The sequence below is a fragment of the Odocoileus virginianus genome, chromosome 14, assembly GCF_023699985.2.
Source record: "Odocoileus virginianus isolate 20LAN1187 ecotype Illinois chromosome 14, Ovbor_1.2, whole genome shotgun sequence".
Classification (NCBI taxonomy): Eukaryota; Metazoa; Chordata; class Mammalia; order Artiodactyla; family Cervidae; genus Odocoileus; species Odocoileus virginianus.
The window spans coordinates 31,972,407-32,043,985 of record NC_069687.1 but is presented as its reverse complement, the minus strand read 5'-3'; the positions used below and the strand labels follow the sequence as shown (position 1 = coordinate 32,043,985).

The window sequence follows — 71,579 nt, the reverse complement described above, 5'->3', positions numbered from 1 at the left end:
AAGATCACTTATTGCAATAATTTAGTATCTTACCACCTTCTACTTAAGTATAAAACAAAGTATTAATTCAAAGAGATGTTTGCACACCTGTGTTCATAGCAGCACTATATACAATAGCCAAGACATGGAAACACCCTAAATGTCCATCAACAGATGAATGGATGAAGAATATATGGTACATAAATACAATGGAATATTCAGCCATAAAAAGAACAAAATAATGTCATTTGCAGCAACATGAGTGCAACTAGAGAATATCATACTAAGCAAAATCAGAAAGACAAATACCATATGATATCACTTATATGTGGAATCTAAAATATTACAAAAATGAACCTATCTATAAAACAGAACCAGAATCACAGACATAGAGAAAAGACTGGTGGTTGTCAAGGGGGAAGGGGTTGGGGAAGGGATATAGTGGGAGGTTGGGGCTAGCAGATGTAAACTTTTGTATATAGAATGAATAAACAACAGAGTCCTACTGAATAACACATAGAATTATATTCAATGTCCTGTGATAAATCATAATTTAAAATAATATTTAAAAAGATATAATAACTGAATATATATTCAGTTATATATGTATAACTGAATCACTGTGCTGTACAGAAGTAATTAACACAAGATAAATCAACAGTACTTCAATAAATTTTTTTTTAAGTAAAAAAAGAAAAGACAAAGTGTTGCTTCAGCTTCTTACAACTTACAGGGAAAACTATGGTAAATAGTGCTGTGTGGTCTTTGCTTTTATCTTCAGCTCTGGAGATCACACAAGGCACTTAGACATGTTGGTAGGAAAATATTAACCATATACATAATGCATTTGTTTATTTTATGCTTTGCTTTTTTTCAAAAATACTTGAAGTGGCTTAAAAGAATGCACCTGATACAGATAGTAATAAGTGGAAATGTCAGCCTATCACCTAAGTAGGACAAAGTTACTATTTTTAAATTATATATTAATATAATGCAAATGATGAAAATGAATTTGACCTTCTCTGAAACTAGTGTTAAACTTTCAAGAATTATTATTTCAAAGTTAAAATCTAGATTATTGCAATTGGAAAGCCTTTGCTTTCAATTTTGTTCTCATTAGAGTTGTTTTTAACAAAGGAATTTATTTCTTTTGTAACAATTTCAGAATAATAAATTTGAACACTAATATTCATATCTATATACTTAATGGTTGTTGAAATTTTTGCTTTATAAAAATTAAATTTCTGTTTCAGAAGTAGTATAATTACTACTGATATTTTAAACATTTAAAGACTTTATCAATATGAACAATATGAAGAAATAGGTACTGGTTTATCTGACACTGTAATATCTTAATAGATATATTTTAATACAAGGGAGTTAAATTTTATTTAAGTAAATTGGCAATTACTGTTGCTTCAAAAACAGTCAATGCAATACCGTTTAATAACTGTTTTAACAATACTGTAAAATGTTTTGAAACAGTATTCTTGGAATATGAAAGAGACAACACTGTATAGAATAGTCATTTTCAACTAAAATTTTGCCTTTGGAAAATAAATCCTGGGAAATGGCCCAATAATAGGGATTCTCTTGAAAATTTTTTCAATTCAACAGCAGTAAAGATTGTAATCTCCTTTTCCCTCAGAAATGAAAAACATTCCATCTGTGTTAATGGTTTTAAAAGTTTATTCGCTTAATGGCTGAGTAATATTCCATGGTGTATATGTACCACAGCTTCCTCATCCATTCGTCTGCTGATGGGCATCTAGGTTGCTTCCATGTCCTGGCTATTTATAAACAGTGCTGCGATGACCATTGGGGTCTCTTTCAGATCTGGTTTCCTCAGTGTGTATGCCTAGAAGTGGTATTGCTGGGTCATATGGCAGTTCTATTTCCAGCTTTTTAAGGAACAGCATCGAAACATGTATATCTAGGGTGAAACAGATCACCAGCCCGGGTTGGATGCATGAGACAACTACTCGGGCCTGGTGCACTGGGAAGACCCAGAGGGATGGGGTGGAGAGGGAGGTGGGAGGGGGGACCGGGATGGGGAATACATGTAAATCCATGGCTAATTCATTTCAATGTATGACAAAAACCACTGCAATGTTGTAAAGTAATTAGCCTCCAACTAATAAAAATAAATGGAAAAAAAAAAGTGGGACAGAACCATAAACAATCAAAAAAATAAATAAAAGTTTATTCATAAGCATTTTGAAATAGAATATGAAGTTTTTAATACTGGACTTTAGAATGAAAAACAAGTTCAACCTAAATTATAGTGTTTTAATGTGTGTATGTATATAAATCGGTGTGTATGTGTGTGTGTATCTGAGAGAGAGGGAGAGAAAAGGAGAGAGATCTGAGAAACTTTTCATAATCATCTGAAATATGATTTTCAAGAGCTGAAAGGTGAGTTAATTGAAACAAATATCTGATTAATTTTCATTTATTCAAGTTTTAAAAATATTATTTAAGTTAATGATTGGCAAAAACCAAAGCACATAAATCAAATAGCATGAAAAGGTAACCTATGGAGGTTGAGTTGAAAAGGAACATTCTAATGAAGTATGGACAAATGATTAGATTAAGCTTTTACTCTTAAGAGTTAAATGTTAATGAGAAATGCACTGAAGTGTTTAAATACTTTTTTCCTCAAAACTTACTGTGCATCATATTTGTCATTTCACTTAGTAATGTCACCTAATGCTAAGAGCCGACTCATTGGAAAAGATCCTGATGCTGGGAAAGATTGAAGGCAAAAGGAGAAGAGGGCAGCAAAGGATGAGATGGTTAGATAGCATCACTGACTCAAGGGACATGAACTTGAGCAAACTCTGGAAGATAGTGGAGGAGAGGGAAGCCTGGCGTGCTATAGTCCATGGGATCGCAAAGAGTTGGACACAACTTAGCAGCTGAACAACAACAATAACAATGTTATTGAAATTTAAGTATTTATGAGAAGTTACATTTTGGAAAAGGGAAAAAAGAGATTGGAAAATTTACTACCTAACATGGTTCTTGGGTAACTATACCTGGGGTAAAAATACTGTGTGACTGATACATACTACATGCTCAATAAATACACATTGGAAATTAATGAATATGATGGGTTCATTTGAGCAGCAGAGCTATATGCAGATTTAGTTCTTCTTAGTTATGAATAAATAACTTGGACATTATTAATGATAGTAATATCACTATTGCTGAAGGAAAGCCACTTTATGACAGTTATTTGATAATGCCATACTTCAAGGAAATGAAGAAAAGCACTTGGGAAACAGAAAAAGATATTATGTAATTATTGAAGAGGGATTTGCCCATAATGTCAGAATTAATAGTTCTTCTATATAATAATGTTTGGAGTGGTTGAATCATGAGTATTACAAAGTCTAGTTACACTAAAATTAGTGCTTTAATCATGTTCATCTTATTTCAAAGTTTATCTGATACATATGTGATGATAGCCATAATTGTACTAATGGAAATAGTGATAGACTTTATTTTTTGGGGTTCCAAAATCACTGCAGATGGTGACTGCAGCCATGAAATTAAAAGACGCTTGCTCCTTGGAAGAAAAGCAATGACCAACCTAGACAGCATATTAAAAAGCAGAGACATTACTTTACCAGCAAAGATCCATCTAGTCAAAGCTATGGTTTTTCCAGTAGTCATGTATGGATGTGAGAGTTGGACTATAAAGAAAGCTGATGGCCAAAGAATTGATGCTTCTGAACTGTGGTGTTGGAGAAGACTCTTGAGAGTCCCTTGGACTGCAAGGAGATCCAACCAGTCCATCCTAAAGGAGATCAGTCCTGGGTGTTCATTGGAAGGACTGATGCTGAAGCTGAAGCTCCAATACTTTGGCCACCTGATGTGAAGAACTGACTCATTTGAAAAGACCCTGATGCTGGGAGGGATTGGGGGCAGGAGGAGAAGGGGACGACAGAGGATGAGATGGCTGGATGGCATCACTGATTCGATGGACATGAGTTTGAGTAGGCTTCAGTAGTTGGTGATGGACAGGGAAGTCAGGTGTGCTGCAGTCCGTGGGGTCACAAAGATTTGGATACAAGTGAGTGACTGAACTGAACTGAACCCGATCTTTAGGCATCCACAGTAACACAGGGATCACAAGCATCTATGTATGCATGAATATTCATCTTATGAGATTGGGCTAGGGTTAGTGGAGGTAGATGAAAGGGATGGGAGGTGGTGGACAAGAAGGAGGGTGGGTCAGCGATGGGAAATTGAATGGTTCAGGAAGTTGCTAATATCTAACTTTCTCCAAAAAAGGAACTGGGAAGTTGCAAAATGTTCCTTCCTCCTCCTCAACAAGCATTGTGTTTCACTTAAAGGAGAAATCTGTTTGATAAAATTAAGGGTTGTTGGACTTCCCTAGTGGCACAGTAGATAAGAATCCATCTGCCAATGCAGGGGACATGGGTTCGATTCCTGAACTGGGAAGATTCCACATGCCACAGACAACTAAGTGTGTGAGTCACAACTTCTGAGCCTGTGTTCTAGAGCCCGCAAGCCACAACTACTGAGCCCACATGCTGCAAATAATGAAGTCTGCACACTCTCAAGTCTGTGCTCCAAAACAGAAGAAGTCAGAGCAATGAGAAGCCTATAGGTTACAGTGAAGAATAGCCCTCACTTGTTGCAACTGGAGAAAGCTCCTGCATAGGAATGAAGATCCAGTGCAACCAAAAATAATAAAACAAACTTAAAAAAATTAAGTGTTGTTCACATGCTCTCAAATCTTTAAATCCTATAAGGAGAAAGAAAGAGCTCTCATGGGTGTTAAGGACTTAGGAGTAGCTTTGGGAAATGCATTGAAATATCTGCAGGTGTAAAGACACTAACACCTCTGAGAAATCTGAAAGGAAGTTATCAATTCAAGTTTCATTCATTCATTCAGTGAGCATTTATTGCACACCAGTGTTTTCTCCAAGCCGCTGTATAGATATAATGCAATTCCAAGGACGCTGGATCTAATCTCTGCTGTCAAAGGCCAAGGGGGCACTTTGTGTTTGCAGTATGACTATTCCTTCCTAGATGTCTTTGCTTTCATCTGTAGGGAAAAGAAGAAGCCCTAAAGACATTACTCCCTGATCACAGCCTTGCTACCAGGACCTGCTGTGAACCCACTAAAATTAACCTCATATTAAAACTGCAAGTAGCTCCAGATTCCCATTCCTAATCATTTCCCTAATCAATTCCTATACATCCTCTATTTAATTCCTTTCACCCACTTGTCCCTGACTCCTGAAACATTTAACACTATGTCCTTTGGAACTTCTGGATCCATCATCAACAAATTGTTCTATATCCTCAGCCTTCTCTGAAGGTTCCCTTTACTTCTTTGCTCTAACTGAAACCTGATGCTCTCCTGAGTCTAATACTGCACTACCAAGTGATAAGATGCTTTCTCTCCTGTAGCATTGGACTTGGGGAGGAGTATGCGGCCTATTCCTTATCAAAACTTTTGGAGCTTTCTCACTCTCCTTCTTCCCTAAAGAAATACCCAGATGTGAATTTCACATCATCAGACTATCCCTACTACCCCCATAATTGCTTCCGTCTACTGGCCCCTGGGTCACTGTTCTTTTCTTTATAATATATATTCATTTTTATGTATTTATTTGGCCGCACAAGGTCTTAGATGTGACATGCAGGAGCTTTGGTTTGTGACATTGAACTCTTAGCTGTGGTGTGTGTGATCTAGTTCCCTGACCAAGGATCAAACCCAGGCTCCTGGCATTGAGACTGAGGAGTCTTAGCCACTGGTCCACCAGGAAAGTCCCTCACTGCTCTTCATTTCTTTTTACTCTTGATCCACCACACAGTACTCCTGTCTTAATACTTGGTAATGTCAAGAAACACATGGGCAATCCTTCCAAAACTCTGGTCACTTAGTTCTTTCACATCTTTTTCCCAATAATCTTGACCTTACTTTAGCTCCTCACCCCATAATTATATCCTAAATCTTCTTATTAATAACTGCAACAGCTTTGTAATCTCAATTTGCAGCATGCTATTCTCTGACGAACATTTTTCTAACTCATCTCTCTATACAGTAACTCTAACAAGCTTTAGATCCAACCAGAACCTCGGTCCCTTGATCATATATAATCCTATGTGAATCACTCTATAAGCACTATAATCACTCACATTCATTCCTCAAATCCCTTGCCCTTCTCTCTTACCTCATGACACTGCCATAGCAAAACCACAACCCTGGTTAACCTAGTCATTGCTGCTCGTTGCCTGCACCCATACAACTGGACAGAGCTAGGGAACAACACACAGCTGTGCTTTGGTCTCGACTGAAATTCAGGACCATGAACCTCACTGGGCCCTTCATGGTTTCTGAGAATCATTCTGTGTCCTCCTAGTCCATTCACTTTCCCACTCTCCTAGATGACAAATTCACACTGTCTCTTTTCCCCTCAGACCTCTAATATCTCCTCTCATATCTTCATGCAAGTGAAGTGTAATTTTTTGATTACAGCCTCCTTTTAAAGGTCAGTCTTATCTTCTCTTGTCCATTAAAGCACATCTCCAGCAATTCTCCTGTCTCCAACAGTATCATTTTTTCCCTCTTCATGGTCATTCCCATTATCATACAAACATTCTATTTGTTCTCTCATATTTACTTTCATGGAAATATTTATTGCCCACCTACTAGTGCCAGAGGTATGAAAATGATAAAGAATCATTGTATTCCAGAGGTAAAACTTATCTAAGAAAGATTTTAGGGTTAAAGATTGTAGATACAATGACTTAGAGGACTTTGATATTACCCGTGAATTTTCATAACACCAGCTTCCTATTGACCAGGTAATATTTATAATAGAGGTAATTTTGCTCAAAATAGAAGATTTTTATAAGTCTTTGCATACTTCCTGTCACTAGAGGTGATAATTGAACTTAATTATGAATTTTCATGCATAGTACCTGGTTGTTTTCCTTGCAAACAACAGAGAAGACTTCTCCTTAAATTAAGATTAGGGTAATAATAATATTGCCACAATTTGTTAAATGTCAGTAAATTTACTGAATGCCAGATTCTTGGCCCTGAGTTTTTGTAAATCTGTTTGTTTAATCTTCATAGCAATCTTGTGAGAAAAGAGTGATCTCAGCTGAATAACTGAGAAGCAATTTTTTACTTATAATAAAGGACCTCTTCAGGAGTTCTCTAAAATTTTTTATTTTAATTGGAACAACATACAAATTCTGGTTTGAATAGTCAAAGACAAAAAAAAAAGCACTCACGCAGATGGTCTGAACTAAATAAATCATGTGCACTTGAGAATGAATGCTGACTTATGAAAGAGGACATGTCAATGGCTACAGTGGATTTATTGTGTGAGTGGTTTCTGTGTGACACCAGAAACCCTGGGCAATGATAGGACAATTTAGCCAACAGACAACTGGTACCAGTAGGGGACATGCAGGCAGGAGGGCATGGGTGAGAAAGGAGGAGGGAACACCCAGCTGTTGTTAGTTACCATATACTTTTAAAATTAGGTGGGTTAATGTTTTTATTCTCAATTTTGTATTTTGAACAATTTCAAACCTATAGAAAAGTTGAAAGATTAGTACAACCAAACAATCATTTATTATTCACATAAGGCTCAAAAATTGTTACCATTTTGCCATATTTGCTCTCTCTATATATTTATATATTTCTCTCTTTTTCTTTTTTGGCCATACAGCTTGCTGGGAACTTCGTTCCCTGACCAGGGATTGAACCTACACTTTTGGCAATGAAAGTGCAAGTCCTGACAACTGGACTACCAGGGAGTCCCCTCATTTATTTCAAAAGTTAGTTGCAGATATCCTGATGCTTCAGCATGTAACTTTCAGGAACAAGAACATCCTACATGATAACAAGCCTATCTATCACACTTAGCAAATTTGACATGAATCCATTATTATCTAACATGCAGTCTATTTTCAAATCATCCATATTGTCCTAATGTCTCAGTAATATCCAATAGAAATTATTTTCAACACTGCTTTAGAACCAGATCATAGGTACTACACTGCATTTGGTTGTCAATTCTCTTTGTCTGCCTTAGTCTAGAACACTCCTCTAACAGTTTTTGTCTTTTTAAGACATTGATCTTAAAGATGAGTCCAGGCCAATTGTTTGCTGGGCTGTTCCTCAATTTGGGTTAATATGATTTTTTGTCTTATGATTAGATTTGCATAAAACATTTTTGGTGAGAGTACTACATAGACAATATTAAGATTAATTTTAACAAATTAATAAATGTCTTACTGTAGCTATGTTTTATTTCAATAATTTACATGTACATTAAAATTTCTTTGCTTATAATGCAATTTTACTCAAAACTGTTAAATATGAGATGACATTTCTGTACTCATTGTCATGAATAAGAAATCCTTTTCAGATTAGCTGATCATATATTTTCATAGACAATTTTAAAAATTAAGAATGCTACAAGCTAAAATGTGTGGATGTGCACAAGATGAATAAGTGTACTATATTATTTTTGTCTCGGTGATAATGAAGCAATATGAACCCTTTTCAGCAAGTCCTAATATGTCTTTGCTGCAATGTGGAGTAAAACTGTTAGGTGAAAGATGCCAAAATCGTAAATTATAGAAGCAGGAAATAGAGAAAAATCTCCTGAAATAGCCTAATGATTATTTACAATATTTATTTGCAAACTGTTAATGCATGGTTTGTAATAACAATGGCTGCAGTTTATTGAGTATGTGACACATCTTTTGCAAGTATCTCCTGTAATCAGCAAAGCAATCATAGGAGAAAGATATAAATATTAACATTTTATAGGTTGGAAACAAAGCAGCTTTTAGCTATTCTTCTAAATCCCTTTGGTTTCATCAGTCTACAGATGTGTTATATTTCACTGCCATGACTGACGCTGTAGTGTATTCTAAACTCCAGGGTTTGTGTCTGTCTTTTTTCTTATGAAAAAAAGATAAGAGAATAGCTTCAATTCACATCTTTGTAAAATTCATTTTTACTGTTTCCCACTGGCAGAGTCTTTTATGTTCTTGATAGAACTCTGAGGATAGTATTTTTTAAAATTTTTTATCATTTTACTTTTTCAATAAAAAGTACTAATTTGGTATAATATAAACAGTTATATAAACAGCTAAGACGGTTAAGAAAGAAAGCTGCTGTTTATAGTCTCTTTCCTCACAAGTATTATGTTTGCTTTGGCTAAATTATCATTTTTACAAATTTTCATTTTTGTTAATATTTTTCCATGTAAAAAGTGATGTGAAGACAATTTAACTTCTAAATTTTGAATCAAATTCTGAAATGAACATTAAAATGATTAACTACAATATTTCTTTATTATATAAACATCTTATAAATGAGTTACAGTAAACTTACAATATTAAGGTAAATGTGTTGCTGCTGCTATGTCACTTCAGTTGTGTCCGACTCTGTGTGATCCCTTAGATGGCAGCCCACCAGGCTCCCCCGTCCCTGGGATTCTCCAGGCAAGAACACTGGAGTGGGGTGCCATTGCCTTCTCCAAAGTGTGAAAGTGAAAATGGAAAGTGAAGTCGCTCAGTCGTGTCCGACTCTCAGCGACCCCATGGACCGCAGCCCACCAGGCCCCTCCATCCATGGGATTTTCCAGGCAAGAGTACTGGAGTGGGGTGCCATTGCCTTCTCCGAAGGTAAATGTGGAAGGCAGGAAATCCATAGAGGAAATTCTCTTATTAGTACTTAGCTGTCAAAATGTCTTTATAGTAGGAGTAATCTTTAGTTCAAATCTTCACTCTAATTTTAATTTTTAATTATAATTTTAATTTCTGCATGATCCACCTAAGTGGATTTGTAAAATGAAAAAAAAATGTAGTACCTGAACAAATTTGCTCCAGTATTACTCCTATAAGAAGATTTCCCCAAATGTCTGGCTAAGCGATCAGATGAGGCAGGTCTGGGGTAAAAAAAGACTTTTGGACATATGTATGTGCCAGAGAGATCAGAGAAAACCAGGGTCTAAACATGTAACGCAAGTGCTATGATTCGACACACTTATTTAATTTGATGATTTACAACTGTGATAAGAGGCAGGCAAAATGTGGTGTCAAATTCAAAACAAAGTGTGGTGATCTGCCTTGTTTTCAACTTGTTGCTATCCGATGAAAACACTTTTTCACAAGCAAGGCTGATGAGCAGATGGTGCTAATAAGGCCAATTAAGTGCTAAGCTTCTGGAAATGTTTTTGTTGAGTGACATCTTCAGACTGGTTCCTGCTAACATGCATCTTAAGCCATGTGTTTCTAAGGTGCAATAGCATTAATGCTAACGGTCACTGGAATTTACATTTTCAAGAACATGTGCTCAGTAAAGACAAATACAAACCCTTTGCACCAGTTCCAAAGATAGTACATGAAGTTGAATGATGAGATTCTAACCCTTTTGGGATTCTGGGGGGCTCAGTCTAGGTCACTGGTTTCCAGTAACTGGTGCATGAAGAAATTTTCTCTAGTCCGCAATGAAAATGGAAATATACAAAAAAGATAGAAAAGAAACTAAAAAAAAAAAAAAGGTAATAGATTTTGGGGAGTGCTTTCCCCTTTTCCCTCTTAACTTTTACTTTTTTTTTTAAAATTCTAGTAGTTTGGAAGTAATTGACCCCATCCTTGTATTGATTTCAATCTACATAGTGTTTTACTTGGATCACAGGTAAACAGAATTGAATTAATCATAATGCATTGCCATCATTGGTCCAGGAACAGTTCTTCTTTAATTTTTTATTTTATTTAAAATTTTATTTTTATTTACTACCCTCCCAAAGATGTGATTAATACTCACCCAAATCAAGGCTGAATCAGAAGTAACATCTATCTTCCTATGCTGAGTTGTTGGTAGAAGGATGGCTACCTGACTTCACATGGACCAATCTTAACATCCGAGAATTTTATTTGCAACTTTTGTTGGAACCTTTGATCTATGGTATAATCTGTCTCCTGGGGTTGCTAGTGGCCAAATTTGACACTTTGACAATCCCATAACTATGAATAATTTACATCTACCTATATAGGGGTCACAAAGGGTCGGACACGACTGAGCGACTGAACTGAACTGATAGGGAAACAGTATCAGACTTTATTTTTTTGGGCTTCAAAATCACAGCAGATAGTGATTGCAGCCATGAAATTAAAAGATGCTTACTCCTTGGAAGGAAAGTTATGACCAACCTAGATAGCATATTAAAAAGCAGAGACGTTACTTTGCCAACAAATGTCCGTCTGGTCAAGGCTATGGTTTTTCCAGTGGTCACATATGGATGTGAGAGTTGGACTGTGAAGAAAGCTGAGTGCCGAAAAATTGATGCTTTTGAACTGTGGTGTTGGAGAAGACTCTTGAGAGTCCCTTGGACTGCAAGGAGGTCCAACCAGTCCATCCTAAAGGAGATCAGTCCTGGGTGTTCATTGGAAGGACTGATGCTGAAGCTTGGACTCCAACACTTTGGCCACCTCATGCGAAGAGTTGACTCATTGGAAAAGACCCTGATGCTGGGAGGGATTGGGGGCAGGAGGAGAAGGGGACGACAGAGGATGAGATGGCATCACCAACTCGGTGGACATGAGTTTGAGTAAGCTCTGGGAGTTGGTGACGGACAGGGAGGCCTGGCGTGCTGCGATTCATGGAGTCTCAAAGAGTCGGACACGACTAAGCAACTGAACTGAACTGAACTGATATATTCTTCTCTTATCTGTCTACCTATATATAACTCCCTGCCTGTCTCCTTCCCCTCTGTATACATTGCCTTTTCCATGTATGTGTGCATCTCCACAATCCTCCTTTTTTATAAGGACACTGGTCTTAGTGGACTAGGGCCTACCATAATAACTTCATTTTAACTTGATTACCTCTGTAAAGACTTTGTCTTGAAATGTTATGTTCTGAGGTACTAGAACTTAAGATTTCAACATATAAATCTGGGGGAAAATAATTCAACCAAGAAATAGAGAACTTGCTTTTTTGTTTATTACTATTGAATTAACAGTATGTTTCTCGAAAAAGCCAAAGAGGACTAGATTTAAATCCATTCCCAGAAAGGAAAGTGAGGGAAGATAAAAAGTGGAGAAATGGGAAAAAAGAAAGTTTTGCCTTCCCAGAACTTTTTTCTCCTTCTTTTGGTAACATCACCTTGATTTTGCCCCATGGTTCAACCAGGGGCTGAATCAGAGTGTACCAGTCCATCATCCTATGCTGAGTTGTTGGAGTAAGGATGGCTTCTTGACCTAACATGAGCCAGTCTTATCATCTGAGAATGTTCTTTGGGACTTCTGTTCAGGCCTTTGATCTGTGGTATGATCTGTCTCCTGGGGTTGCTGGTGGCCAACTTTGACACTTCTAGAGGACCTTAGTCAGCACAGGAGAAAGTAGATATGAAAGATGAAGCAAGACAGAATTATAACAACATCATCTTGAGTTCTTATTTTCGGCTATGCCTGAAGTTCACCCTTTAAATTTCCAAGTTACATGAACTGGTAAATTTCCTTTTGGGTTTAGGTTAGACTCCTGTTACAACCAAGAGTCTGTTTTTAAGGAAAGATAATGGGAAATAGGCAATTAAAGACGTGAGACAGTCTGTCATATGCTTCAAGTGATTGCACAAATAATGGAATAGCTCTACATTTTTCTAAAATGAACTATTACCATATTATTGTCTCTTTCCTTTTTATCTTTCTTTGATTGCTTAAAAGCTTTGAATACTGACCTCTTTTTGATTGTGCTTTTTTTTTTTTACAAAGTGTGCTTTCATATATTTAACCCCTCTTTCCTCTCCCAAAATAATCAAGTGCAAAGATTACCCACATTGTCTATAAGAGGCTGGATCTGAGCATCATTGATAAGCTTTAACTCACAGGTACTTATTAAATATTTTATTATTAAAACATATTTCTAATAAAGTTGCCATGCTATTGTTGGTAAGACCTTGAGCATATATGCTCTGAAATTCCATATTCCAGATGGAAGTATATTAATCTGTAGGTAGTCAACAATTTAGGGACAGATTGTATTCTAGAAATTTACAGTAAAAAAGGCTGGAGATTAGACTATCTTCCCACAGAAATAAAGTTAAATAAAGTTGTTGTATACTCAAGTTAGCAACTATGGAGAGAGGCGGTATAATATGTGCTAGAAAAGAACTTGGCTCCAAGACTCAGGCTACCTGGGTTCAAATCCTAGCTTTGCCACTCACAAGTTTGTCTTTGTGCAAGTTATGCCTACTAGAATACCTAAAATTAAAAAGACTGACCATACCAACAGTTGATGAGGTGAAGCAGTAGGAACATGGATACACTGATGGGGGAATGTAAAATGGTACAACCATTTTAGAATCTTTTGGTTGTTTCTTAAAAAGTTAAATTTATACCTACCATATGATGTACCATTCTACTCCCAAGAAAGTGTATTTTCATATAAAGGTTTATATGTACATATTCATAACTTTATTTGTAACAGCCCCAAACTTTAAGCTACCCAGAATTCTATCAAGCAGGGAATGAGTAAACAAGTTGTTGTCCATCTACACAATGGAATACTACTCGGCAGTAGAAAGGAACACACTACTGATACAGGTTACAACATGGATGAGACTCAAAGTAATTATATTGAATGAAAGGAGTCAGACAAGAAGAGTACTTATTGTAGCATGTCACTTGTCTAATATTCTAGAAAACAAAAAGTAATCTACAGTGATAAAAGTAGATGGAGGTTGCTTGGAGATGGAGTTGGGGAGTAGAGAAAATTAGATTATACAGAGGGATGAGGAAATTTGGGGGGGGTGGATGACTTTACAGGTATATTCACATGTCAAAATTCATAAAGCAGTATAGTTTAAATGTATGTTGTTTATTGTATGTTAATTAGACCTCCATAAAGTTGTAAAATATATGTTTATTTGTTATTTATTTTTAGATATATATTTTAAAAGATTCTCTTGAAGCTATCTAATTCCTGGAAATTTAAAAAAAACCACAAAGTATTGTATTTACACTTCCCTTACATTTTATTGGGCTTCCCTGGTGGCTCAGAGGTTAAAGCATCTGCCTGCAATGCTAAAACAACAATGGCAAAATGCTAAAACACTAGGACAAAGCAAACAAGCAGACAAAAACCAGACAATTCATTCTATTTTTAAATTAGAAATTAAGAAAATACAAAGGCAAGAAAATAATCATTTATTTTATATATCATATCAGCTTATGCCAACATTATGTATACAACTAATACAAGATATTAAGATATTAGGCACCGATATTCTATAATTCACCACAGTTTTATCTGTTTATAACAGATAAACAACACAAATCTTGTTCTATTAAGTTTTCAGCTTTTAATGACATATTTTAGGAAAACTAAGGTGTTACTAAAACTAACCCTTCAACCCTTCTACATTGTAATCTAAGAAAGAACACTCTTTGCTGGCATATTAGTTGCTGGGAGTTAGTTAATTAAGCAAAAAAGAGGTTAATGCAATGTATAGTAAATAATTCCTAGTGATCTGATGCACAGTATGGTATATATAGACAATATTTTGTTATAATTAAACTTGCCAAGAGACTAGATTTTAATTATTCCAGCCACTTACTTAAAAATGGTAACCATGTGACATGATAGAGGTGCTAGTTATAGCTGTAATGGCAATCATATTACAACATATGAATGTATCAAATTAACATGTTGTATCCGTTAATTTTACAAAATATTATATGTCAAATATATTTCAATTAAAAAGTTGTTGAAGGAGGGAAATAATACCCAAAAATGCATAGCGTGTTTCAAAAATAAAACTTGTATATTATTCATCAAACCTGCAGTGGAGACAAGTTTTTCCTTTGAATTGTCATCTGATTGGAGTTCTGAAGGTTTTTTTGCAAAAATCACACTCCCATTTGCATTATCTTCAATTTTGTGGTTTCCATTTCATTAATATGGAGATAAAATATAAGAACTTTTGTGCAGAATCTTTCTGGATTTTTACAATTAAAGATTGCTAAACAATTGCTTCACCTGCATTTGATAATACTTTTTTAAGCAATTTACTTTTTAAGCATTTGACTTAGTTTTCATGGAATGAAAGTCTTACTTATTTGCACTTGTATTTCTCATTTTATGTAATATCTAATTGAATTACTCAGATGGTATAGCGTCTGCCTACAATGCGGGAGACCTGGGTTTGAATCCTGGGTCGGGAAGATCCCCTGGAGAAGGAAATGGCAACCCACTCCAGTACTCTTGCCTGGAAAATCCCATGGACAGAGGAGCCTGGTAGGCTACAGTCCATGGGGTCGCGAAGAGTCGGATACAACTGAGCGACTTCACCTCACTTCAGTACAACTGGCATCAAAAGAATTGGAGATAAATAGCTCCAAGAGATTAAATTTGGTTAGTAGGAGGTGGGAGGGAGATTCAAAAGAGAGGGGACATATGTACACCCATGGTTAATTCATGTTGATGTATGACAGAAATCAAGCCAATATTGTAAAGTAATAATCAATCCATTAAAAATAAATAAATACTTAAAAAACTCAAATGTAGAAGCAGAAGCTCCCAGATTTGCTACCCTTAAGTGTTATGAGTCTGAAAAATATGTTTTAGAAACTAATACAACATTATAAATCAACAATACTCCAATAAAAGTTTTTTAAAATATGTTTTACTTTTAAGATATTTCTTAGAAGATTCACTCAAACACTGATTTTATACTCTGTTCTATGTAAAAATGTAAAATTAAAAGAAAAGACCATTACCACAGAAAAAAACAAAGGATGGAAGTAATTTTAAAGTAAAATTGCACAGACTAAGATAACAAAGCAAGATGCTAAAAAGAATGATTTATCCAAGCTATAATTATGAAAGAAATAAGTATTATCTTAGTGAAGTATTAAACACATTAGCATGTTAAACTTATCTATATGGTCTCAGCGGAACTAGAAATCAATATTTCATACCCTAAATGGCTAATTCTAAATATAGAAGCAGCTACTTTCCTGTATTGCAAAACAATGTTTATATCACTATTTCAGTTAATAAAAACAAAAACATGCTGCTGCTTTGTTTACACTGTTTATCAGTTCTTCCACTTTATCTATTTCTACATCCTCCACACCAATTCATGAGTGCATTTGGGTATTTTCTAGTATTCAAGCTATATGGCAGAATTTTAACTTTGACATATTTTGTGGAATTACATAAAAGAAAAATAATAGATCTTACATCAACAGCTAATTTATCATTTTCATCCTCTGAATGGATTCCGATGGAATATAATGGTGTACTTTAATGAACAACTTATTTTCTTGGGGGATAAAGGTGATCCTGAGGAGTCTCAGCAATGATCAGGCCACAGTGGACTATGGCCTCCACAGTTGCTTCTTCACAATTACTACTTGGCAGTGAAACACTGAGATGGCTGCATGGACGTTTTGAGTTACAAAAATCTTTCCTAGCTTTTCTCGTGGTAATCAGAATCTATTCTAACAGTAGAATAACCTCTGTCTTTGCTGGCACAAGGAGTCCGAAGAGAACAGATGGTACTCATAGTTTCAAGTTCAGAGAAATTCTTCTTGCGTTCCCTAGTAGAAGTGTTCTTTTGAGAATGATAATCTAATCTGACAAAGCCCAAAATTTCAGAAAGGAGAAGCACAAAATCTGAAAAGATATCACTGATAATGATGGTGAGAGGGACTAATCTCCCTTCTAACTCTCATTTTCTGAATCTATATATTCCAACCATTAGTGAATTAGCACCATATATAGATCACTGGGGCTTCCCTGGTGGCGCTAGTGGTAAATAACATGTCTGCCAATGCAGGAGACAGGAGACACAGATTTGATCTCTGAAAGAGGGCATGGCAACCCACTCCAGAATTCTTGCCTGGGAAATCCCATGGATAGAGGAGTCTGGTGGGCTACAGTCCATGGGGTCACAAGTCAGACACGACTGAAGTGACTTAGCAGGCATGCATGCAACTGTTCCCTAGCTAATATATTTCTTTTTCAAATATAACTCCTAAGAGATAAAATAATTCCCCACCACTGACAATAGAAAGATGGATGAAGAAGGAGAGAAGAGCAAAGTTTGGGGCCAAAAAGGACCTTACCAACTCTGGTAACCCAGAATTTAACCCAGTCCAGGCTCCTAATAAATGGTAGAGCTGGGGAGGGTTACATATTCATTAATAGTAGTTTTCTTCACACACACATAGGTCACTGATTCAAAACTTCCCCCACATTTTTGGGAGAGTGCTCTCACCTTCTCAGAACACCGTTCTCGAATTGGAGAATTATACCTGAGCCTGTTAAAGCTCATTTAACCATCTAATAAGCTAGATTGTTGTCATTCATTGTTCAGTCACTAAGTCGTATCTGACTCTGCAAGTCCACTAGGCTGCAGGCTGACAGCTGCAGCCCGCTAGGCTCCTCTGTTCATGAGGTTTGCCAAGAAGAATACTGGAGTGGGTTGCTATTTCCTGCTCCAGGGGATCTTCTCAGACCAGGGATAAAACCTGGTGGGTTCTTTACCTGTCAATGCATTCTCCTGCATTGACAGGTGGATTCTTTACCACTGAGCCACAAGGGAAACCAATAAACTAGATACTTGGAGGTAAAGAGGTATGAGACAAAATGAATGTGTCTCATGCTCATGTACCCACGGACACACCGTTTTGCCATAAAATAGGTCCCCTCGGTAGAGATAATGCTGTGCTAGTGGCTGTGAGGCTAAACCAGTCGTTCTGTAAGCCTCTGAAACCATCCTCCCACAGCTCAGCCAAGACTGAATCAGAAGTAACATCTAATTCAGAGAAAATGCAGTGACTTGTGCCTCCATCGATATTTAAAACACTTCAGGATATGTCTAAAGAATTCATTACATCCCTGTGTCCTTTACTTATTTAGTCTTTACAAAACCTTTCAAATGAAAAACATTTGGGACCCACCTTGACAATCATCATCATCAAACGACTGCCACTGCAGGTCCCAGCGCTGAGCTTTCCACCTGTGCTTCCTCTCAGCCTCTCGCAACTGAGAGTCTCAGGAATTGCAAAGGGGTCTTACCGCTGTGAGTTCCCAAGTCCCATCCTAAGGGCCTGTTTTCTAAGTCTACTCTTGGTGCCAATTGTCTTGGTTTGGTATCTTAGATCAGGTTTCCTAGGAAACATACTCTGGGGTGGATATTTATATGCAGGAGGTATACCAAGGAGTGTTCTCTACAGCAACACCTGTAAGGGAGTGATAAAAGCAAGAAGGAGCAGAGGGAAAAGCTAAACTGTGACACAGCTACAACAGAGGCTTTGGGTGGGTTCCATGGAAATTTGGAGCTGAGCTGGTCTTTCTGTTAGAGATGCCTCAAAGTGAAGCAAGGTTACTTTACCTCCGGACTGCCCTGGAGGCTCAGACAGTAAAGCATCTGTCTACAACGTGGGAGACCCGGGTTCAATCCCTGGGTCGGGAAGATCCCCTGGAGAAGGAAATGGCAACCCACTCCAGTACTCTTGCCTGGAAAATCCCATGGATGGAGGAGCCTGGTAGACCATGCAGTCCATGGGGTCTCGAAGAGTCGGACACGACTGAGTGACTTCACTTTACTTTACCTCCAGCTCTACCAGGCTTTGGGTTGGGCTGTGGAGAGGAGCTGCCAGCCCGGGGGAGGCAGCTCCTTTTGGCCAGTTGTTGTTGACGGTCAGTTTCTCAGTCGTGTCTGACTCTTCTCGACCCCATGGACGGCAGCACGCCAGGCTTCCCTGTCCTTCACCATCTCCCACAGCTTGCTCAAACTCATGTCCACTGAGTCGGGGATGACATCCAACCATCTCATCCTCTGTCATCCCTTTCTCCTGCCTTCAATCTTTTCCAGCATCAGAGTCTGGCAACCGTCACCAAAGGCAGGGTCCAGGTGGTACACCCTGAGTTTACTACTTTTTAAGACAAAGCAGAGTTAAGACAAATGCTTGCTGTAGATACTCTATTTGGGAAGTGATCTCAGGGAGCAAGAGTGAGGCACAGGAGAGTGATAAAGAAGGAAGAAAAACAAAGATGTGCAATATGGCTGGTTGCTTCTTTAAAAGAATGCTGCTCATGTGAGTGATCTCAGGAGCCTTAGGAAGTGCAGCCCAGAAGTTTCCACCTGGGGCAAAAAGAGAAAAACACTTCTCAGTCGGCTCCCCATAGTCACGGGTGGTGCCATGGGCATTAAACTTCCCTATGTTTCTAGGTTTCCCATGTGTGAGCACTGAGAGTATCAAGAGAAGGTGCTGTCAGGTTGTATTTGCATGAAGCTTGTAGAAGCCAGGATGGAACCAGCTACCTGGGAGCAGAGTGCAATCAAAGAGTATCTACCACTTCTGAAAATATCTGGCAGAATTTAAAATGTAAACACTGTGATCCATGAATGTCACTTACAGGAGTTTATGCTAAAGAAATTTGTGTTTAGAGGTGCAAATATCTGTGTAAGTTTGATGGGCTTCAGGGCTCGCTGCCTGGGTTGGAGGCCAGGCTCTGCCACTGTAGATGAGGCACCTATAAACGATGTCTTGTCTCACATAGGGTTATTACTGACCAGGGTTCTTGACCCTCCCCAAACAATAGAAATTGACTAGAGGCCAGACTACAAATTCAGGCAAGGCTTTATTGGGCCCATGCGGCAGCAGTGGGGAACAGGAACAAATGACAGGTTTCCTTGCTTGCTCCTTGGGGAGGGAGAGGGGACGGCAAGCTTGTTCCAGTTTCTTACATGGGGTGAGGTAGGGGTGTGTCCAGGAGTCAGGCCAGAAAGGTGGCTTAGGTGTTTTGTCCACCAGTTAAGTGGTGTTGAGTGCAGGAGTCATGCTCCGTACTCTGTTTATGCTCCTGACACCCTGTTTTTATTCCAAGCTCTTCAAAAGCGGCAGTTGGGTTTTTTCGGTCTCTTTGTAACATGTGGGTCTGAAATTGGCACCCACTGTGCATGGACGCAGTTATTTTCAGTCCCACCTGGTTTCTTTGCATTTTGTTCCTGGAGGAGGGGTGTGTCCAGGTGCAAGCATTACAGCACTGCTGCAACGGGTCCCAGGTCCCAGACCTGGGTCATAAGAGTATGAAATGTGTTAAAATATGCAGTAGGCTTTAAAGAGCGCCTTGCATGTGGCAAGGTCTCAATGCATGTCAGTTATGATTACTCTTACAAGGATATTTATTATGACTACTATTTGTAGTGATAAAGATAAGAACCTAAATATCTATTAATTAAATACTGAAAAAGGAGATTATAGTATGACCACACATAGGAACGCATCACATGCAACCTACGTTGTAAAGTGCAGAAAACAAAGTGGTGAAAAGTGTGCCTGCCCTGCTTCCCTTGTAAAATACGTGTGTAAGTACATACGCAATACAGATTTATTAGTGTTTATGGCTAGCTGGTTCTCTTCTGCCTCCTGAGCACACAGAAGATTGTTCGTTCCAGTTAAGTGGGCCATGTGATTAGCTCTGGTCAGTGTGAGACCAAGGAGGGGAGACAAGGCCCTGCGTAACCTCTCAGGCCTCTCTTGCCTAGAAGCTGCAAGCTGAGATGGCAGAGACACGAGGTGACACAGTGTAAACATGTAGACTGATGCAGAAACGAAACACTGTTCTATGCTTGGCCATTGAGATTTTGGGTTAAATTTGTTACCATAGCACAATCCCGTCTGTCTTGACTAGTAGAATATGATTCCATGGAGGAGATGAAAAAATTGAAAACACTAGCTGCTCCCGGGGAGGAAAACGTGGGGGGAACCAAAGGTCAGGGGTTTGAAGGAGACTTATTTTGCCCTCCATACCCTTTCATATAACTTGAAATTTTAAATTACAAGTATATAACATTTAAACATCAATGTAGTAATTAGCCTCCAACTAATAAAAATAAATGGAAAAAAAATTTAAAAAAATAAAAAAAAATAATAAAAATAAAAACAACAACAAAAAATAAATAAACATCAATGTAGTTTGGGTCTGACAGAAATCCTCAGCCTTCTCTAAAACTTAGGAGAATCTGCAGCCCTCACCCCCTGAAAAACAGAACAGAAACAAAAGAAAAAAACCTCCCACCCTCACCTCCCCGAGGAGACAAAAACAACAGAAATCGTTTAGCCTGATTACACTATTTTCTCCAAGAATGTTTAGCAGCTTCAATAAAGATGCAGGATAAGAACCTTTTGGGTGAGGAAGGCAGTAAATGTAGGAGGGAGTGCTGTGTGTGGTAATAGATGGGGAGAAAGTTGTGGGGTCGTTTCACTGGAGGTCTCCAAGGAGCAAAGAGTTTATGTAGTGGTGACAGTGGAAAGAATGAGGGGGGATAATTTCTGGTAGTCAGGAGTTAGACACTTGAAGAAAAGATTTACTAGTTAAGACAGAGTCTGGGAACTGACAGCTGAGATAGGGTAAAGTTAAAAGGTAGCATGATTTTGCTATTTTAATAAGATACTATAAAAATTGGTCTTCTTTCATAGCTCATGATGCTGATAATATTCTGACTGATTTCAAAATACACAGCATATTTCATAGCATAGAGGGTGATGAGGAAAGAAACCTTTATCATTTTTCCCTCAGTAGTGTTTGCAGAGACATTTCTGATTTTTCTATACATTTTACCTGCAAAGGATGGCATGACATATTGCAGATCAATAGGAACCAAGCCGGATATTTGCAAACAGTTATGACAAAAGAGGATGGCAGCTTCAGAGTAAGGATGAATAGTGGGGAGGATCAAAGATAATCTTGACAGATAACTCAGTTAAGAGGGAAATTGCAAAGTGTTTAAAGATCCCAACTCGGGGGATTTCCCTGGCAGTCCAGTGATTAAGACTCCGCCCTTCCATTGCAGGGGGCAATTCATACCAATAGGTCATTTTATGGGATTACATCTAAAATAATAAATAATATTTATATACATGATTCTCTTGAGTTATAGAAAATTTTTCTTGGTGACTAGAGAGCTATAGCATTTTGTAAAATAGATAAAGGATTTTTGTTCACGCGAAATAATAGAACTTTTCTCAATAATACTATAATATTGTGGGAGAAGATTAATTAATCAGAGTAGTTATTTAGGAACTATGGCATGACTAAACCACCAGATGGGTGCTGTTTGATGACCTCTGTTGTCCCTGAACCTAATGTACTTCTGGTTCATTTGGAGCGATGTGTAATAACAGAATATTGTTCACAAGAATGATGGAAGTAAAATGAAGTAGTAATCATGGATGAATCACAAGGTAAAAAATAAAATTGGTGTAGAAACTCAGAGAATGATGAACTCAGTGTATTTGAAATATATAGTGAAGGCTCAATGGGGGTTATTGTCAAGTGGATTTGGAATTAGGAGACCTGGGTTAGAATCTGGTTCTGTCATTTGCTAGTTTGTGACCTTGGGCATGTTTACTTAATTTGCCTCTGCTTCTTAAGTTGTAAAGTAAGAGTGACATTATTTACCTTGCCATATTGTGAAGAGTGCATTGTGTTATGATCAGTGCCTAGTTGCCCTCATATCTATTTCTTGCCATTTCTGTATCACAGTTGTGTGGGGGTGGCAAGTGTTTGGATTTTCCTGGGTACTATGGATTGAATTGTGTCCTGTCAAATTAATATATTGAATTTCCTCAACTCCTCAATATGGCTACATCTGGAGATAGAGTCTTTAGGAGGTTGTTAAGGTGAAATAGGGTTTTCCAGGTGGCTCAAGGGTAAAGAATCTGCCTGCCAATGCAGGAGACACCAGAGATGTGGGTTCATCCCTGGGTGCGGAAGATCCCCTGGAGGAGGGCGTGGCAACCCACTTCAGTATTCTTGTCTGGAGAATCCCCATGGACAGAGGAGCCTGGCAGGCTACAGTTCATAGGGTCACAAAGAGCTAGACACGACTGAGAGACTTGGCACACAGCACACACAAGGTTAAATGAGGTCAAAAGAGTGGGGCCCTAATCCGAGAGGACTGTGGCCTTATGAGAAGGGGAGAGAATGATCTCTACCTCCTGCTTCCAATGGCTGTGTGAGAACACAGCAAGAAGCCTGCCTTCTACAAGCCAGGGAGAGAATCCTCACCAGAAAATGGCCACGCTGGCACCTTGAGTTGGGACTTTCCAGCCTTAAGAACTGTGAGAAAAACACTTCTGTTCTTTAAGTCAGCCAGTCTATGGTATTAATATTTTGTTACGGCTGCTGGAGCTGATTAAGGTACCAGGTTCCCATGTCAGGAGCATCAGGCCAATGGCAGGTACAGGAGGAGACTGAAAAGTGGGATGAAGGGAAAGGCTAGAGTGTTTCTCTTCTTCTCTCTGCCTAAGTAGCATCTCCAGCCTCCTTCATGACCTCAGCTCCCTGCATTTAGGCAGACTGCTACTGCTACTTCTGCTGGGAAACTATGGGCCTGGGTTCCGGTAATGCCACCTCCTTCTTTTGCTGGCAGCTCTCTGCTCTTACTCATCTCTGAGTTGCCTTAACTGTCTCCTATTTCCCTTTCACCTCTTGCATCACCTGTGTTATCAATTTTGTGTATTAAGGTCCCTCTGTCATTAGTATGTAACTATGTCTTCTATTCTCTGGTCAAATTTTGACTAAGACAAAGAGTAAATTTTAAAATGTAATCTTGTGAAGCTATTTGCAATGTGCCATACTAGTAATAAATATATACACACACACAGATGTCATACTATACATATCTGTTTTTACCTGTCCTTACAGCTGTGTGACCATGTTTGTGGTGTCTTTTTTAATCTAACTTATAATTCCAGAGAACCCAAAGAGGGCCCATCACAGGGCACAAAGCTAGTCTAATTATAGTCTCTTTCTCAGAAACTGGAACTAAGAAATACAGAGGGACATTCTAGCTGGTGGTAGTCACTGAAGCTGAGAAGCCAAGTTATGAAGTCATGTCTGATGACCATGTTCTGATAAGCAGAAGCTAGTTAGCAGAGAGAGAGGACCAGTGTGTAAGTCACATGGCTTCTGGGAAGTAGAGAGTGTAGCCTTGGTTCCAGATAACTTTCCATCCCCCAGTTCCAGTCTGAAACAGGCATGGTATAGTCCTACCACTACATTTTATGAGATTATTTTATGTGCTTTCCATAGGTGTATCTGCATTAGGGTTAGCTTACTTGGATATCTGTGTTTTTGAATCCTAATTAGGACTTCCTGTACACACACACACACACACACACACCCCTTCAGATTTTGAGCTGATCTTAAAAACACTTAGCTTGGGATGGGGCAGAGAGACAGTTATATATAGTTCTGTTTAGGATGAACAACATGAGGAAAAGTTTGTGGATAAGAGAGATTAGACTCTAGAATAGCTTGTTGACTGCTCTGCTTGCTCTTAACTAAAGAGAATTTAATCAAGATATCTTAAAGGTTTGGGTGAAATTGTTTTAAAATTAACAATAGTTGGAATTTTATCATCTTTATTCTTTATAGTTAGCTAATAAGGTTGCTGTTCCCTGATGCTTACTTTAAAATAACATAGGTTTATCACTGAAAGTATCAGTAATCATTACATTAAAATGCATTAAAAACTAAATTTATAAGCAGCATGCTTCCTCCATGCCCTGAAGGTCATGCCACTAGGCTTCTGCAAAATCAGGTCAGGAAGAGAATGCAGTAAAAAGGGGCTTTCTCTGGAAACTATCCTATTTGTAATTTTATGAAGATAAATTCTTGAAACTCATTCAGACCACTTAATGGATCTTAATGACCAGACACAACACAGGTTTTGTGTGTTGGTTTGTCCTGCCCTCAAGTATTTTGCAGTCATTCATTCCCTGACCAGAGCATCTTGATACTGAGATGAATATCATGCCTGTGTTGATCAACATTTACATTCTAAAACAGATTAAAATGTTTTTTGGTTTCAATGTGAAATACCAAAACCAAGAGGGGACTTGGATGGAAATGTGAAATGGGCTGCCAGAGAAAAGTCCCAGTTACAAAGTTTTAAAAGATATTGGTCAACTTCACCAGTATCTAGGATTGTTTCTTTTCAAAAAAAGAATATTTTCTAGACACAATATTTGTGGGTACTATAGTATGTTTTAGCTGATTACACAAATCTATTTGTTGTCAAAGGGCAACATTTATCTTAACGAACTTTTTGATCACAGTCATGTATTTTTTATTATCTTGAACTATATAATTGAGCCATCATTAAAGATCACATAACCCATGTGATAAAACACAAGAGTTTCTCCCCACTCCAAGTATTGAGTGATATTAATGATACCAATAATTATTTATATGTTACACGTATTTGACTGCTACTGTAAAATGGTCAAATGTTCAAAGTTAAGATAGAGAGTGTTATCATTTATGTTATCAGAAACAATCAGTAGGATGGGAAAAGGTTGGATTGAAAGTTTGAGGTTAGCAGATGCAAACTGATAAATATAGAATGGGTTAACAGCAAAGTCCTACTGTTTTGCACAGGGAATTGTATTCAATATCCTATGATAAACCATAATGGAAAAGCATATGAAAAAAATTTATACATTTGTGTAACTGAGTCACTTTGCTGCACAGCAGAACTTAACACATTGTAATTCAATTACACTTCAATTTAAAAATAAATTAAAGGAGCTTCCCTGGTGGCTCAGGGGTAAAGAATCTGCCTTCCAATCCGGGAGATGCAGGTTCGATCCCTGATCAGGGAAAATCCCACATGCCACGGAGCAATTAAGTCTGTGTGCCACAACTATTGAGCCTGTGCACCAGAGCCCAGGAGCTGCAACTACTGAAGCCTGCCTGCCCACAAGCCTGTGCTCTGCCAACAGAAGAATAATAATATAATAATGTGTGTTCAGTCCTGTCCAACTCCTTGTGACCCCAGGGACTATAGCCCATGAGTCCCCTCTGTTTGTGGGATTTTCCAGGCAAGAATACTGGAGTGGGTTGCCATTTCCTTCTCCAGGGGATCTTCCAGACCCACGGATTGAACCCCAGCCTCCTGCATTGGCAGGTGGATTCTTTACTGTAGTGCCTTCTGGGAAGCCAGCAACAAAAGAAGCCTCCTCAATAAGAAGCCCTCATGTTCTTAGAGAAGAGCTCAAACAGCAACAGATACCCAGCACAGCCAAAAATGAATAAAGTTATAAAAAAAAATTAAAAAAAGAAACAATCAGAAGTCATTATTAGAGGCAAGACTGATCCTAGTTTTCTAAACCTGTTCCTTTGTCTCTTTTACAGAACCATACTTCTATAAAACGGTCACAGGGCATAAATTTTCTGAAACCTAATTTTGATGAATTAATTTATTAATAGTTGACCTTTCTATTGAAGGCTTCAATAATATAATGTAAAATTAGTACCAGAAAATATTTCTTTAAATGGCAGGTGTCTTGTCCATTTTATAATTGTTTTTAAAATAAGACAAAATTATTTGTTGTCAAGATCTGTCTTTTAAGTTCTGTCACTTTTCTTTTTTTTAAAGTTCCACTTACCCTTCTGATACCTATTTTGACATCACCATGAGATGAACCTACTTCATAAGGCCGGTGGTCCCAGGAGGTGGATGGGAGACATGTGGAGCAGAGCTGCCTCAGACAAGCTGCCCTAACAAGCTCAGCCTAGCTCAGCCAACCGCGAGCTCATGGGCTAAATATGTACCTATTGATGTAAGGCTAATGAAGATTTGTGGTTGTTCCTTAGGTGTCATTGTTGTAGCCATAGTTAACTGGTAGAACAGTAATGGTAGTTTATTATTGAACTCAGTAGTTCCAATAATAAACTTTTGGTTCCCTGTTTTGTGATTGTGACAAATTTAATAGCTTCCCTAGTGGGTTGGTTTATGGTGCTCTAGGAATCAGTCTGGAAGCCCAGTCTAGAGTTTGCTGCTCCAGTATTCAATTCCCTTTCTGCTTGAAGTAACTGCACAACCCCACATCCGTTAGGGTGGCTACTATAGAAACACAAAACAGAAATTACAAGGATGTGGAGATATTGAAACATTTTCACATTCTTGTTGGGGATGTAAAATGGTACAACTTCTATGGAAAATAATATGGTAAGTCCTCAAAAACTAAAAATAGAATTATCACGTGATACAGCAATTCCACTTCTGGGTACATACCCCCCAAAATTGAAAGCAGTGACTTGAACAGAGATTTGTACACCTGTGTTTATAGCATTATTCACAATAGACAAGGGGTGGAACCAATCCAAGTGCTCATCAACAGACAAGTGGATAAACAAACTGTGGTATATACAAACACTAGAATATTTAAAATACTTAATAGAATACTTAAAAAGGATGGAAATTCTGGCACATGCTACAACATGGATGAACCCTGAGGCTATAACATTCAGTGAAATAAGTCAGTCACACAAGGACAAATATTATTATGATTCAGCTTATCTGTGGAACTTAGGGTAATCAAACTCAAAGAGATAGAAAATAGAATGGTGATTCCCAGGTACTGGAGAGAGGGAGTTCCTGGTATTATTGCTTAATAATACAAAGTTTCAGTTTTGCAAAATGAAAAGAGTTCTGGAGATGGATGGTGATAGTGTTTATCTGACAGTATAAATGGACTTAATGCCACTGAACTGTACATATAAAAATGGTTAAAGACATAGAAAACAAACTTATGGTTACCAAAGGGAAAAGGAGGGAGGGATAAATTAGGAGCTTGGAACTAATAGATATGCACTACTTTATATAAAATAAACAAACAACATTTATAGCACAAGGAGCTATATTCAAAATCTTGTAATAACCTATAATGGAAGAGAATCAGAAAAAGAATATAAATATATATATATATCACTTTGCTGTACACCAGAAAGTAACACAATATTGTAAATCAACTGTACTTAAAAAAAAATAGTGCTGGGCATACACACCAAGGAAACCAGAATTGAAAGAGACACGTGTACCCCAATGTTCATCGCAGCACTGTTTATAATAGTCAGGACACGGAAGCAACCTAGATGTCTATCAGCAGATGAATGGATAAGAAAGCTGTGGACATGTACACAATGGAATATTACTCAGCTATTAAAAAGAATACATTTGGATCAGTTCTAATGAGGTGGATGAACCTGGAGCCTATTATACAGAGTGAAGTAAGCCAGAAAGAAAAACACCAATACAGTATACTAATACATATATATGGAATTTAGAAAGATGGTAACGGTAATCCTGTACGCGAGACAGCAAAAGAGACACAGATGTATAGAACAGTCTTTTGGACTCTGTGGGAGAGGGTGAGGGTGGGATGATTTGGGACAATGGCATTGAAACATGTATATTATATGTGAAACGAATCGCCAGTCCAGGTTTGATGCATGATACAGAGTGCTTGGGACTGGTGCATTGGGATGACCCAGAGGGATGGGATGGGGAGGGCGGTGGGAGGGGGATTCAGGATGGGGAACACATGTACACCCATGTCGTATTCATGTCAGTGTATGTCAAAACCAATACAATATTGTAAAGTTATTAGCCTCCAATTAAAATAAATAAATGTATATTATTTTTAAAAAGATGGTAAATTTTATGTCTCTTTCCACCATGAAAAATTATTTTAAAATGAAAAAAATAACTAGAGAGATTTAGTTGTCTATACTAAAACCTGAATGATTCACATCAGATAAGAGCAGAGAAGGACCATACCAATCTTTGAGGATGATTCCCAAACTGGGCCTCTGTATCTGATGTCATGCATGACATTCTGCATGTCCCCACCTGGTGGAGAGAGCCTAATTAAGGTTAAGCGAGAGACCCTTTTTTTTTTTTTTTTTTGATCATGAAAGGGTGTTTCTTCCTAATCTCAGTGAAGAATGGAAAGTAGAGAATTCAGTCTTAAGGTGTCTCATATCTACAATTGTTTTCTTTCGTATGAGTCTCTTCTGTGGCCTGTGTACACTGGTTACTCCAAGTGTACTCATTAGGATGAGCAACTAATGAGCAGCTCATTAGGATGACTGTCCACTCGGATGAGGGTATTACAAATACCACATAAGCAGACCCAGAAACTCATGGAGCCTTCCTGGTGGAGCTAGGTGTTCCCTTGTGAGGCCACCCATACCTGCCTCGACTATTCTGAGAAGAGCCAGACCATCTCTCCAGCTTTCCTGCAGATCCCTGGGACCTGGGATTTGAATTTCAGAGATGCACTATGACGCCTGAAAATGGACCATAATTCAGTCCCAGTAATTCCCAGCAGAAAAAAGTCAGGAAGTCCTAGTGTGATAAACTGAGATGGGTGTGGAGTAGGTTGTGGGAGCAAAGAACAAATTGGGGAAAAGCAAAGTGAAAGGGTGGAAGACAGTTGCTAAAAGAGGGAACCTGGGACCTAGCTTTCCCTTTTACTGAGTCCTGGTTGCACAATGTGCAATGAATCAGCCTGGGTTAAAGGCACAGGTGGAGATAAAATGTAAATTACCTTGTTTTTCATACAAGAAAATTATTTTATTAAAACTGGTAAAAATTCTTGCCTTGAACCTTACTCTTTTTACCTTCTGTGTTAAAACTATTAAGAGGAAAAAGCCGCTGCAGGTGAAGGTTGGCTTGAGGAGTTACGCTGGGCTCTGCCTCCCTATCAAACTTTGTTCCTGGTTCCTGTCTTGTTGATTCCATACCCACATTATTGCTGTAGAACCAAGAGGGTTGACCACTCTGGCCCAAACCTTGAGGAACTCAATCTAATTGAGGACAGTTATATAGACAGATTCAAATAGCAAGTGCTAAAACAGAGACAGAATTTAAGTGCTAAGAAAACAGAGGATGAAGTAGCAAATTCTACCTGGGGCCATTAAAGATGTATGAACACAAAAGCTCTGAAAGATGAAGAGGAGATATCCAAACTGAGAGGTGAGGACATTTCAGGCAGAAGGACCACAGGTCTTCTCTGCCTAGTTGTGATTCTTGGGACCTTCATTTTTAGGAAAGTTAACATTGTAGGGCTGATTGTGAACTTGGAGATTCCCCATGTGTTCCCTGACTACTGTTGGGGAATGAGAGTCCATTTGGAAAGTTAGAGTTTGGAGAAGTTTTTTGAAAAGTTAACTCTCCTTGGAGAAACTGTCTCTGATATGTAGCTTCTAAAAAGGTAGGCATTTGCTTCTTATGAATTGAGAATTTCAATGGATGAGCTATATAATTTGAAAGTAATAGCCACAGAAAACATTAGTGAGGGTCAAAGCACAAGTCTAAAGTCAACTTGGCGTGTATATTGCTTTTTGATTAAAGGAACAGAATAGCTAGAGTTCAAATTTCAAAAGCAATTATCAAACAAGTTTGGGCAAGGTGTGAATTCAAAGCCCACATTTTTCATCTAAAAATCCACTTCTTTTTTTTTTTAATGAAGTCTTTTATCTTTTAAAATGCCATTATAAAATGAAGATTTTGGAGAGTTTTGAGTAAGGAGTGAGGATGTTACTTTTATTGCAGGGCTAAACAAATACTGAAGACCCTTTTTATTTTCTTTTTTTGATAGAAGTTTTTAAAATTTAGGTATGCTTTTCATTTCTGTTACGGAGGTAATATGAAAGTCATTTTCACTTGAATATTTGTATTTGTAAGACAGTCATTATTTGTAGGAGATAAGATACTGTGAAGGAAAATAGTAATAATGAATATGTAACCCTCCCCAGTTCTACCATTTATGAAGAGTCTGGATTGGGTTAAATTCTGGGTTACCAGAGATGGTAAGGTCCTTTTTGGCCCCAAACTCTGCTCTTTTCTCCTTCTTCACCCGTCTTTCTATTGCCAGTGGTGGGAAATTATTTTATCTCTTGAGAGTTATATTTGAAAAAGTAATATATTATTAGTTAGGGAACAGACTGCTGCTGCTAAGTTGCTTCAGTCATGTTTGACTCTGTGTGACCCCATAAACGGCAGCCCACCAGGCTCCACCGTCCCTGGGATTCTCCAGGCAAGAACACTGAAGTGAGTTGCCATTTCCTTCTCCAATGCATGAGAGTGAAAAGTGAAAGTGAAGTCGCTCAGTAGTGTCTGACTCAGCCACCCCATGGACTGCAGCCTACCAGGCTCCTCCGTCCATGGGATTTTCCAGGCAAGAGTAGTGGAGTGGGGTGCCATTGCCTTCTCTGTAGGGAACAGACTAGATGGCTGTAAAAAAGAGACCCCCAAATATAGTAGCTTAAGCAAGATAGACTATGTAGTTCTCCCAGGGAAACCTGGAGAGGCATTCTAGTGACAATATGACTGTTCCATGGTGCCAGGAACCCTATCTTGTTACTCAGACATCATCAGCACTCAGGTTCTATCCATTGTTTGGAAATGTTTCAGCTACAACCAATGATCAATTTGCTGTGAAACTAACGAAGATTTAGCTTCAAGATCCTTCACTTCCATGTGTTTTGCCCACATGTTATGTAGTGTAGGGGTTGTAGGCTTTTCTGGGATATGACTATAAGGGCATTTTTGTGCAGAGACACCTTTGGTGAAGTCTAAGGACCCTTTCTCTGAGTGTTTTTAAAAATTTAAGGTAAGATACACAGGATTACAAAGAAAAAACTATTAAAGATCAATTGTCAAAATATACTGTTATATAGAAATATATACTTTTTATTAATGCTTTTAATAATAAGACCTAGTGATGGAACTAATGACTACAGTAATTTGGAAGTAGTGATGGACATTAATGATATTTCACATATTTGCATTAATTGAAATGTCATATGAACACATTTAGTTTCTACTAGTGACAAAGAAGACTCTTGAGAGTCCCTTGGACTGCAAGAAGATCAAACCAGTCAATCCTAAAGGAAATCAACTCTGAATATTCATCAGAAGGACTGACACGGAAGCTGAAACTCCAATACTTAGGCGCTCCAGTACTCCAATACATCTGATGCGAAGAGCTGACCAAGTAGAAAAGACCCTGATGCAGGAAAACATTGAAGACAGGAGGAGAAGGGGAAGACAGAGGATGAGATGGTTGGATGGCATCATCAATTCAATGGACGTGAGTTTGAGCAAACTCCAGGAGATAGTGAAGGACAGGGAAGTCTGTTGTGCTGCCGTTCTTGGGTTGCAAAGGGTTGGATACGACTGAGAGATTGAACAACTACAAGTGACAAAGTTACAGGCAAAGTAAATATAACTATGCTTTATTGTCTACATTTAGAGTAGAGGGGAAAATAATAAAAATTATACTCCTTGCAGTAGTAGATCTAAGTGGCACATTTTCATGAATTCTACACTGGTTTTCTAAACAAGAAAGAACCGTTATCATTGTATTTGATTATGTTTATTTTTCATCTCCGTTTCTCTCTCTGTTAATTTCTTCTCATTTTCTTTAATGTGTTTTGTATTATCTCAGGATTTTCTTCCATGTCAGTAAATCAGATGTGTTATTTTTTAAGATTATTTTGTTTCATATATATTTGTTTTCTAATGATTTCATTGTAGTCCTCAATTTTTCCTTACATTCATAAGCCCTCTTTTTTTTTTTTTAACTCATTTTGGTCTCTTAATTTGCCTTTTGCTTTCAGTTTATATTCTTATTCATGTTTTTCATACAGGTGAAGTAAAGTTCAAGAAATTTCCTCTGTTTCTTGAATTAGGCTTCTAGTTTGAGGTTTTTGTCTGTTTCTTCAATGTTTCCTTCCTCCTCCTCTCTTTCTCTTTTGATTTTCATTCTTTCCTTCTTGCTTTTAAAAGTTTTTCAGATTAGCTTTCATGGTTGTTATACTATTCTTTTCCATGGTTGGCTCTGTCCAGGAGTACATTCTATTTGCTCCCGTATAATGCAAGTGATTTCTTGACTCTCTTTCTGCTCTGACACCATGTTTTCCCTCTAAATTGTAAGGTGGGACTGGGGGCTTTGTTCTCCATTTACTCTTCTTTAGCATGAGGAAATGTAGCCTGTAGTGTGACTGTGTATGTGTGTGTGAGAGGGGATGGTTTCTTTGTTATCTCACTCCATCTCAATGGGTGTGTGTACCATTCCAAAAGGAGCATACATACTATGTGTAGCACTGAAGCCTTCACTATTAACTGGTTGAAGAAAACCAGCTTTGCTATTCATTTTCCTTGATTTATCCTCTTCTTTTCTAGTTTACATTGCTCCTTACTGAAAAGAAGGATTTAAATGGAAGAAGAGAAAGACAAGGTTGTTTACTCGGTTTACTTTCCTCTGGACTAGAGATTAGTGAGAATTCTCAGAATTCATTACAATATCTGGATGCTGGAGGTGGTGTTAGGAGCTGAAAGAGTTTCTCTTCTGCTCAGCCCCTGAATCTCCTGTTTCTTTCTCTGGATGCGTGTTTTTGAGGTTTGTAGCATTAGTTTAAACATCTTTCCTTGTTTGGTGGTTGCTAGTGAGTTTTTTGATAATTAGGTAGGATAGAAGTTCTTTGAAGAAGTTTCAGTCTCCCATCATATCCAAGGAGTGTGAACCTCACTTTTCTGAATAATAAAATAGATCTAAGTATATCTAAGTCAAAGAGTTGCTGTGATGGTAAGATTGATTGATATTTGTGAAGTGCCGAGCACAGCATTTAATGTGAAGAAGGTAGGTAGTAGTAGACAAAATGCATTTAAGTAAAATAAATTATTTGTCAAATACACCCCGAAATCTGGGAAAAAATAAAGCAAATAACTATAGTAGTATCTTTATATATATTATAAAATATGAAACATATATATTATAAGTCCCCCCCTCAAGATATGTCCATATTTCTAATACTTAAGAATACTACTTTTGGGAGTTTCCCGGTGGTCCAGTGGCTAAGACTAAGTGTGCCCAGTGAAGGGGACCAGGTTCGATCCCTGGTCAGGGAATTAGATTTCACATGCTGCAATTAAAGATCCCACATGCTTCAATGAAGATCGAAGCCGCAACTAAGACCTAATACAGCCAAATAAATAAATAAATATTGTTTTTAAAAAAGAATATTACTTTTTAATACTACTTTAAAAGTACTTTTTTTACTAGCAAAGAACACACGATCAATTCAACCATCCAAAGTGTCATGCTTAGGCCATAAGATTAACTTATTTATTATTTCCTAAATTATGACCTTTTTAAGTGAGTTGGGAGAATTAAGAGAAATCACAGTCATCTAGGAAACATGTCAATATATTTGCAACTAGTTCTTGATTTCTCCATGGGGACTTTCTGCATGTCTGATTTTCAGTGCCTTCCAGATGATGTCTAGAAAGCAAGAAAAGCTAATGCTTTGATATTATGCAAATTAATGGTTTTATTTTTTTTATTATATAGTGAATTCTAAGCCGTATGGTGATTCCCAAGCAAACCTTCATACTTTGGAGAGTCTATAAACAGACAAATTCTTTATACCAACCTCACATTAGAAATCTGTGCCATCTCTTCCATGTACCTTTTGAAAGAATGACACATTTGCCTTTATTATATGGAAACTTAAAGGAGATAGGGAAAGTCTTGTAGAACTACTTGGCAAAGGAATCAAATACATGTATTTGATGAAAATAAAAAATAAAAATTTAAAGACCTACAAAGAGGACAATTTAAACTTTTCCCTCCATGCTTTCTTTCTCCCTTGTTTTTCCCTTGTATGATTGTAAATTCCTTAGAGGGAGGAATTCAATCTTACCCATCTTTTTATTCTTCTTTCTGCCTTTTGTTCTTCTTTCTGCTCCCATCACTGGGCACAGAAAGTGGCATATTTTTTTAAAGAAGTCAACATATGTGTATTTAATATGCAAGAATAAATATGGATGAATAAACACTCCAATCCAATTTACAGGCATCTTCTATTGAGCTTGTCATATCCAGAAACAAATTTTTCATTTTTCTGAGGAACTACACAAGTAATCAGAGGACTGTACTACTAGCCATTGTTTAATACTACCTGAGGAATTGCTGACATAACTATTCTTGGAGACTAGACTATTTCCAAGCTTCCTTCTAGTTAGGGTTAAGTGTATCATTTTGCCACATCTTACTGGGAAGACTAGATTCTAAAAGTCACTTGGAGAGGATGTTGTGGAAGCAGTCACCATATCTTCCCCAGGATGATAGTATGATTATTAGAGATTCCTCAGATTTCATAGCTATGCCCTGATGATAGCCTTTTGTCAAAAAGTAAATGACTCCTTTTTATTATTTGGGTGTGTGTGTGGGTGTGTATTAAATAATACATTTGACCAATGACATTATATCTAAACAGTCAAGAAAAAGTTATGACTCATACTTCCTTGGGCGTTCCCTTTCTTGGTTGGTGGGTGGCTTATATAAGTCAAGGCTATTGCATTCTCCAAAATTAACAGGCGTGTGCCTACATATTGTGTTTTACTACATTTCCTTTCATAATTGGTAGCATTATTTACTTAGAATCAAAGGGTATCTAAGTGCTGAAAAGGCTTTGCTCTTGCCAGTCCCCACGCCTTTGCTTATCCTCAACTTTTTGCAGTGAATGCTATCTATTGTCTCTACATATCTGTTGAGATCATTTCTATGCTTTAAAGCCCATGTCAAATGCACTCCTATCTCACACAGGGCTTTTCATTATAGCACCATTTGTCTTAGCAGCATTTTTTTGTTTTTGTTTTTTCTTAGACAACTTTTAACTGCACATATATATCTTGAGTAAAGAAGAGTCAAGAACAGCATGACAGGAAACCAATCAGGTATGGAGAGACCAGCCTGAAATACTTTGAAAAGTCGAATCAGTAATAAGACTGGAATGATACCTGAGCTGGGAGTATAGCTTTAGAATTCAACATCCCTACATCATTTGCTATTATCTTTCATGTTCTAGTATTTTCCACTTATTAGGCAGATTAGGGTGGGGAAGTAGGCTGTATTTTGTGGTATCTTGCATATCAATCTTGCAAATCGTTATGGGCTCACACATCTAGGATATAAAACCAGTCAGATCAAGTGAAATGAGCTGGAAGATTTTTGATTAGCTTTGAAATGATTGCCAGCCCAGGCCAATACTATTTTTCTCCAGGTGACCAGATCTCACTCTTGTTAGCTACATTAATCCATTCATTAATACAAGGAAATTTAGTAGGCACTTATTCTACACCAGTAACTGCTTGTTGCTGACACTGTGTGAAGGGCTATATCACATTTACTGACATGGGGACTTATGGAAGGTTTATGGAATGTACCTAATATTTAAATTATTTTTTAATTTTAAAGTTATAGTTTGAAACATTAAAACAAATACGAATAGTCCAGTCTCTTCATTTTTGTGACATAACTATAGTATCATTGGGAAGTTTAGTTTTGTCAAAATAATTCTGAAATATCTTGTTAAGTGTTGTTGCATGAGGGTGCTTTCTGTTCATAGAAAGGAGGGCATACTTTTTTCCAGGGGACCCCTTTAAAAATAATTTTATTGCTTCTTTGAAAATTATGGGGGCTTCTTGGTGGTCCAGTAGTTAACACTTCGCCTTCCAATGCAGAGAATGCAAGTTTGATCCCTGGTTGGAGAGCTAAGATCCCACATTCCTCATGACCAAAAACCAAAATATAAAACAGAAGCAATATTGTAACAAATTCAATAAAGACTTTTAAAAAATTCTTAAAAAAAATCTATAAAAGATTGTGTAATGAGTTGAGATTTTTCTTACGTTTTTTATTCAATTCTTTAATGAATTTAGTAAAACAATTCAAGCCCTTCTTACTTCCTGATTCTGAAGCTTTGATCTACCTATATTTTAATTACTAGTGGGGCCTCCTATCATGAAACAGTTGTAGAATTTTATTTTTCACCCATAAAAAAGGTAGGTTTGTGGTCATTGATAATTATTTAGTGTAAAAACCCATGGTATCCATAGTGATTATGGGGACAAATCTTATCCTTACATTAGTTTGAATAAGGAGAGGAAATTGAGCTTCCTGAAACCTTGCCTTTGAAGGAGAAAAATTAGGATGATAAAAGAAAGATTAAATTAATGTGACCAGTCTCCAAAAGGGAAGAGATAATCTGATGAGGTTATTGGAATTATTACTAATGATGAGAATTATTTTATGAATATTAGCTATTATATGCAAGCTACATAAAAATTAGACACAATAATGCTCTTTCACATCTGTGGAGGATTATATGGCAGCTTAAATATATATCCACAAATTCTTTGACACTCCTCCTTTTAAGGAGTGGATCCTAAACTCCCTCTTCTTGAGTGTGGGCTGGACTTAAAAGATTCACTTCTAACAAACACAATAAAGCAGAAGTGATAGCCTGCAACTTAGAAGACAAAGTCATAAAAGGCACTACAGCTTCCTCTTTGTCTTCTCCATTGGATTGCTTCGAGGGGATTTGCCAGCTATATTTTTAGGACACTCCAGGAAGCCCAAAGAAGAGACCCATGTGGTGAGGAAGTAAGGCTTCCTGCCAAGAGCTAGTAGAAACTGAGAAATCCTGTCAACAGGTTACCAGTGAACCACCTTGCAAGTGGATCCTCCCACCCCAGTCAAGTCCTCAGATGATTATAGTCCTGTCTGATATCTTAATTGCAACCACAGAAGAGGCTTTGAGCCAGAAGCAGTAAATAAATCTGCTCCCAAAGTCCTGGCCCACAGAAACTGTGAAATAACAAATATTTATTATCATAAGATACTAAATTTGGACACAGGGGCAGTTTGTTACACAGCAAGAGATAACTAATACAAATTCCTATAATGGAATTTTTTTTTCAAGAAACAGAACTTATTTCAGCTGTTTTAAGCTAAAAAAGGTGTGATATAAGGAGTTGAGAGGAGTAGAAGAATGGTATTTAGGCTATATTTGCAGAATAATACCACTATTTTCATCTACAAGGGGAGCTGCTGCCTCCGCTACTGTTAGGACAGTGAAAAATTGGGACACTCCCCTTGGAACTGCTGAGTTCAATGAGCTCTGCTTAATGAATCAGGAAGCTTCTGCCACTATTGCCATTACTACTATACCCACAAAGTCCCTATTGGATAGGGGAATGTAACTGCAGAAAAAACAAATAAAAAAAAAACCCCGTATGTGTATCTATAGCATCAACCAAAGGATCAAAAAAAAACTTTCTACTTTACTTTTGCCTTCCAAGTCACAGGAAAATACATCTAGTTGGCAAAAATATAACCCCAAACAGGAACCAAACAAAAACTTGTTTTCAGGACCCTAGCTGTTAGGGAATCTGAGAAATGCTGTCTGTAGGTTTCCAGTCTCTGTAGCACAGGAAGGCACACTTGTTCGGTGCCAGATATTTTTATATTTCTAGAAATATTCCTGAGTTTTGTTTTTCAACACAGGTGTTTTACTTGAACATGTTTAAATTCCTTTGAGTTTTTGCTTTTAGGATTCGTTAAGCTAGGGTTGAAAGTGAAAGTGTTAGTCATGTCCTACTCAGTCATGTCCTACTCGTTGTGACCCCATGGACGGTAGCCTGTCAGGCTCCACTATCCATGGAATTTTCCAGGCAGGAATCCTGGAGTGGGCAGCCATTCCCTTCTCCAGGGGGCCTCTCTGACCCAGGGATTGAAACTGGGTCTCTGGCATTGTGGGCAGATTCTTTACCATCTGAGCCAATAAGCTAGGATTTGTCTAGGGCTAATTATTTTCCACTATTGAGGCGAGAACCTTCCAAGAACTCTACCCAATGCCCTGTGGACTATGAAGTTTTTCTGGTCTGATTGGTAGGCACTATTTCAAATCCTGTGCAGACACCAGGCACTCCTCTCTCTGGCCTAAGGTATTTTCCTCACCACATGAGACACGCTGAATTCCAAAGCAGTAACCTCTGTAGATCCCTGGGGTTCTTCCCTATGTGTCACTCTCTCCCACCTGGTGTTCTGTCGTGGGAACTCTGTCTCCCTGGACCCTCAGGTCCTTCTCCTGAACTCAGGGACTCCACCCGGCTCTATTTGGTTTTGTCCTCCTGCACTACAGCCTAGAAACTCTCTCAAGCCAGTAAGCTAAGGTAATCATAGAGTTTACCTCACTCGTTTCTTTTCGAAAATTTTATTTATTTGTTTTTTGGCCTTGCCCCACAGCATGTGGGACCTTAGTTTCCCAACCAGCAACTGAACCTGCTCTTCCACATCCCCCACCCCTGCCCCACGTTGAAAGTGAGGTCCTTTGTTCCTTGTTTCTCAGAGATCACAATCTTTATTGCCTGATGTCTAGTGTCACCAAAACTGTTTTCCCAAATACTGTGTCCTTTTGTTGTTGTTACACTTGAGAGCATAAATCGGGTCCCTATTATTCTATCTTAGCCCCTTATTTATTTTTTATATAACACAGTATTATTTCCCAGGTGACACCATGAGTGAGTCTTCAATAAGTCATGCTGTGGTTCTGTCAGAGTGCTTGCTTCTGGGTGATGGAATGCATGGTAAGCTCAGTGATTGCTATAGGCATCAGTATATCACGTACTTTATTTTTCTGCACAGTTTAGCTCTTTGGTCACTAGTTTTGTGAACATGGCATTTATTAAGTGTGGTAGAAATATGACGAAGAGGAAAGATGATCCATAAGCCAGAATCCATCTCTATTTCGTTAGAACAGTCTCTGCTTCCCTATGATGGAAGGTTTCCTGTGTAGTCCCCCTGCCTCTGAGTACTAGTTTATGGTACTATGTGTGTGTGTGCATGCTTAGTTGCTCAGTTGTGTCTGACTCTTTGTGAACCCATGGACGGTAGCCTGCAGGCTCCTCTGTCCATGAGATTTCCCAGGCAAGAATACTGGAGTGGGTTGCCATTCCCTTTTCCAGGGGATCTTCCCAATCCAGGGACTGAACCTGGGTCTTCTGCATTGCAGGCAGATTTGGTACCGGCTGAGCCACCAGCAAAGCCCTTATGGTACTACCATAGCACTGTATTATGGGCTCACTGCTGGGTTTTGCCATTGGCAGAGCTTAGCAGTGAGTACCCAGCAGATTAGCCTTGGTGAGGCAAAATTCATCCTTCTCAGCATGGCTATCTATTCACAAGTCCATTGAATACATCCAGGGAGTCTGACTGACATCCCTGAGCAATTCTACTTGTCCACCAGGGTTTTGAGAGCCTCATGTGCAATGGTTGACTTTTGGCAAACTTTCATAAGGGCACAAATAATTTTACACTTTGAGACATTTCTGAGAGCTTATCTGTCTATTGCCATGTAACAAATAATCCCAACTTAAAGGCTGAAGACATTTATTTTGCTCATGAATCTGCTATGCAGGCAGACCTCACAGGAATAGCATGTTTCTTTTCTTCTTAGGGTCACTTGAAGTGGTTTGAAGGCTGGAGGTTGGATTATGCCGAAGTCTTGCTCACTCACGTCTGGAGGTTGATATGGCTGCCTTCTGGGTCTTCAACTGGGGCTGAGGCTGGAAAACCTATCCACATGTGGCTTTTCTAGTTGGCCACTTGGCTTCCTTATAGCGTGATTGTTGGGTTCCAAAGGCAACCATCCCAAGAGGACTAGAAGAAAGCTGTATTGCCTTCTATGACAGCCTTAGAAGTCATGTGACATTGCTTCTGCCATGACCTGCCCAGGCTCCAGGAAAGGAAATATAGACCTCATCTCTCAATGGAGGAGTGTTGATGTCATGTTGTAAGGAGCACACGTATGTGGGATATACTGGTGTGGCAATCTTTGGAAAATAGAAGTCTGCTCCACCATCATATACCTCTTCTCCAGGCTTCCTTATCTCTAATATTTCACTCTGGTTCCTTCCAAGACCCTAACCATCGAGCCAAATTGGCAGCCCTTGCCCATGAGTCAATATTGGCTTATCCTTTGGGGCATCTCCATTTCCAAGCAGAGGATTAACCCATCTACTGCTCCACATTCTCCTCAATGAGAGGATGTGTCTGCCTCATTGCTCTTCACAGCCCACCTGAGTGGCACTGTAATGGTGAGACAGTTCACTTACAGAAGGTGCCAACACAGTATGCAGAATGAGTCTAAAAACCTTTCTAATAATAAGTTTATTATCCTCCAGGCAATTGTCATAACTGATTAGATGAGGAGGATGTGGCAGTGCATCAGGAGTAGGAATATTAAGAATGTAAGCTGCATGTTTGTGAAAAATGCGGCTGTCTACAGGACTTGCTTGGGCCTGATCTTTTTCCTAGAAGATGGAATGCAACTGCATACAAATTTAGCATTTTCTGGGTCAGATAACACCTCAGTTCATGATGGGAAGATTAGATTGCACAGTCCGTTGAAATCCAATGGTTAGATTGTGTGGTAGGCTAAATAATGGCCCCTCAATACATCTGCATTTTCATCTCCAGAACCTATGAATGCTACCTTCTGTGGCAAAAGGGACTTGGCATATGTGGTTAAGAATCTTGAGATGGGAAGGTTTATCTGAATGGATCCAGTGTAATCACAACATTTTTTATAAGAGCAGCGTAAGAGGAGTCAGAGGAAAATGCAATAGGATGACAGAAGAGGAGACTGGAGCTTCCCTGGTGGCTGAGTGGTAAAGAATTCGCCTGCCAATGCAGGAGACAGGGGTTTGATCCAGGAAGACTCTACATGCCCATGGGGCAACTGAGCCCAGGCACTACTACAGAGCCTATACTCTAGAGCCCTGGAAACGCAATTACTAAGCCACGTGCCATAGCTGCTACTGAAACCCATGCACTCTAGAGCCCATGCTCCACAATAAGAGAAGCCCATGCACTGCAACTAGAGAAAAGCTGGAGCAGCGATGAAGACCCAGCACAGCCAAAATAAATAAATAAATAGGATAAGCAATCACTTAAAAAAAGCAGAGACTGGAGTGATGCTCTTTGGAGGAGGAGGAAGGGCCCAAAAGCCAAGGGCCACAGTCACCAGAAGACAAGAAACAAAACAAAACAAACAAAAACAAATAGACGAGAGAATGGATTCTCCTCTCAGAGCTCCCAGTAGGAACGAGGGCTGCCACTCATTTGACTTTAGCCCAGTGAAATCAATTTCAGACTTCTGACCTTCCGAATGGTAAGAGAATAAAATCTGTATTGTTTTCAGCCACTATATTAATTTCCTGTGGCTGCTGTAACAAGTTAACACAAACTTGATGGATTAAAACAACAAGATTTTATTCTCTCCCAGCTCTGGAATCCAGAAGTTTGGAGTTGGTATCTCTGGGCTACCATCAAGTTGAGGTCAGAGCTGCCCTCCCTCTGGAGGCCCTAGAGGGGAATCCACACTTGGCTTTTCTGCTTCTAGTGGCTGCTGGTCAAGCTGGTGGTCTCATCAGTCCAATCTCTGCTTTCATCTTCACATTGTCTTCTCTGTGTTTCTTCTCCTCCTTATCAAATCTCCCTTTCCTCTCTCTTATGAGGTCATTTGTGAGTGCTTTCAGGGCCCACCCAGATAATCCAGGATAATCAATCCATCTCAAGATCTGTAACTGAATCACATGTGCAAAAGAGATCCTTTTTCCTTATAACATAACATTCACAGATTCCAGAATTAGGACTTGATCATTGGGTGGCCACAACAGTCTACTACAGCCGCTACATTTGTGTTAATTTTTTCAGTGGCAACTAATGCAGATAGGTGTTAAGTCTCGACTAGGGCATAGTAGCAAGCCAAAAGCTCTTTTTCAAAAGGAAAATCATCATTTTCAACGAAGGTATGGCTTTCCTATGAAACTCTAGGAGCCTGGGCAGTGATTCTTTGAAGGTAGCTTTTTGGATCTGCCACAGACATCTCAAACTCTAATGGGTATGTTGCTATAAGGGACTCATGTTAGCCTAGACCCGCTGGAGAGAGACCAGCTCTGCTTCATTCAAAGCAGGTTGCCTTGAGGGTCATGCAGTAACTGGATGGGAATCAGGCACTTATATGTGGTGTATGTTGTCTCTAAATCCCAGGAGGTCCATTAAGCATTGTACTCCTCCCTTTGGGAACTGATGCAGAGTACACCACCTTGGCCTTCACGTTTTGGAGGGACACACTCTGGCATGTTGCAGTCTGCTGAGCTCCCAGAAACTTCACTGAAGTAGCAGGTCCCTGGATTTATCTGCCACTGTGTCCTTACAAAGGCATTCCTGTCCTATTAACCGTTTATTAGATATTCTTTTTTTTTTGCTTTTGAACTTTTTATTTTGTATGGAGATATAGCCGATTAACAATGTTGTTATCATTTCAGGTGAACGGCAAAGGGACACGGGCATACATATATGTGTGTCCTTATGGGAGGGTTTTATCTCCTCCCATCCAAGGTGCCACACAACATTTAGCAGAGTTACATGTGCTATACAATAGGTCCTTGTTGGTTATCCATTTTATTTTATTTTATTTTATTTTTATTTATTTATTTGGCTGCCCTGGGTCTTAGCTGTAGCAAGTGGGATCTAGCTCCCTGACCAGGGATCAAACCTGGGCCCCCTGCACTAGGAGCTCAGAGTCTTAGCCACTGGACCACCAGGGAAGTCCCTGGTTATCCATTTTAAATACAGCAGAGTGTACATGTCCATTCCAAACTCCCTAACTATCCCTTTATCCCCCACCAGCAACCATATGTTTGTTACATATTCTTTCAAACCCCTTTATTTTCATTTATGTATATCGCATACTTATTTACTTCTCACCCAGCTGCTCTTGGTCTTTTTCTCTACTGTAAAATACACAGTGGTGGGATAATCAGTTCTGACATCTACACTCTCAACTCCCACCCACGGAGTCCCCGGTGAATTGAATGAAAGAGACAGATTCTGGAATGAGATTATACAATAGGAGAAGGGCATCCTTTTTTAAGCTCAGTTAAACCAGATGCAAAAAGAATTTGTTATTAGGCATGATGGGTGTGGTTTGTCTTTTTTATGTAGATTGGGGAATTTGCAGGTGGGTTTGACTACTAGATTCTTCTATTTCTGAACCATATGGGCTCACAAATAGAAATGGCATACATTTACTGCGTGTATGTTTGCATGAATAAATTTCTCCCTCATTAAAGACTGAGGATTGAAATAATCAGTATCCTCTTTCTTCATCTGACAGGCACAAATAGGTGTTGTATTTATTCTTTATCCTTGAATCATTTCCAGGAGAACTAAATTTTTTCACATTTATTCTTTTTATTTATTTGTCTCCAAGCCTAGTTATTTACAAAATGATCCATATATGAATTTAGATGCTTCTGAAAGTTTAGTTCATTGTTTTTGAAATAACTGAAAAAGAAAAGAACATGCGAAAAAACTTTACGTCTTGTAGGGGAAAAAATCTAGTTTAGATAAAATTGAAACAAATATGGGTAAATTTCCTTTTATTGCAGGAAAAAGTATAATCAGGGGATTCAGTGGAGATTCTTATAAGCTGGGTCCTTAAAGGATAAAAGAAAAACTTTCCATTTTATAGATGCACAACTGAGGTCCATGACGGTCAACAGTTGGGACTAGAATTCCAGGATGCTTTTCTGTTCCTCTCTAAGGAATCAGGGAATTAATATAAAATCCCTGATAGTAATTATATCTTGAAGTCAAAGCAAGATTTGTACAATGAAATATCACCCAGTAAAATAACAATAATAATAAAGTACTGATGCATGTGACTTACATGGAAGGACCTTGAAAACATTAAGTGAAAGAATCCAGACACAAAAGACCACACATCGTATGATTCCATTTATGGGAATGTCCAGAATAAGCAGATCTATAGAGACAGAAAGTAGATTAGTGGTTGCCAAGGCTGGAGGAGGAAATGGGGGGAGGTGAATACTAGTGGGAATGAAGTTTCTTTTGGGGGTGATAACGATGTCCTGGAATTAGATAGTAGTGATTTGCACAACTCTGAATGTACTAAAAACTGCTGAGTTTATTTTATAAGTATGACTTTTTTAATAGGTGAAATTATGTTTCTTTAAAAAATTTTTTTATTGGAGTATAGATGCTTTACAATGTTGTGTTACTTTCTGCTGTATAGCAAAGTGAATCAGTCATACATATATCCCCTCTTTTTTGGATTTCCTTCACATTTAGGCCACCACAGGAAATTATATTTCAACAGAACTGTTATACATTAAAAAAAATTAAAAGCAAGATCTCAAAAGAATTTTGCCTAATTATTTCTCAGACTTCATAAGATGTAGCATTTCTCTAAGCCTTTGAAGTACAGACATATGTATAGTAACATTACAGGTAGCTTCTTAGCAGGTTCATTTAATTAGTATAATGGCTCACCTAATAATAAAAGAAAAAATATCACCAACAAAGTTAAGGATTTGTACTTAATTCACTTAATGATCAAGAGAGATAAAAATCTTCTGACACTAAAAAATTAGGAAGGAACAGTTAGTCCTGCTTAATTATAAATTGAATTATAAAGGCCTCAGCAAACATTAAAAATAAGTGATCCACAAGCAAGCAAATTCTCTGTTACTTGTTTTAATTGCTATTCAACATAATGGACACCTGCTGCTGTGTCTTTTAGAGTATTCGTAAGGAGAACATAGCTCACAGCAGCTGGGAAAGTCTTTCATTATAAAAAAAAAAATAATGAAACACCTTAAATAAACAAGCAGGCCTTTAATTACAGCTAGGTAGACCTCATCATGCATCATGTTGATAAATGTCTAAATTGAATTGGGGGCAGTTTTCAAGCTTTTCTGTTTGTTTGTTTGTTTGTTTGTTTAAAGAAAATCAAGCAATATAGTAGGTCTGGCAGGTATTACAGTGTCTACCCTACCTTAATTTTCCCCTTCTTTTTTTTTTCATTTATTTTTATTAGTTGGAGGCTAATTACTTTACAATATTGTAGTGGTTTTTGTCATACATTGACATGAATCAGCCATGGAGTTACATGTATTCCCCATCCCGATCCCCCCTCCCACCTCCCTCTCCACCCGATTCCTCTGGGTCTTCCCAGTGCACCAGGCCCGAGCACTTGTTCCATGCATCCAGCCTGGGCTGGTGATCTGTTTCACCCTAGATAATAAACATGTTTCTATGCTGTTCTCTCAAAACATCTGACCCCCCCCTTGTTTCTCACTAACAGAACCCTGATTATGTTTGGAAGAGTGTTGTGGGCTGAATCATGTACCCTGTTGTGGGCTGAATCAGGTACAGAGTCATGTACCTTCTATTCTGAAGTCCTAACCCCAGTACCTCACAATGTCACTGTGTTTAGAGAGAGGATCGTTAAAGAGGGAATTAAGGTTAAATGAGGCCGTTAGAGGGGCCTTAATTCAGTATGGCTGTTGTCTTTATAAGAAGAGGAAATTAGGACCCAAATGCACACAGAGGAAAGACCATGTGAAGGCACGGAGAGAAGGTCGTTCTTGTTTAGTTGCTGAATCATGTCCAACTGTTTGCGACCCCATGGACTGTACCCCGCCAGGCTCCTCGGTCCACGGGATTTCCCAGCCAAGAATACTGGAGTGGGTTGCCATTTCCTTCTCCAGGGGATCTTCCTGACCCAGGGATCGAACCTGTGTCTCCTTCATTGTCAGGCAGAGTCTTATCTGGTGGCTCAGCCGAGAGAGAAGATAGCCATCTACAAACCAAAGAAGGACATCTCAGAAGAAACCAACACTGCTGACACCTTGATCTTAGACTTCTAGCCTCCAGAATTATGAGAAAATAAAGTTCTATTGTTTAAGTCATCCAAGCTGCAGTACTTTTTTTCAGTCTGTAGTATTTTATTATGGCATCTCGAGAAAACTAATACAAGAAGTAAACACAAAAGTTTTTTTGTTGTTTTTACCTTGCAACAGGTGACCATGCCTCAGTTTTCTGGCCAAAGTGATAAAAAAGTGGAAGTTCATTGGTGGGCCATTTGCTAAAACTCTGTAAAAGAGGTCGCCACTAGCTACTACATGCCTGTTGCTCTTTTCTCTTCCTTCTTTTCTGCCTGGAATAGGAATATGAATATGACAGCAGGGTCACCAACCTGAGACCGTGAAGTAACAGCCAAGGACGGCCAAGTGGGAAGACAGCCAACCTGGGCTTGATGACATCACAGAGCCACTATCACAACACAGAGCCAGTTAACTCCAGAATTCTCTCATGTAAGAAAAACAGAACATTTGGCCACTTTTTTTTTAAGTTTCTATTTCTCATAGCTGATGCACTTTCTGAATGATAACTTAGATATTTAGTAATTATTTTTAAACTTGTCATTTATTTATTTTACTGCATCAGGTCTTAGTTGCCACATGTAGGATCTAGTTCCCCCATCAGGGATCAAACCCAGGCCTCCTGCACTGGGAGTACAGCATCTGAGCCATTGGACCACCAGGGAAGTTCCTTAGTCATTGTTTTTAATTTTATGGAAAAGAGGATTGTGCTATATTGAGCATAGTTGAAAGATCTAAGTGGAAGCCACACAGAACATGAAATAATCTGTACTTAAAACCATCTGCTTGGCTAAACAGTTACCACCTTCTCACTTGCAAGCAAATTTCAAATTAGTTTAATACTTAAATTAGAGAAATACAGGCTTTTTTTTATAAGTGGGCAGTGATGCCTACAAATATACTTCCTCAGTACTATTAAAGAAAATCTCAAAGGAATTTGGTGTGATTTGCTGAGATGTAAAGAAGCCCTTCCACTGTTGAATCATTGAAGCAGGTTTCAGAGCAGAATCATGAGATTCCTCTCCTGGTAAATAATCATAAGCAGGCTACACTGGTACCTGACTGCCAACTCATTGGCCTATGTGGTTGTGGATCAGCTATGGATCTGCAAACTCTCTGTTACCAATTAGCAAAAAGATAGGGAGATCAGGGACTTGTTACCAAATGCAAAGCAACTACATCACTAAGCACAGTGTTTGGTTCAGCTTACTTGTTTTTGTGGCAAGACTTCTGGAGGAAGGAAGCAAGTATGTTGGTTTACATTCTGGTGCAATCTCCGTATTCTCATTGCAGATTGGTACTTTGAGTAGCACTGAGACAGACAATTTGAATAGATATAGTCAACCAATCATTGTGGGAAATCCGACTGTCAGCGTCTGCCCTCTGTAACTCACCATGTTATGAGTCCAACTAAAATCATATTTGTATTAAGTCCAGCCTGTAATGACTTTGAGCCACAACCTTCTGCACAAGAACTTGGCCATGCTTCTGAGAATCCCTAGAAAATGGTCTCACAGTTGTTCAGGAAATACTCAGGTTCTTGGCTGGTGAGCGTTTTATCTCAGCATGGTCTCTGCTGCTGATATTCTCAGTGATCAAAGTGAAGTGCTCTATTATTTAGGATACATTTGGCTGCAGTAACGGAATACCTCAATGGACGTGAATTTGAGCAAACCCAGAGAAGAGAGTGAAGGACAGAAAAGCCTGGTGTGCTGTGGTCCGTGGGGCTGCAGACTGACACAGCTGAGCGACTGAACAACAAGAGAATACCTGTGGCTTCCCTGGTGGCTCCGTGGAGAAGTGTGCGCCTGCCAATGAGAGAGACGCGGGGGAGATCTGCTGAAGGAAATGGCAGCCCACTCCAGTATTCTTGCCTGGAGAATCCCATGGACAGAGGAGCCTGGTGGGCTACAGTCCATGAGGTCACAAAGGATTCAGATATGACTTAATGACTAAACAACAACAACAGAATACCCACCTGGTAGTGTCTTTAGAAATAAAGACGTAATTACTTGGCATAATGTAAAGTCTGGAGGAAAGCAGTTGTAGGTTTGAAACTAGCAGTTATCAGCAGCACAGGCTCTCTGCATCTTTCCACCATGGCAAGAAGCATGTTGGTTTTTTGTCCTTTCACAACTCCAGACTCTATGGTCTAAAGCAGGAGCTTCTTTTATTCAGAGGAGAAAACCCTTCTCAGATGACGTGTCCTCCTCCATCACACACACCCGGAAGATTTCCTGTACATCTCATTGTTCAGAACTATGTCTCCTGAACTGCCCTTCAAGAAAAACCGAGAAAGTGATCATCTGCTAAGGGGGAACAGAATGAATATAACTGGCTTAGTCAATTAGCCATCCCCTTGGGCTCCACACATCGATACCCCAAATTAGATTACCTCTCTTCTGTTGGCAGAGTGGAAGGGGGGAGTTCCATTGTATGGGTAGCCAACAGTATTTTCCAGGGAGACTGCCTTCCCAAAGCCATCTTTCTTGGAGGGCTGCTGCTGATGATGCTAAGTCACGTCAGTCGTGTCCGACTTGGAGGGCTAGAGCAGTGTTAATGGTAGTAGAGAGACCTATGCTTCAAAGTAGCTCCTTGACCCAGATCCAGAGTCTTGCAATTTCTCTCTTGCAAAGAGCTGCCTTGCCTTTAGCGCTCAGTTGCTGAGTCCTTGACAGCATCTCCCTAACACACACTCACAACCTCCCATGAATGACAAAGAGCCAAAGCTTTCCAGCAACGCAGCAGTTTCAAATGCGTACTTGGAAAGAAAACATTTTCTCAAGGGACTATCATTCTACTGAGCTGTAACTGCCAACAGAACAGACATTATCATTCACTATAGCTTTAGGCCCTAAACCTCTTGGAACCAGTCTCAAACATTATTATTATTATTATTATTATTTCAGATTGCAGTCTTTACCTTTGTAAATATACCATCCAGTTAGTTTTTCCAGAACAAAGAGAAGTATATGTACCTCTCTACTTTTTGCACACACTAAACTGCTAGATGCTTTGAAATGGCAGTTTTCCAGCTTCCCTCTTCCCTATCAAGGTTCCAAAAGTCTTAGGTTCAAGTATCAGCCAGGGATCTAGCACTTACTCTATCCCCTGCTTCTAGCAATTTCTGAAAAAGAAAAAAAAAAAAGAAGCAGCTCTTAAGAAATTGGCCTAGGAATTGAAGGGTTGGCAAAAGGTTTACATCTCTTTCTTCATCATCTGTTTAGTGATCCTTGTAATTAAATAGTACAAAGGAATGTACAATACATAAAAAAATTGATAGAATTCTATCAAGTTCAATGTGTGTGTGTGTATATGTGTTAGTCTACATAAACTGAATGATTTAGGAGGACTTTAAACAAGATGTAAAGTTTGAACTCTGGATAGGTTTTGGCCAATGGAGAGGAAAAAAAAGTGGGTATTCCTGGCGGGGGAGGGATGTTTAAAATTAATATGTCTCAAGGTAGATACAAATAGGAGATATGGATGGGCAAGTAAGTTAGGACTGAACAGTGGACAGAGTTTAATCATATTATCCAGGGTAGAAGTATTAATAGTTTAGATAAATCCACAAATAATTTATCTTTAGCATTTCAAGCTTTCCTGTTTTCTGTTTATGATGGTAATTACAGCTATTGTGGTGGGCTTCTTGGGAAAAACTTGAGCTATGTGTATTCAACCATTTCATTTATCCTATCCAGTTTCTACATGTGATCTGGATCTTAAGCTAGCTGCCTCTGAAACAACAAATTCTGAATTCAAATGAATCTGAAGTTTTGCAAGGTCTGCGTTCTTTCACATTATCATTCATATCAGTGAAGGAAAATGGGGCTATAACCTGAATTCTCTTGAACTTTCTCTAACTAGTATAACTGCCTTGTATTAATAGGGAGATTTTAGCACCTTCTGATCTTTTCTATGCATGTATTCTGAATAGAAGGGCTGCCCAGGTGGCACTTGTGGTAAAGAACCTGCCTGTCAATGTAGGAAACTTAAGAGACGTGGCTTCAGTCCCTGGGTTGGGAAGATCCCCTGGAGAAGGGGATGGTTACCCACTCCAGTACTCTTGCCTGGAGAATCCCATGGACAGAGGAGTCTGGAGGGCTACAGCGCATAGGGTCACAAACAGCCAGACGTGACTGAAGTGACTTCACACATACACATTCTGAATAGAATCCTCCAAATGTATTACTACAATATTTTTATAATTCTTAAGCGTCTTAGTTTAGAGGGGGGATTTAAAAATGGGTTGACTGTTACAGGCATGAGTCAGTTTTCCACCTTTCCATTTTCAAGAAAGCTCGACAATATGCATAGAAACATGCAATCCTTGTCTTCTGATGAAAGGCAGTTCCTGGCTTCTACTGGCTGAGTTTAGCCTCATTAGAAAATTTGGAAAATTGGATTCCATGTGTCAGCAAACTGATTGTTCCTTAAAGCATTCGAAAATCCTGCGAGGGGGATGGAGTGGGGGTGGTGGAATCAGACAAATGGGAGAGGATATATGGATCCCTAAACAGGGCTTTGAGAAATCTTTATTCACACAAGACCAAATGTGTGTTTACTGAAAACAACACATGGAGAGGATGGGGAGCTAGAAATTGCTTTGTTAAGCTAAAACTTGGGAAATATTGTAATTGAAGATCCACCTGGTGTGTTCAAAGCAGAGTATAAAAGCCTCTTGAGCAGCAACTAGCTTCTCCTCTCTGGAGATCAATTTACATGTATGAACATAGCTGAGTTGGCTCAGTGGTATCCAAATTAAACCATAGCTTTGGTCTCACCCATTATACCCTCTCTCACTCATTCTCTGTCTCTCTTTCTTGATCTCTCTCTCTCACTCACACACACAGTTTTGATGGATATTTTGATAGACTGAATAATGGCTTCAAACATGTTCCTATTCTAATTCCAGATATCCTTGAGTATTACTTTACATTGCAAAAGAGATTTTGCAGATGTGATTAAAAATCTTGAAGTGGGAAGATTGCTCTGGATTATTCAGCTGAACCATAAAAGCAATCACAAGGACCCTTATAAGGGGGAGGCAGAGGAAGATTTGATAGGAGAAGGCAGTGTGAACATAAAGGCAGAGACTGTAGTGGTGCTGCTACAAGCCAAGAAATGCTGGCAACTACCAGAAACTGGAAGAGGCAGACATTTGAGTCCCCCTTAGAGCCTCCAGAAGGAAATGGCAGCCCACTCCAGTATTCTTGCCTGGAAAATCCCATGGACAGAGGAGCGTGGTAAGCTACAGTCCACAGGGTCGCAAAGAGTCGGACATGAGTGAGTGACTCCACTTCACTTCACTAGAGCCTCCAGGGGGAGTGCAGTACCTTGATTTTGGCTTAGTGAACCTGATTTTGGACTTGTGGCTTCCAGGATTGTGAAAGAATAAATTTCTGTTGTTTTAAGCCACCAAATTTGTTGTAATTTGTTACAGTAGCAAAAGGAAATCAATGCAGACATACAGTAGAGTAATACCTTAAATAGCAGAATTTAAGGCAAAAATCATATACAGATACACTGACCTGAAAATCACTTAAGTGTGTACCACAAAGGAGAACAAATACAGGAAGTTTTCCCCCAGAACTGGAACAAAGTGTTGTTTCTTCAGTTGAGATGCCAAATGCAGTGGTGAGCTTGTGTTTAGAGGTGATGTTGCAGGAAGAATACTTCTCTTTAAACATTAGCCTCCTTAACCTGGGAACCAAGTTCCCCTGAGAGAGCTGCAGGTTTGTATCTCCCATCCACATAGTTGACAGCCACCCAATGATTCAAAATAGGAGAGAGAGACTGAAAATAGGAGTGAATTGGCGGTGGCAGCGCATTCCCTCACAAGACGTGCAGGGGAGATCCAAGAATACTTCTATACTGTTAAAATCGCCCGCTTCATTCCTGTACACCCCACTTGTCTCACTGATTATGGAAAACATAGAGACCTCTTTTTCTAACTTTTTACCCAGACAACTTGGCAGCCTACAGAGGTACTGTTCCTCTTTCTACGACCTTGAGGCTTCTCTCCTGTTTTGCCACAGCAAAAACCTGGCTGTCACTGACCCCTCTCAGCCCTTTTGGGTTAATTTCCCCCTCCCCGTGTACCCGAGATTTCTGAGGAAGGATGCTCCAGTTACCACATTGTTGCTGCCCTGTCTAGATCTCCCTGTCCCTCCGGGCAGCTGTCCCATCCCCCCACTTCTCTGAGTATTGCTGCTGACAGGTTGCAGCTGCTCCCTTCTGAGAACTGCCCTAGGTAGTGTTTCTCAAGAGTGTGGTCCCTGGACCAGCAGCATCAGTATCACCAGGGAACTGGTTTAAAATGCAAATATTTAAACCATACCCCAGCCTACAGAGTCAGAAACTTGGGATTGGGCCTAGCTGTCAGTTTCTGGTGTACAGTAAAGTTTGACAACTACTGCCTGAGGGTGAATGGAAACCCAACTCAGAAATGTCCACCAGGATACATCTTCCCTTCAAGGATGTCAGCAGCCAGTGGCTGACTGAGTCAGGGAGAACAAGAGGCCGCTAGCCCCTTAGCCTTGATAGGGGGCAACTCTGTGATGCCATTCAGGCTCCACAACTCCCCATTGGGATCAGGCTGAAGCTGGAATTGAACTGAACCTGTATCTTTGCTAAAGTTCTTCCTGCCCTTTTCTGTAACCGCATGTCCTAAAGTGGTGTTATTGGTTGAACTGTGTTTCCCAAAAAGAGATATTGAAGTCCTAACCCCCAGTAGCTCAGAATGTGACCTCATTTGGAAAGGCTTGTTGCAGATGTAACTAGGTAAACAAGGTCATATTGGGGTAGAGGGAGTCTATAATCCAATACGAGTGGTGTCCTTAAAAGGTGAAGACACAGGGACACAGAGAGTGCCATGTGAAGATGGATACAGAGACTGAAGTGATGCATCTATAAGCCAAGGAATTACAAGGACTGTCAATCATCACCATAAGCTAGGAAAGATTTTCCCTCCGAGCCCTGAGAAGAAACCAACCAGGCCAACAACTTGAGCTCAGATTTTAGCCACTAGGACTACCAGAGATTAAAAATCCCATGTCAAACCATATAGTTTGTGGCACTTTGTAATGGCAGCTCTGGGAACAAATAGAAGAGGTTTCATCTAAGCTCACAGCCTTACTGACCTCTTGCCCAAGAATCCCTGCCTCAGGCTTAGCTTCTAGGGAGCACGACCTAAGACAATGGGAATTTCCTTATTTTTCACTAGGATTTCCACCTTCTTGCAAAACACCCTGCTCCACTGAGGCTCCTGCATGCAGCTACACCATCTTCTCTCTGAACTTGTTACTACTGAAACAGTTTTAGTAAACTGGTTGAACCAGTTAGGTGCATTTGGGAAATCCCTAAATAGTTTCTCCGCCAAATGGCCTTTTAAGCACACTCAGCTGTATTTCCCTGACCTTCTCCTGAGAGTATCTTAGGCTCCCCAGCTTTTCTGATCATATGTGGCTAACAAAGTAGTCATATTTTAGGGTTTTAAAAAGTCCCATCAATACATACGTCACTCATTTAGTTCAAAGCTCTCTCTCTCTCTCATTGTGAGACTGCTCTGAGATTCTGCAGGAGGGCATCACAGAATGGGTGAGAGGTCTTGCCTTCTAGCTTTCCCTGCACTCTCTGCTTCTGCTGGCTTCCCCAAGACAGGGAGAGGAAGGATTAGGAAACATCTCTCAACCTCAGAACTATTGGCATTTTGAGCTGCATAATTCTTTGTCATGAGGGCTGTTCTGTGGGTTATAGGATATTTAGCAAGGTCTCTGGGGATGTGGGGAGGGTGTGGGGAGAAACTGTCCTCCATTGAGAGCCACTAGATTAGAGGGAAAGAGCAATTTCTTTGTTGACCATTGCAAGTATTACCTGGCCATCGGTGCCTTCTGTCTTGAAGGTCTCTGGTTTATTGCTGGTTGTTTTCTTGTGAGTGATTTCGTCTGCTCTTCAGAAACACCTTGCCACTGCCACCAGCAGACCTCCTACTGCGCATTCCTTGCCAGGGAATGCCCTCGCTGTCTGACACCCCCACCCTTCCTCTGATGGACATCCTCAAGACCGTTCTGCTGGGGTTGCCTTCTCCTACCAGGCAGCTTTCTTGGGTGGAGTCCTTTTGAGAAGTCTCATTCTCAGCTGCTTCAGCAAGAATCAGTCTGCACTCCAGGGACTCCACCTCACCATGTCATTATAGACCGCTCTTTCAGCAACCATTTCCTCTCAGACATCTCCAGGTAAGAATCAGGCCTTTGTCATTCTTCAACTCTAGGGACAGGCATTGATGAGTCCTAAGAATTCTCATCACTTTGCTGAGGTATTCATTTTCTATGGCTGTGTAGCCACAAGCTTAGTGACACAAGTTTATTATCTCTCAGTTTTCAGGAGTCAAAAGTCCAGGTACGGGTTTGTGGGAGCCCTCTGCTCAGGGTCTCACCAGGTTGAAATCAAGGTGTTGACCAGGGCTGTGATTCTCATCTGAAACTCAGGATCTTCTTTCAAGCTCAATGCTTATGGGAAGAATTCATTTTCTTGCAGCTGTATCACTGAGGTTCCCATTTTCTTGTCAGCTGTCACCTGGGGATCACTCTCAGCTTCTAGGGGCCACACATAGTTCCTGGCCATTTGCCCCCATAGACAGTTCACAACATGACTATTTGCTTTCTTCCAGAGAAGCAAAAACACAACTCAGACCATTAGACCCCCTTTTAAGAGTTTACCTGCTTAGGACAGGCCGACCCAGGATAATCTCCCCTTTGATGAATTTGTCTGACTAGGGAGTTCAATTACATCTACAAAAATCCCTTTTGTCAACCCATCTAATCTAATCATGGGAGTGATGTTTCATCATGTCTACATGTATCAGCCACACTCAAAGGGAGATTGCATAAGAGTATGGGTCACTGTGGGGAAGTCATCTGAGAATCCTGACAATTGTAAGCCTCATGGAGATACTGGGTCAAGGGAGCCCCCTCATTTGGCTTGAAGGTCTTGACTATCAACTTCTTCCCTGGAAAGGTGGGGGGAAATGCCATGATGCCTTTCCCTAGGACAAATGTCCCTAGGACAAAAATCTATTTCCCTAGGGTAATAGATTAAGAACTGACTTTTGCCTGCCTCTTTGCAATTCCTGGATATAGGCAACTGATACCACCTCTTTTTTGAATCTGTAAACATTTATAACCAGTTATCCTTAAACTGGCATCTCAGCTGAAACTCTGGGATAACAGGAAATACCAGCAAACATCCTGTTAAATGGTTACTTTCTGACTTCCTGGTTCATGGCACATATCAAAATCTATGACACCTGCTCACAGTCTCCCTTACCTGTCTAGCTAGCTGCTAATGGAGAAAGTCACACAGGTGACTGGGTAGTTGTCACCACAACTTCCCAAGCTCAGGCGGGCCCTCGGCGCTGCCTGAACACTCCTCCTCCTTTCTTGGCTTGCTCACGTCTCCACTCCCCCAGGGGCTGTTTCAGGCCCTCACTGTCCTTTTGCACCCCATCTTCCCCTTCCTTCACCTTCCTTACTTGGGATTCAAATATCTTTGAGACCAACCCTTCCCCTGAACAATCTCACAGCCTGATGGGGAAGACTAACACACAAACAGAGGATTATAATATAAAATGAAGAGGGCACTGGCAGGGTTCTTTGCAGAGGACAAGATCAGAACCTGCAAAACCTTTGTAAATGTGTTTAAGTTGATTCTGTTTTGGTCAAAACTATTTTCTTCAATCTCACTGCCCACTTCAGACTTACTCTTCTAAAAGACCTGTGTAGGTTCATGTTATTCTCAGCCAGACTGATTTAAAGCCATCAGGAAACCTGATAGTTTGGGGCTTGTTTTTTTATTTTCTTATGTGATAAGTAGGGAGCTAGGGAAGACTTTGGTGATTTCTGAACTGTTTTACTGTTGGGTATAGGGTAAAACTATGTATTTTATCACCATTTGAGATGATTTCACTCCAGTCTGAGTATACACAGCCCTGGACCACTGTACATCCTATGCCAGAGTTGAAATGGTTCTTTCAGAAGCAATCAATGATTTCTGAGTTGTAGCTGGCATGATGGCTTTCATGTGAGGGATTTCTGATTTTTGCTCCATTTGGAAATCTACTCTTATGATAGAATACATGTGTATGAGACCCCTCTCACAGACCACTTCAGATCCCCTCTTTCTGCACAGACTTTGATTCAGGTGCAAACTTATACCACTTCATCTTCTGCTTACGTACATACCTTTCATCTCCAACTCTGGGATTGCTTATTGATCCCACCCACCCTTGGGTGGGTTCATACCCACCCAAGGACAACCTAGAGGTATAGGGGTGTTAATGCCACAGGTGGTGAACTTTTGAGCAATACAGGGTGGGAGCCAGTGGACAAGGTCTCCCCTTTTTCTCCCTACCTATGAGATGCTGTTAAGATGACTTCTGCAGGGCCAGGTCTTACAGGCAGAGCAATCACCAGCAGTTAGCTATGGTCAGTTCTGAAATGCAGCCTTTTTTAAAAACTTGAGTATAGTTGTTTTGTACCGCTGTGTCAGTTTCTGCTGTCAGCAAAGTCAGTCAGCCACACCTATACATGTATCTCCTCTTTTTTGTCTTTTCCCATTTAGATCATCACAGAGCAGCAAGCAGAGTTCTCTGTGCTAATCAGTAGGCTCTCATTAGTTATCTATTATATTTTATACATAGTAGTGTCTATATGTCAATCCCAATCTCTTTTTAATTGACTCTCCTTATTTCCCAGCCCTCCTCCCCTTGCCCCCTACTCCCCCCACCCTGTGGGATTGTTCCTCCTAATAAAATGGCATCACACAATCCTTTGCCCTAGGCTTTGCTTTCTGAGGAACTCAGACCAAGACGATATGCATTTTTAATTAGGATATGGTTAGACGAGTGGGCCCTGAGGTCAGAAAAAGGAGACTTTAATCCTAGCAAGGTATTTAACCTCTTCATGCCTCAGTTTTATGGTCTGTGAAAAATAATAACCTACTTCAGGTTGGTGTTATATAAGTGTTGAGACTGATGCAGTAGCAGACACATTACATACTCAACTACTGGGTGTTGGTATTATTTTGTACCCCTGTCAAACTGGAGTGGAGTAAATGACCCTTAACGTTAAGATAGTGATGTTGGTGCCTTAATTTTAGCAGTGCTTTACCCTTTTCTGAGAGCCTCGTGTTATCACATTCAGTCTTTTCCAACCCAGTGAGTTAAATGAAGCTTGAACCTTGACTTAACACCTATTTCTAAAAATCTTGGTCTGCAAAGTGTAGACAGTTTAATGAGAAGAAAGGCAAGGTCAAGAGTGTGAGTAATCAGGTTGTGCACGCAGCATCTCCCCTGGGTGATGCAGTGGAAAGGGGCCCTATCTAGCTACCCTGGGCTCAGGCATGGCTCCTCACTCTTGTTGATTTCTGTAACTCATCATTCTTGGGATTTGAGCCCTTTTGCAACCTCTTTCCTGGTGTCCTCAAATGGACACCATACAGGGTGCTGCCCACAGAAGGGAATCTGATGAGGACATAGTGGCATTGATCTCAGAACTCTCTCAAAGGGAGGATTTTCTGGTTATATGTCTGTTCAGAGTTGGAGTACTTGAATTAGTGAGAAAAATAATTTTTAAAGGGGATCATGGAAGGCCTTTGGCTTCAATTCGTAACTGGAGTTAAATAACAAGGACTCCTGGAAGGTATTAAAGGGAAATTCCTATTTGTTGACTTGTTGGGCTTTGGCATGTCCTTGTTTTTGGAATTTACCCCATGTAAACTAAGTCATTTTCTATTTGTAGAATTCTGTCCTAGCTCACGTTTGGCCTTTCCAACTGCTTTCCTTAGATGAAGCTTCAGTAAGATGTAACTAAAGAAAATAAACATTTGACTGGAATTACTATAATGTGCTTGTAATGAAAGGACAGGTTTAAGAAATACTGTGTATTAGAACGTAAGTTTCCAAAAGTAGCTTTTCCAAGATAAAAAAACATCATTTGCAGAGTGGTGACTGAAGATACACTGACTGACTCTAGCTCATTTTTGTTTAATGTGGAATAATTCTATATACTTCAAGGCCAAATCTGCTTCACTTAAGCTTTAATTGTCAGTTAGATGAATGGAAAATAGCATGTTACTAATTCCAATTTATTTTGCTTTGATATAGTCAAAATTCATGCAGTAGGGGAAAAAAGGAAGTCAGACTATGATCTAACAACTTTTTCTTTTTTTATTATTCACATTTTGTTGTAATTGCTAACATTTAGCAAACAGTCCCACTAAATTACAAACAAAACCCACAGTTGACATTTCTTCTCACAAAAGGAAAATGTGAAGTCCAGTAAAATTACAGACAATTAAAAAAGACATACTTGTATAGTTAATTTTTGTGTTTTTGTGAAGAAATACCATCTAAGACAAAAAACTTTTAAAAAAGGTTTAAGTTGATTCTGTTTCTGTTCAAACTATTTACTTAAATATGGCTGCCCAGTTTTGAATTACTCTTCTCAAAGACCAATAAGCTCATATTATTCTCAACAAAACTGCTTTTCCTAAAGCCATCAGGGAATTTGATAGTTTTGTTTTGTTTTCATATGTTACAAGTGCCAGCGTTCTGTTCAAAATGGGCCTCATAGTTGTCTGAGGGCACTGGTGGGCCATAGGTCTGCTACTAATAAAATAAACTCAAAACTGTTCAAGGTAAGAACAAATCTCACAAAACCCATTTTCTGTGGGGCACAGATACTTGGGAACTTCTTTCCCTTGGGAAAGGAATTGTCTCAGGAGTTGGATGTTGTCTGTCTGGGCAGCTTCAGTCCTCTGGGACTCTGGGACCATGGTTGAATTAGGATTTAGAAGCAAACAAAATAGGTAACCACCTTTCTGCTGTGAGGAGTATGTATGTGTATGTATGAACCTAAGTTTTTCATCTGCAAAATGGAGGCAATTCTGCCTACTTCATTGGGTTTATTGATGGGAGTTAAAATGAGGCAATTTTTAAAAGGTGTATTTACTTTTTCAAGATGGGAGCAGCAGAAAAATGTAAATTAATCACCATGAGGATTTATGTTAGTGGTCCTCATGCTCTGTACATATTTATTTAGTGCCTTGCTTTTCTTTAAAATGGGGATAATGATATTGACCTACTTCAAAAGGTTGATGAGAAGAACAACTAATTACTGTTGGTAAAACACTTTGAAAACATTAAATGCTATCTATGAAAATGCCAAATAATAACTTCATGATGCTGTTGAAAGGATTAATTAGGGAATGTTTGCTTGAACCTTGATCCTCTAATGAAAGGTGTTTCTCCTGTTGCTATTTTTGTGTTAACTGTTATCTTGTGTTATAATTTATTGGATAGTAAGTGTCATGGTTAACTGGTTTTTAACCGTTCCCAGGCACAGTTTTGATACTTTTTCTTTGATCAAATGGATTTCAAGTTGAAAAGCATTTTGTTCAATGTCATCCAACTAAACTGACCTTTGCTTGTTTCATGCTCTCACTCGCACCTTCCTAGGGGCTCTCACTCAAGCCTTTCATGGTCTGCTTGAAATATCATACTTAGTGATGGATTCGAATTTTCTGACTCCTCAGTTTTCTCTGGCCATTTCCTCCACCAGTTACAAAAAGAGAATTCTGAAAAATAATTTAAATAATCTCTTATTGAGCATTAGCACTTGGTTAAAAATAAAAATTGGCACTGTTATTTTCCATACTTAAATTTGCAGATATACAGGCTTACTCTCCTAGCTTATTCTCTTACTTTTCTTGGTAGCAATAGGGATGGCCTTTAGAAGAGCCAGACATGACTGAGCGACTTCACTTTCACTTTTCACTTTTCTGCATTGGAGAAGGAAATGGAAACCCACTCCAATGTTCTTGCCTGGAGAATCCCAGGGATGGGGTTGCACAGAGTCAGACAGGACTGAAGTGATTTAGCAGCAGTAGCAGCAGTATCCCAAAGGGGATTTGATGAAATTCCATTTTCACTTCTTCCTAATGGATATGATTGTTCCAAATCACTTCACAGTTTTCAAAAGTGATAATTGGGTCAAAGAAACATAGATGATTTCAAAAGCTAAAGAATTCCTTTAAAAAACATCCTTGGCAGCTCACATAATCTGTGGGGAAGCTACAAATCAAGAGCAATGTGCAACTATGTTGCAGAAGTGCCTTCTCTGGACACCAGCCCCCACAGCTTGCCTGGCTCCTCTGCCTTACATTGGTGCTACCAGCAGCTGCCTTTGTAACTGTTCTCCTTGCTGCCTGTGAAAATCAGATATTGATGCTGCTGCCACCAACACCCATCTCCACGATACATTTTGACAGTCCTTCTCCTTTTATTTAGAGTCTGAGGGGGGTGCATGTAACAAATAGAGCCACAGGAAGGCTGAGAAATCCAGAGCCTGGAAATTCTAACTTAAAAAAAAATTTTTTTAAACTCTTATCATTTTTTTTTATTGGAGTATAATTGCTTTACAATGTTGTGTTAGTTTCTGTACAACAAAGTGAATATCAGCTACATGTATACATATATTCCTTCCCTCTTGGACCTCCCTCCCAATCCCCCATCCCACCCTACTAGGTCATCACAGAACACTGAACTGGGCTCCCTGTACTAATACTGCAGGTTCCCACCAGCTATCTATTTTGCATATGGTAGTGTATTTATGTCAAACCTAATCTCCCAATTCATTCCGCCCTGCCCTTCCCCTGCCCTGTCCACGTGTCTATTCTCTATATCTGTGTCTCTAGTCCTGCCCTGGAACTAGGTTCATCTGTAACCGTTTTCTAGGTTTCACATACAAGCATTAGTATATGATAGTGTTTTTCTCTTTCTGACTTACTTCACTCTGCATGACAGACTTTAAGTCCATCCATGTCTCTACAAGTGACCCAATTTCATTCCCTTTTATGGCTGAGTAATGTTCCATTGCACATGGGCTCTTCCTCAGCAGCGAAGACGGGACTGGGAATGGGTGTTCTTCAAACGTTAGAAAGTGGCTCAGATGGTGGGTAACCAAAAAGGGTGACAAATATCCATTACAACAACAACAGAACTAAGTCTATAAATACGTTCACTTGATTCCTTATTCTTTCTCCTAGAATAAATATTTAGATATTTAAAATTTTAAAGCTGCATCGTTGTTGCTTTTTCTGCTTACAGAATTAAATTCTGCTTGGGACAAAAAAAACCCATTATTAATCTCAATGTTCTTTAATGACTGTCCTCATAGATTTTTTTTCCTACACATTTTCTGTCAAATATTTTCTTCTACTAGAGCAATAAAAATTCTCTTCATGGCATACTTGGAAAACAAGGACCAGAAAAAGATGTCTTAAGAAAGGACAACAGACATCTTTATTATTATCTATTGTCATTTATCTTTGTTTTTTATTCCTTTGGTTTCTATCAGCAAAAGATGGAAACTGGTGCCTATGCTATGCCAGAGTTTTAACCTGCTCCAGATTAGCTGACTGCATCACTGTGGTTTTAACTCCCACTGATTTTTTTCTCTAAATTTAATTATTGATTTTATGCTTCTCAACATTGCCAATGATGAAAGCTTTTCTCCCCTTCTTTTCTTTTTTGTTGGATACTGTGCCTGGCTTTACCAAAATCATGAAAATATGTTGGTGACTTTTATAAACCAATAATGTTATTTGTAAAGTTTACCAACAACGTTCCCTGCGGCAATTTCTTCAAATCTCAGTTTTGAGAGTTCTCATTTGAAACAGATTTTGAATTCTTTCAATGTCAAGATTCCTAATATTTAAAAGTAAATGGTACTGGAGAAAGTCACTGTGTGGACTGCCACCAAAAGTGGATTACTCTCTATCAGTCTGGATATTTGCTTCTCAGCTCTCCTGGAAGTTTTGGGAAGAAATTTTGGTCTTGTTTTAATGTAACAGTGTAATGTAATATAATGGTGGCTTCCCTGATAGTGCAGCTGGTAAAGAATCTGCCTGCAATGCAGGAGACCTGGGTTTGATTCCTAGGTTGGGAAGATCCCTCAGAGAAGGGAAAGGCTATCCACTCCAGTATTCTGGCCTGGAGAATTCCATCGACTGTGTAGTCCATGGGGTTGCAAAGAGTTGGACACGACTTAGCGGCTTTCACACTTAATGTAATGGTGGAGGCAAAGAAAATTTTCACCATGTAGACATTTCCTAATGCTTTTTCATCATTCACCGGCACTTGACAATTCATTTTTACCCAACTGAATTTGTTAAATAGTGTATCCAAATAGACTGTGCTGAACTCCCATCATGAAACAAATGTTAACTTTTGTAAAACTGAAAAGCCTCCTTTGGTTGGAGCATAAACATTAAAGATTGTTTTTTTACAATGACAGCAGCAACTGCGCCTGGTAGAATCATCTTTTCTTTGCCCGTATCTCAAGGAGAGCCCATTGAAAGGCCTGGGATAGCTCCAATTTATTCTGTCAAGTACTTGGTTCCCTAATTAGGCATTTCATCATGTGAGCTGTGCATAGTGTTGGTGAGATGCAGGAGGAGAGCATCCCTCATCTCTTGGTAGGTTAATGCCAAGAAAACACTGGTAAGGAAAAAAGTAAATGAATTTTAAAAATCGTAAAGTTCCTTCTCACCACCAACAGATGAGGGATGTTCCACCCCTGCTTCTCTCTGGTACTCACTGCACACAACTAAGTGCCTCATTAGGGAACTTTGAGTACTTGACAGAATAAATTGGAGTTATTATTGGAGGTCATTCAGTGAGGCCTCAGTTTGAAAATGTTTGGCTTGCAGATCAATAACTCATAAGTCTGAAACAACTTTGAAAAAAAAGAGTTACAGTCTATGATCTATGAGCTGCTGTGGCCTGGGAGGGCTTCATGGACATGAGAAAGCATGTTGGGTTATTCTGACTGGGACAACTTGGAGCAGGATTCTCAAAGAAGCCCTCGGGACACCTACAATCCACTGTATTCAAATGGGGGCCGTGTATCTATCTATGATGGATCCGTGTATAAGTAATGTTTTTTAAAGGACATATTAAATGGTCTGTTGGTTAGTGGTAATACACTTAATTTTAAAAACAGATCCATGCTGGTTTGGTTTAAAACACAAAATTCTCTTTCCAGGAAGTATGTTGTAATAGAATCCAGCTACTGATTCAATAAATGTTGATCACCTACTCTGTGTAAGGCACTATGTTCGAATAAATAGTCTCTCTGTTCCATTCTCTATGTATATAACACACGTGTACATATATACATTTATATCTATGAATCTGTATATATAAAGAATACACATATACAAAATTGGTGGTACAGTAAATTTAGTACAGCCCAGGTCCCCAACCTTCAGGATCTCATGCCTGATGATCTGAGTGGAGCTGATGTAATAATAAAAGAAATAAAGTGCACAATAAATGTCGTGCACTTGATCATCCCGAAACCATCCCCCCACCCTGTCCGTGGAAAAGTTATCTTCCACAAAATCGGTCCCTGGTGCCAAAAAGGCTGGGGACCGCTGTAGTACACTGAATTGACTAAATACGTAACTCTAGTGTTTAAGTTGTTCAGGGGCGTCCCCGGTGGCTCAGACAGTAAAGAATCTGCCTGCAAAGTGGGAGACCTGGGTTCGATCCCTGGGTCAGGAAGATTCCCCTGCAGAAGGGCATGGCAACCCACTCCACTATTCTTGCCTGGAGAATTCCATGGACAGAGGAGCCTGATGGGCTGTGGGGTTGCAAAAGGTCGGACGCGACTAACACACACATGAATTATCCTGCCGTGTGTAACCTCTTGAAATATTATCTCATATAGTTATTTGGGCTGTTTGGGTTTTGGCTCTCCATCCAGTCTCTGAGGTTTTCCAGATCGGACTGTATAGCAGGCTCTGCCTTCCATCCACTCATTATTACCCCTCAGCGATCACTAGCAGAGCATGCATGCTAAGTCACTTCAGTCGTGTCCGATTCTTTGTGACCCCAGGGACTGTGGCTGCTGCTAAACATCCCGCTGATGTAGACTTTTAGCTGAGAGCAGGGTTCCACTCCTCCAAAAGCCGTGACTTGGAAACAAACTTTGAAGGTAATGTGTTGACTCGACAGGACACCGATGAAAAGGATTTACAGAAAGGTTAAGTACATTACACAAACTTCCGTGTGTCTGGAAATCACCTAGGAATTTATTAAAGAGGAGATTGTGAATCGATAGGCCTGGGGCAGGGCCTGACATTCTGCGTGCAACAAGCTCCCAAGCGAGACCTGGACTCCTTGTCTGGAGCTCCTTGTCCTAGGCTCCTCGGTGGACCACGCTTGGCCGGAGAAAGGCTATTTGTAACGGCTGCATCAGAGATCAGAGCCTGATAACTGCAGCTGAAGGAATCAGGTGCTCTCCGCAGGCCTAGTTGTCCCCCCACCCCATCAGCGCCCCCTACCCGCTCCCATCCCACCAGCCCGCACGTGGTCGCACGAGCAGGACCCTCGAGAGACCACCGTTCTCCCTTGCTTCCCTCATTGCTTCCGTGCCCGGGCTTCCTTCCGGACCAGAGCCGGAGCGCCGCCTCCAGGAGAGCGCGGTCCCCAAAGCTGAAAGAGCGACTCACTTGGGACGTCTCCAGTCGCTCCCCCCGGAGACCCGGCAGACCGGTTTTACCTGCCCTCTTCCAGAGGAGGCTACCGACCCAACTCCAGGCCGGCAGAGAAGGCGGGCGGGCTTCCCCGTCCCCCCTCCCACCCTGCTCGTCGCCTCTCCTTTTTTCTACCTGACACTCTCGGAGCCGCAGACAGCGAGGACCCAGCGCAGCAGCTGGGCGAGCTCCGTCTCCAGCAACGTGTGTGAAACCGTTCCACCCAAAACACAAACACCAGCCCCTGACATGTTTTAAGAAACGCCACAGTTGGATGACTGCGGAACCAAAACAGACCAAATGGGGAGGCAAGAAGGGAAAGCAATTGGCCCAGTTCGGTTGGAGGAGCCGCTCGTGTTACACTCCCTTTGCCAGTTAGCGTCGTGGGCGTTTGTTGCTGTGTTAATTACAGTTCTTCCCGGAGTCGGAGGCGAGAACAGCCCTTGTGGAACGATTTCAAGTGGAACGTTCCACTAGAAGGAAAACAACTGCCTTCCTCCCCAGCTGGGGAGGGATTCCCACCAGGCAGCCCTCTGGCCGCCGTGGCGGCGAGGCTGCCCTTCTAAGGCGCGAGCTCTGCGCGCCGCGCGCCACCCGCGCGCCCCTCTCCCTCGGCTGCTGCGTCCAGCTCGGAAACCCGGAGTCACTGCGCCCAGGGCGGGGTCTCCCTATGCCAGGGCCGGGAGAGGCCGGCCAAGTGCAGATTTGCTGGCTTTTCCAGGGGCTGGAGGGAGGGCGCACTTTTCAGCGTTTCTGGTTTTCTCGAGGGTTCCAGGGAGCTCCCGGAGGGGAAGTGGTGCTTGGGAGACCGACCACCTGTTTCATCTTTGGATGCCCAGGACGAGGGTGGTTCAGAAGGAATCAGGGAGGTAGTGGGTCACGGTGGAAAGTACCTGGGATTACAGACAAAATGTGTGTCCATGAGATTTTTTTTAGGCAAGAATACTGGAGTAGGTTGCCATTTCTTCCACCAGGGGATCTTCCCAGCCCTGGGATCAAACTGGGGCGTCCTGCATTGCAAGCGGATTCTTTACCTGCTGAGCCATCGGGGAAACCCCGCAGACAAAAGGCCCTTGCTGCAAATCCGGTCTCTGCCCCTCAATAAACTTTGTGACCTTGGGCAGGTTGATACTTTTTGCATTTGGGAGGTTTACTTACCAAGGTCTTGAAGCACTAACACGCTTAAGTGGCACTGACTGAGTTATTGGATCCTTCCAAACACTGTTTTGACAAGGACTTTATAAAGAAGCACTTTTAAAATTGCCATTTCACAGATGGGAAAACTAAGTCCTAGAGATGTTTATGAAGGTGCCCAAGGTTACACAGCTGATGAGTGGCAGAGCTCGGATTGGAAACAAGGTGCTCTGGCTAGGAAGTTTATGCTTTAATTATGCTGCTAAACTAACTGCATGTTAAACAATCATGAGTATGTAAAGTTCCTGGAACAGAACAGGGTGATAGCTATTATTGTTTCCATTACTGTAGGCACATAAACATCAGAATGATCCTGACTGAGACACAGTGGACTCATTATTGATTTACAGGGAAAGGGGCAAAGGGGGTGATAGTCCACGTGGTTATGGGAAATCCATCAAAGGTGGCTGGATAGGGAATGGAGCATTAAACATGTGGATCTCAGCTCTAATCCCACTATGTGTCCACACCACCACCTTGCCAAGTGTGTCTACAGTCTAGACATGGCTTAAGACCCTAGGCAACCAATGAGGTAAAGCCACAGAGAGGGTGGCTTAGCAAAAAGGCCTTGAGTCTATGAAGTGAAGTGAAAGTGTTAGTCGCTCTCAGTCGTGTTCGACTCTTTGCGACCCCACGGGCTAGGACTGTAGCCTGCCAGGCTCCTCTGTCCATGGAATTCTCCAGGCTAGAATACTGGAGTATGTAGCCAGTTGCTTCTCCAGGGGATCTTCTGGACCCAGGGATCAAACCTGGGTCTCCCACATTGCAGGCAGATTCTTTACTGTATCAGTCTGTACTGTAGTCTTCTGTCACCCACTGGCTGCATGCCTCTTATTTAAGACAGTACCAAAAATACACAGCTGTTAGTTTTCCTGCCATTAAAAAAAATACATTTTTCTTCTGCAGTGCTATTTGGGCTTCCTAAGAGTAAAATTCTTGGAGTTGACTCAACAACTGCAATCCAAAAACCACGGTGTGCACTTGAAACTGACATTTACATATACTTAAGGGCTGGCACAGATGCCTGGGATAATATATGGGAAGTGCTTTGGAATAAAAGCACTAGGCAATGATATTTTAAAAGGATTCCATATATGTTTTGATTGTAATAATAATCTTCATGAAGGAATTCTGTCACTAACATATGGCTTGCATTCAGAGTTTCATGTCCTTCTTGGTAAGGCCATTTTCAGAATAGTATAGTAGTAGAATGGGGAAGTATCAGGTCAGGATCAGGTGATGCTGGGAATGTCTGCCTATGAAGGATTTTCTTAGACATGGAAGGCAGATATTTGGTTCTACAGAAGACAACCTGTTTACCTTTCACCAGGGAAGTGCCCATTCATCAGGACAATTTAGGAAGGTGGGTATCTATACATGCCACATTCGTTTCTTATTGCTGTTGTAACAAATTACCGCAAATACAGTGGCTTAAAGCAACAAAGCTTTTAGTTGCTTTAGCTTTTATTTAACAGGTCTATGGGTTAACAAACTGGCATAAGCCCCTTTGCCTTGTAGTGTAACATTCATAGGCTCTAAGGGGCAGAATGTGGATAACTCTGGGGGCTATTATTCTGCCTGCTGCACACCGCAGTTGCTTTGGTAAAAAGGATAACATGAATTCATTCATAAATATGTGGTCATCACTTAGTCTGTGAAAGGTTCCATTAGCAAGGACCTCTGAGTCACACAGCCCTGTGCTTTGAGTTCTGGCTTGGCTAATAACTAGTTATGTTATTTTGGGGGGCAGCTATATAATCTTTCTAACCTCAGTCTTTTGCTCTGTCAAGTGGACATAATAATTCTCCAAGTCAGGCTCCAACAGTACGTGAACCTTGAAATTCCAGATGTTCAAGCTGGATTTAGAAAAGGCAGAGGGACTAGAGGTCAAATTGCCAACATCCGTTGGATCATAGAAAAAGCAAGAGAATTCCAGAAAGACATCGACTTCTGCTTTACTGACTACGCCAAAGCCTTTGACTGTGTGGATCACAACAAACTGTGGAAAATTCTTTAGGAGATGGGAATACCAGAGCACCTTACCTGCCTCCTGAGAAATCTGCGTGCTAGTCAAGAAGCAACAGTTAGAACTGGACGTGGAACAACAGACTAGTTCCAAATTGAGAAAGGAGTACATCAAAGCTATATATTGTCACTCTGCTTATTTAACTTATATGCTGTGTGCATCATGTGCAATGCTGGGCTGGATGAAGCATGGGCTGAATGAAGCACAGTCTGGATGAAGCACAGGCTGGATGAAGTGCAAGCTGGAATCAAGATTGCTGGGAGAGATATCAATAACCTCAGATATGCAGATGACACCACCCTTATGGGAGAAAGTGAAGAGGAAGTAAAGAACCGATTATAAAAATGAAAGAAGAGAGTGAAAATGCTGGCTTAAAACTTAACATTCACAAAACAAAGATCATGGCATCTGGTTCCATCACTTTATGGCAAATAGAGGGGAAAACAATGGAAACGGTGACAGACTTTGTTTTCTTGGGCTCCAAAATTCCTGCAGATGGTGACTGCAGCCATGAAATTAAAAGACACTTGCTCCTTGGAAGAAAAGCTATGGCCAACCTAGACAGCATATTAAAAAGCAGAGACATTACTTTGGCAACGAAGGTCCGTCTAGTCAAAGTTATGGTTTCTCCAGTAGTTGTGTATGGATGTGAGAGTTGGACTAAAAAGAAAGCTGAGTGCCAAAGAATTGATGCTTTTCAACTGTGGTGTTGGGGAAGACTCTTAAGAGTCCCTTGGACTGCAAGGAGATCCAACCAGTTCATCTGAAAGGAAATCAGTCCTGAATATTCATTGGAAAGACTGATGCGGAAGCTGAAGCTCCAATACTTTGGCCATCTGATGCTGCCACCTTTGGCCACCTTTTTCCAACTGACTTATTGGAAAAGACCCTTATGCTGGGAAAGATTGAAGGTGGGAGGAGAAGGGGACGACAGAGGATGAAATGATTGGATGGCATCACTGACTGGATGGGCAAGAGTTTGAGCAAGTTCTGGGAGTTGGTGAAGGACCAGAAGACCTGGTGTGCTGCAGTCCATGGGGTCACAAAGAGTCGGACATGACTGAATGACCGAACTAAACTGAACCTTTTGGGGTTGTTGTTTAAATTAAACAAGAAAATGCTAGAAAGCAGCACAGTGTTTGGCACATGGTAAACACTCAATGAATGTTTTTATTGTTATTATTGTGTGTCCTGGGATTGCAAAGAAGTAAGATGCATGATATCTGCCCTCATGGAGTTTGGGGAGTAAGGCACACTCATAAATGCAGCTGTCGAGTAGGATGCACAGGAGCAGATGGTGAAACATGTAAAACAGTATCCTGCTTAAGGGCTGCATGGGGTCCCAGAGACAGTAAATGCTGTTGAGGGAAATAAGAGAAGATATTTTCAGTTATCAGGAAAGGTAGTAATGGAGCAGGCTGGATGGATGCTGAAACTAGAAGAAAGGTTCACTTCAGTTCAGTCGCTCAGTCGTGTTTGACTCTTTGTGACCCCATGGGACTGCAGCATACCAGACTTCCCTGTCCATCACCAACTCCCAGAGCTTACTTAAATTCAAGTCCTTTGAGTCAGTGATTACATCTACAAATGCTGAGCACATGAGTTTATACATGGAATGTGACAAGGTGGCGGTAAGTAACAGGATTGTGTTATGAAATGGAGGGTTGGGAAAGAATGTTCATTCATTCATTTTCACAATTTTTTTCAGAATGCTTAGGGCAGGAGTGGACTATCAGATATGAAGGGAAAGCCCTGAAAACTAAGTTATATAGTTAAGATATTTCCTGGTGATAGCAGGGTGCATTGAACTGTTTCCAAACAGGTACATTCATGATGAAAGCAGTGTTTAGAAAGGTTAATCTGAGGGTAGTATGTGTAGGCAAAGAAGTGAAGAATGCAAAGAAATAGAGGAAAAAAAATAGAATGGGAGAGACTAGAGATCTCTTCACAAAAATTAGAGATACCAAGGGAACACTGCATGCAAAGATGGGTACAATAAAGGGAAGAAACAATATGGACCTAATAGAAGCAGAAAATATTAAGAAGAGGTGGCAAGAATACACAGAAGAACTACACAAAAACTATCTTAATGACCCAGAAAACCACGATGGTGTGATCACTCACATAGAGCCAGACATCCTGGAATGCGAAGTCAAGTGGGCCTTAGGAAGCAACACTATGAACAAAGCTAGTGGACGTGATGAAATTCCAGTTGAGCTATTTCAAATCCTAAAAGATGATGCTGTGAAAGTGCTGCACTCAATATGTCAGCAAATTTGGAAAACTCAGCAGTGGCCACAGGACTGGACACTGTCAGTTTTAATTCCAATCCTAAAGAAAGGCAACACCAAAGAATGTTCGAACTACCACACAGTTGCACTCATTTCACCTGCTAGCAAAGAAATGCTCACAATTCTCCAAGCTAGGTTTCAACAGTACGTAAACCAAGAACTTCTAAATGTTCAAGCTGGATTTAGAAAAGGCAGAGGAACCAGAGATCAAATTGCCAACAGCCATTGGATCATAGAAAAAGCAAGAGAATTCCAGAAAAAACATCTACTTCTGCTTCATTTGCTATACTAAAGTCTTTGACTTTGTGGATCACAGCAAACTGGAAAATTCTTAGAGATGGGAATACTAGATCACCTTACCTGCCTCCTGCAAAACTTGTATGCATGTCAAGAAGCAACAGTTAGAACTGGACATGGAACAATGGACTGGTTCAAAATTGGGAAAGGAGTACATCAAGGCTGTATATTGTCACCTTGCTTATTTAATTTATATGCAGAGTACATTATGTGAAATGCCTGGTTGGATGGAGCACAAGCTGGAATCAAGATTGTCAGGAGAAATATTAATAACCTCAGATATGTAGAGGACACCACCTTTATGGCAGAAAGTGAAGAAAAACTAAAGAGCCTCTTGATAAAAGTGAAACAGGAGAGTGAAAATGCTTAAAACTCAACATGCACAAAACAAAGATCATGGCATCTGGTCCCATCATTTCATGGCAAATAGAGGTTGAAACAATGGAAACGGTGACAGACTTTATTTTCTTGGGCTCCAAAATCCCTGCAGATGGTGACTGCAGCCATGAAATTAAAAGACACTTGCTCCTTGGAAGAAAAGCTATGACCAACCTAGACAGCATATTAAAAAGCAGAGACATTACTTTGCCAACAAAGGTCCATCTAGTCAAAGCTATGGTTTTTCCAGTAGTCATGTATGGATGTGAGAGATGGACCGTAAAGAAGGCTGAGCACTGAAGAATTGATGCTTTTGAA

General features: G+C 39.9%; 1 long non-coding RNA gene across 3 annotated transcripts; it reads right to left on the bottom strand.

Moving 5' to 3' along the window:
• Nucleotides 1-11,998: 11,998 nt before the first annotated feature.
• On the bottom strand, nt 11,999-48,349 carry LOC110141569 (uncharacterized). 3 transcript variants are annotated; one of them, XR_011491192.1, is made up of 5 exons: nt 48,246-48,349; nt 46,604-46,900; nt 46,329-46,393; nt 44,459-44,554; nt 11,999-12,379 (listed from the first exon to the last, which is right to left on the bottom strand). It is a non-coding gene; the product is annotated as an uncharacterized lncRNA (long non-coding RNA). The 3 variants fall into 3 exon arrangements; XR_011491194.1 differs by having other exon boundaries at nt 46,604-46,750; XR_011491193.1 differs by lacking the exon at nt 11,999-12,379 and adding an exon at nt 43,422-44,073.
• Between the last annotated feature and the right edge of the window lie 23,230 nt (nt 48,350-71,579).